We start from the raw sequence: 72,089 nt of genomic DNA, 5'->3' as shown, positions 1-72,089 counted from the left end.
CTGCTACATATTTGGTATTTGGTTTTGGTCAGTGGCAAATTGTGATATGAATTGTTGTATTGTGCTGTGGTTTAAACACTCTCCTTGATGTTATTTATGCTTCCTACCTTGCTTGTTAATGATATACATGTGCTTGGTAAGGAAGAGTGTAATGCACGAAGGGTGATGCCGTGCCATTTGAACCATATTATCATGCGAGGGAGAGTGTAAAGCACGAAGGGTGATGTCGTACCATTTGAGAGTGTAAAGCAAGAAGGGTGATGACGTGCCATTTGAGAGTGTAAAGCACGAAGGGTGATGCCGTGCCATTTGAGAGTGTAAAGCACGAAGGGTGATGCCGTGCTATTTCATTTATATTATTAGGTGAGGATGAGAGTAAAAGCACGAAGGGTGATGCCGTGCAATTATTTTTATATTATCATATATTCATGGCACAAAGGGTGTTTCCGTGCAGGCGAGGACGAGAGACATACATTATATTGTGATATCATTTTGTTGTGTATACATTCATGCCTTTATCTTGAGATGTTATTGTGCACCTTTGTTTTCTATGTGACTTGTAGTCATTGTTGCTTCCTGTGTGCCTCCACTTTATTTCTTTTATTGTTATTGGCATTTCTCCCACCTAGTTGGTACTGTTATATGTATGCACGGTGAGAAAGATATAAATGCACGAAGGGTGTTACCGTGCCAATTGATTTGATCTACATATATGTATTGGGTGAGAATGAGACAAGTGCACGAAGGTATTGCCGTGCCATTTGATGTGATATGTTGAATATATTTCTCACGCCAGGAAAGTTAAATGAGGTGTCACAAGGTGACTTTTATTTGAAAGAATTATATTTGAAGGATATTTACTTGAAAGAATTATATTAGAAAGATATTTACTTGAAAGAAGTATATTTGAAAGATATTTACTTGAAATAATTATATTGGAAGGATATTTACTTGAAAGAATTATATTAGAAAGATATTTATTTGAAAGAATTATATTAGAAAGATAATTACTTGAAAGAAGTACATTTGAAAGATATTTACTTGAAAGAATTATATTTGAAAGATATTTACTTGAAAGAATTATATTCTAAAGATATTTATTTGAAAGAATTATAATGGAAGGATATTTATTTGAAGGAAGTATATTCGAAATATATTTATTGAAAATGATTATATTCTAGAGACTTTTATTGAAAAACTTATAGATAAAAGATGTATATTGAAAGGACTTGATTAATTGGTTGTACCTGTGTTTATTATTCGTTTGAGTAATATTTTACAGTATTCCTGTTGCCTTGTTGTTTAAATCACTAGTTGATTTATGTTGCTATCACTACTATTTATTTTCTATTATTTTGTATATCATATTGCACAGGTTATTAGATTAGTGAGTGTCTTGACTGTACCTCGTCTCTACTCCACTGAGGTTAGTCTTGATACTTACTGGGTATCGACCGTGGTGTACTCATACTACACTTCTGTACATTTTTGTGCAGAGCCATGTATTGGAGATATCGGACTCGGACAGAGTTAGAGTGGGATTGCAAGGATTCAAGATAGAGCTGCTTGGTCATCGCAGTTCCTTGGAGTCTTTTCATTTTATTGTACTGTTATTTATTATTCAAACAGTATTGAGTATTCGATCCTTGCGATCATTTCATGTATTCAGTTAGAGTTCGTGACTCAGTACTACCAGTCTTGGGAGGTTTTTAAAATTATTTTCACCTTTGGTTTCGACAAGTGTATTAAATTATATCTTTATAAAAAATGGCTTGAATTATGATTATAATCGGCTTACTTAGTCTTAGAGACTAAGTGCCATAATGACGCTTGTGGTGGAATTTTTGGGTCGTGACAGAGTCTATACCGGATAACTGGGATGACCACTATAAAAATCGCGTGTCGGTGGTGTACTATAAACTGAAGCACCCCGAGTAATCTGATGTGCGGACTGAGCTGACCGAGTGCTCGAGCCTCCGCTATAATGGGTCCTAGCTGAAGAGTAAAATCCACTGAACCCTCCAGATCTTCGAAACCTCTTGCCCTCCTTAGACTCCCTTTCCTCGCCTAAAACACCCTCAATCTTCCATGCAATCTCCACTACTTGTTGAAATGGAGTATCATTTTGCAACTCTCGAGCCATGCATATTTTAATATCATAATCGAGCCCCTCAATGAATCTGATAGCATATCCTGACACTGTCATAGTGCCCTGACGCAATCGTTCGAACTCTGTGTGCCACGCATCTCGGAGAGTCTGGGGAATAAACTCTTTCAAGAACATTTTCGAAAATTGAGCCCAAGTTGGTGGTGTTGCATCGGCTGATCTACCTTCTTCATAGATTTACCACCACCGATACGCTGTGCCTGACAGTTGAAATGTAGTAAAGGTAACTCCGCTCACTTCCACAATACCCATGGTGCGAAGAATACGGTGACACTTTTCTAGAAATCCTTGGGCATCCTCTGAAGTTGTGCCACTGAAAGTAGGTGGGTCATACTTCTTAAACCTCTCAAGCCTCTTTTGTTCTTTTTCTGATGCCTCTGGCCTGACCTCAGGCTGAACCGGAATAATGGGTTGTACTGGTACTATACCCGGAACTTGGCCAATATGAACCTACTGCTCTGGAGTCTGAACTACTCCCTTAATCCACGAAATATTTGGTGTAACAGAGATTAATCCTGCCTGGGTTAATGTACCAAACATACTCAGGAACTGTGCTAAAGTCTCCTGAAGTCCGGGGGTAACAACAGGTTCTTCTGGTACCTGTCCCTCAACTGGAGCTACTGGCGGCTCCTCAACTGCTGTTCTGACAGGTGCTTTAGTCGCGGCACGTGCCCTTCCTCGACCTCTACCTCTGCCACTGCCTCTTGCAGCCCTAGCAGTATGTGTGGATGCCTGCTCAACTAACTCGGTAGCACGTGTCCTCACCATATGTGAGAGAATAGAGATACAAAGGCTCAAATTCCAAATTCAACAAATTCCGCACGATAGGAATGAAAGAAGTGAAAATTTTCTAACAGTTCTATAGCCTCTCGAAGATAAGTACATATGTCTCCGTACCAATCCGCAAGACTCTACTAGACTCGTTCATGACTCGTAGAACCTATGAACCTAGAGCTCTGATACCAACTTGTCACGACCCAAAATCCCACCACAGGCGTCGTGATGGCACCTAATCTATAAGACTAGGTAAGCCGATTTCAATTACATTTTGAAGCCATTTTTTTTGAATTAAATAAGTAATCAAAACTAACAGCGAAACAAATATAAATGTACAACTTCCCAGGACTGGTAGTACTGAGTTATGAACTCTAACTGAATACGTAAAATGATCATGAGGACCGAATATACAATACTGTTTGATTAAAAATTAACAGTACAATGAAATGAAAAGACTCCAAGGGACTACGACGACCAAACAGCTCTACCTTGAATCCTTACGATCCCGATTTAACTCTGCTCGAGTCCGATATCTCCAATACCTGGATCTGCACAAAAATATGCAGAAGTGTAGTATGAGTACACCACGGTCGGTACCCAGTAAGTATCAAGGCTAACCTTAGTGGAGTAGAGACGAGGTACAGTCAAGACACTCACTAGTATAATAACCTATGTAATATAATATACAAAATAATAGGATACAAATAACAATAAGGGCAACATAAAACAATCAGTGTTATGCACAGCAAGACAACAAGAATATCATTAATATCAATCAACAAATAATAAATACAAGTACACCCAATTAAATAAAGATCTTCAAATAAATGTCTTTCACATATAATTCTTTCAAATATAATTTTCTCAATTAATTATCTTTCAAATATAATTCTTTCAATAAATCTTTTTAAATATAATTTGCTCAAATAAATATCTTTCAAATACAATTCTTTCATATAATACTTTCTAAGTAAAAATCCTTCCAAATAAATATTTTGAATATAATTCTTTCAATTAAGAAGTCACCCTGTGACACCTCATTTCATAATCTTAAAAAATATTACGGGTCTCAGCACACTTTCATATTTTCCACGGCACCTCGTGTCCATATTTCTATCACAGCCACATGGACAACTCACATGTCAATAATAAATGTATATAAGATCCGCATGATTAATTTATTTTTAATAGAGTAAGTTTACAATTTTTAAATTAAGTAAGAAATCAACAAAGAAATGAATTTATTTTAGAAATTATTTGGGTGAAGAAAATAACATTTGCACTTAAATTAAAGCATCAGTTAACTACTAATTTGGATGTAAAATTATTTAATTTAAAACATAAGAATTTATTTTATTTAAATCAACTCAATCATCGAAAATCAATAAGAAAAACCAGAAATATACTTCTTCAGAGTCACGTGCTAAAAAGCTAAAGCCAACACAATATAACCAGGAGAACAAAACACATAATAATAAAGTCAACTAGTACATCACGGAAGAAGACAAGAATTTACATATTAAATGAAATAAAATCACCCAAGACAAGAACATAAATAAAGAAATATCAACAAGGCACTCCCGAGATACCACCTCGTAGTCCCAAATCATAAATAAATTCACAATATCTCATTTCCTTATATCACCGTGGGAGCCTTCACATTTAATTTTAAAGAAATTATTTTTTCTGAAATAGCATCCCGCATTTTAGCCACCCTTATCATACCGCATGACTTCTAGTAGTTTCCCTACCAGCCACGCGTTTCAAGCCACCCTTATCTCACTGCATGCGTTTTAACACCCTGACCTTATATCACCGCATGACTTGTAGTAGTTCCCTTACTAGCCACGCGTTTCAAGCCACCTTTATCTCACCGCATTCGTTTCAACATCACAATATTTCACAAATCGCACCTCACGTGCCTAAATATCACAGCATAATACAACTTGCACCTCAAGTGCTCAAATATTATAACATATTACAAATTGCACATCAAGTGCTCAAATCTTACAACATATCACAAATTGCACATCAAGTGCTCAAATCTTACAACATATCACAAATTGCACATCAAGTGCCCAAATATTACAACTTGCCACAGAAATCAACAATACATTATTTTCCACAATAAGGAGCCCATGGCTCGACCATAATGTGCACAAAATCTTAACAAAATATCCGGGAGTGAAAAACTCAACAAAATAATAATTCACATAAAAATCAAGGTGACAATCACACCAAATCATCGTATAAAATAATTTCAACAAACAAGGATCTAGGCATGGCAAATAGAGGATTTAATAAGTGACAATAAAGTTCCAATTTAATACCTAAGGGCGTCTAAGAATTTTAATCAATGAAATGTGCACATATAAACCAAGTACGTACTCGTCACCTCGCGTACATGGTTTTCAATTACACAGTTTGCACATAATACTCAATGCCTAAGGGGTATTTCCTTCACTCGAGGTTAAGCAAGACACTTACCTTATTGAAGTTATGCCAATATTTTAAAATCGCATTCTTGATTGAATTGACCTCCGGACCGGTCAAATCTATCCATATTAATTGTATTTCATTAAAATTTATTGAAAATAATTCCGGATAATAATACGTTGACTTAAAAATTTATTCTAAAAAGTCAACAAAAGTCAACGCGGGGCCCGCCTCTCGGAACCCGACATAATTTTCATGAAATACGAAAATCCATTCCGATACGAGTTCAATCATACAAATTTTATTGAATTCCAATAACAACTCGAGCTCCAAATCTTAAATTTTCGTTTTTGAAAGATTTTGCAAAAATCTTGATTTCTTCCATTTAAATCCGAATTAAATGATGAATATAATCATGGATTCATGAAATATAAACACTTTAGGATATAGAACACTTATCCCAACCAAGCTTGTGAAAAATTCCTCCAGAATCGCCCAAATCCGAGCTCCAAAAATCCAAAACGAAAATGGCAAAATGACCAATTTTGGTCCTTAATGATTCTGTCCAGTTTCGCTTCTGCGAGTACTGTTCACGCATCTGCGGGCACTGTTCACACTTCTGCGGGCAGTATTCATGCTTCTGCGCTGCCTCCTCTTCTGCGATCACTGTTCACGTTTCTGCGAATCACTGTTCATGTTGCTGTCCAGAAATTCCAGCAACTTATCTTAATGTCCGAATTGATCCGTTAACCTTTCGAAATCCACCCGAGGCCCTCGGAACCTCAATCAAATATATCAACACGTCCCAAAATACAATACGAACTTAGTCGAGATATCAAACTATGTCAAACAACGCCGAAATTACGAATCGCGCATCGAATTGAATTATGAGTTTTTAAATCTTCCAACTTCTATATTTTGCGCCGAAACGTATCAAATCAATCCGGAATGACTTCAAATTTTGCACACAAGTCACTATTGATGTAATGGAGCTATTCCCATTTCCGGAATCGAAATCTGACCTCGTTATAAAAAATTCATCCTTCGGTAGGACTTTCCAAAAATCTTCTATTTTTCAACTTTCGCCAAAATGCGTTGAATTATCCTACGGACTTCCAAATCCGAATTCGGACATACGCCGAAATCCGAAATCACCATACGAAGCTATTGACATCATCAAAATTCTATTCTGAGGTCGTTTGCTCAAAAGTCAACTCTCCGGTCAACTCTTTCCATTTAAGCTTCTAAATAAGGATTATTCTTTTAATTAAATTTCGAATCTTCAGTAAATCAAACTCGATCACACCCGCGGGTCATAATACATATTGCGAAACTGCTCGATACCTTAAGTCACTGAACGAAGCATTAATTTTTAAAACGATAAGTCGGGTCGTTACAGAGCTGCTCCCAAATTACTTCAACTTGGGAGCAGTAAGATTTTCCGGAGATAGCACAGGCAATAGAAACCTAAATTTAGCTGGAGATGATGTCCCTTCCATTAGATTAGATACATACAAATCTTACTGATATTCTTTCATATATTAATATGTAGAAAGTGACAAGAAAATAGATAAATGTTTCAAACTCCCACCTCCAAAGAAATTTACTAGGTGGGAGAAACTTGATTCATTATTCATGTTTAAATAAACTGATTAATTTCTTAGACTGCTTATGTTTGTTATTGAAAAAAATATATGAAGGTGGACGGAGGCAGATGAATATTTTTAAAAAAAGATAATGTAAGCGAATATTTTGAGTAACAGAACAATTGGAACCTCAAAAGACCACAAGAGCTATACCTCAAAAGGGGATGGATAAGACACTAAAAATGAGATTCATAGTTCAAAAATCAGCTAAATCTCCCCAGACAATATTTTAGGGAGCACTAAAATCCACAATGCTAAGCACTGTAACTTCTCGTGGGGATCAGCTCACTTGGCAAGCAGACTCACCTTCCACTTTGTAGTTGGATGGTTCCAATCCCATACATAACATCTCCTTCCCCTTTACCGTTCCCCCGTCCCCAATGTAATAATAACAACAAAAAACAAAAGAATAATAAAAATTAATTTAAGAAAAGAAAGTAAATTTGGTTTTTTTATTCAAAGGTGTTATTTTGGTCTTTAGAAATGTTCTGTTTTGTTCTTTTGAAAGACAACTTTATTTTTTGGTGAGTGAGATTTTGAATCCCCTTGACATTAAGAAAATACAAGAATAGTAGTTAGGGGGGAGGGGTCAAAATTGTTTTAGGTCATATGTTCAAATTACAACGGTAACATCCTAGAATATTTTTGAATCCCCTTGTATAAATTTTCGGTTCCGCTAGTGATTCCACCGCTACATTACAGAGTAACTATGCTTATGAAGATACGGGGGAACTCTCCCAATGTAACTATACTCACCAAGGCTTAAGGTTTTGCCTAGATGGGATTTATTTCCTTTCATTGAATTTAATGCAAAACTCATCCACAAACCAAACAAGTAATGGGAAGTGTCGGGCGGACCCACGTGAGAGCAAGCGGGTTAAACTGAATCCGCTTTGTTAAAAAAAAAAATTAAATATAAATGAACCCACTTAACACAACTGTGAAGGCGGCTCCGTGGTCGACCGGATCATTTCCCATAGAGTGTGAGGGTTCGAATCTTGCTGTAAGCAGATTACGTATGTTTTCTTAATTTAGCTTCGATTCTTTTATCTTTTTAGCTTAAACTAGTTCTACTTAAAGTAATATATCAAAATTGTTAGCTCATATTTCCTTTAAAACTTATTATTTGTGTCATATGGAGTTACAATTTATGTTATATTACTTATTATTTGTAAATTGTCATTTAAAAGTTACTTGTACGTGCAAATTGATGTATTTCTGTTTTTATGTCTTTTAATTGCTTTATATGTAATAAACTTGTGTTTACTATTTATTTTATATATTTAACGCCACCTCAAAATGAAAATAATATTCATGGGCATTATTGGAAAAAAGAAAAATCAACATACAAATTTCACTTTATTGATCCCGCTAGAATAAAATTCTGGGTTCACCGCTGGAAAGGGTATCTAAAAATAGAGAAAGAGGGAGAAGAGAAAGGCTTACTCTATAGCCATAGTAGTTTATGTAGTTACCATAGAGAGCAATTTCTTTACGTATTTTCTTCTGCGTCGTCGCTGATGTGTCCTCCTACTGTTCACCGCCTATTCTTGCTCGTTGGTGCTCCATGGAAATATGGAAAACCAAAAGGGCAGATGATCGAAAGGGTTTATGCACTCGATGGGGTTTTCAAATTAGGGTTTTAGCCGTCTCTTTATTGTAATGACCCGACCGATCATTTTGAGTATTAGAACCCCGTTTACTGCTCAAATTGTACTTCACATTTGTTGTGTGAATTGCCGGGGTAAATGGTTTAGGTCCGGTGAGGTTTTGGAATGAATTGGATCATTTAGTTCCAAGGTTTAAAGCTTAAGTTAAAATAGTGATCGGATATCGACTTATGTGTAAACGACCCCAGAATGAAGTTTTGATGATTCCAATAGCTCCGTACGGTGATTTTGGACTTAGGAGCGTGTCCGAAAAATTATTTGGAGGTCCGTAGTGGAATTAGGCTTGAAATGACAAAAAATGAATATTTGGGAAGTTTGACCGGGGATTGACTTTTTGATATTGAGGTCGGAATCCGATTCTGGAAATTTGAATAGGTCCGTAATGTGAAATGTGACTTGTGTGCAAAATTTAAGGTCAATAGGACGTGATTTGATAGGTTTTCGCGTCGTTTGTAGAATTTGGAAATTTCAAAATTTATTAGGCTTGAATCCGTGTGTAGTTCGTATTTTTGAGGTTGTTTGATGTGATTTGAGGCCTTGAATAGGTCCGTGGTATGTGTTAGGACTTGTTGGTGTATTTGGACGGGGTCCCGAGTGACTCAGGTGAGTTTCGGATGGTTAACAGATCAAATTCAACTTGAAACATTTCTGGAACTGTTGCCTACTGGTGTGATCGCACCTGCGAAGCTTTTGATCGCACGTGCGAAGCCGCATGTGCGCAAAATCAGTCGCAGAAGCGGCCAAGTATGGAATTGGGCAGTGCTCGCAGGTGCGAGGAATTTGCCGCATCTGCGAGGCCGCATGTGCGAAGGTGTTGGCGCAGATGCGGACTAGGGCTGGCGTGGGGGCGAACGTAGGTGCGAAGGGGAATGCGCATCTGCGAGCCCACAGATGCGAGAAGGCACCGCAGATGCGAGATTTGAGAAGGCTGTCTGTTTTCGCAGGCGCGCAATTTTGTCCCAGATGCGAGGGTCGTAGGTACGACCCCTTGTCTGCATATGCGGAAATCGTTGGGACATAAGCATAAATTCGGGGTTTCGTGATTTTTACCCATTTTTCGATTTTGGAGCACAGTTTGGGCGATTCTGGAGAGGAATTGTTCCACACAACTTGGGATAAGTGTTCTTAACTCCCTTGTGATTATATTCCATGAATTAATCTTCATTTTTGGTGTAAGATTATTGAATCTTCAAGAGAAATAGAAGGAAATTTCTATAATGTCACAAAACGAATTTTTCAAGTTTGAATACCGATTTGGAGTCGGTTTTGAATGAAATTAGTATGGTTGAACTTGTAATTGGATGGTTTGTCATATTTTGTGAGTTTCGTCGGATTTCGAGACGTGGGCCCCACAGGTGATTTTTTGGGGCGTAATTTCGGATTTTGTGAAAAATATTAGCATTTTGATATGGAATTAATTCGTATAAATTGTGTGGATTGAATCAAATTATTTGCGCTAGATTCGAGCCGTTCGGGAGTTGATACGCGCATAATGGGATTTCTGAAGCATTGTTTAACTTGCTCGATATTGGATTTGGCTTGTTCGAGGTAAGTAACTTTTCTAATCTTGGAGTTGAGGGTATGAACCCTGAATATATGTATTTCGTGAATTGTTGGGAGGTGATGCATATGCTAGGTGAAGGGCGTGTGGGCGTGCACTATAAAAATTGTACATAATTATTTCTGTAGAATTTTGTAGTTAAATGATCTTGGCATTTTCCATGCGGTTTTATGAGTTAAAAAAATTGAGCTGAAAAGTATAGTAAAAATCATATTGAAGCTATGTGCCAGTATTATTGGGACCCACGGAGGTCATATTACTGTGAATTATTTATTATAAATTAAAAATTCATACTCAGTCATATTCATTTCATTGCATATCATATCTCAGTCTCTGTTGTTATTTATTGATACATCATATCATCACTTTTGGGCTATTTTCATGATATTGTGAGCCCGAGAGACTGGAGAGATTGATGACCGAGTGAGGCCGAGGGCCTGATTGTGAGGATTATTATGTGGATCGGGGTTGCCCGCCTGCAACTATATACTTTATTATTATAGCATGTGAGTTATCCGTTTAGCACGTGAGTTGTCCGTGCAGATTATAGCGCTTGGGCTGAAGGAGCCCCTCCGGAGTCTGTACACACCCCAGTGAGCGCAGGTACCTACTGAGTGCGAGTGCCGAGTGCCGAGTTTTGAGTGCCGAGTGCTGAGTGACTGGGAGGCATGAGTAATTGTGAGGTATGCCCGAGTGGCATGAGTGATTGTGAGGTATGTCCGAGTGGCATGAGTGACTGTGAGGTATGCCCGAGAGGTATGAGTGACTGTGAGGTTTGCCCGAGGGACTGTATATGAGTGATGTTCTGCCCGAGGGGCTGTTTATGATTTTATCACTGAGTTGCATCGTATTGGCATGCACACATGACATACAAGCATAGAGATGTATTTTCCTCATGTTTTACAACATCACATCATTCATGATTTCTTACACATTTGTTTACAAATGGGAATAGTGATGCATTTGTTTTACACGGGTTATCCGGAAGGAAAATGAAACATCTTATTTATTATTGAAAAGATTTTGGGAGAAATTATTGTTTTCAAACTATTCATATTTTTGGCAACTTCGGCAAATGATTTGGGTTTTCACTGATGTATTTGAAAGGAAGAACTATTATTTTTGAAATCATGATTTGGCTGAGCATTTTATCTCTGAGTTACTTCTGGTATTATTTATTTTATGTTGTTATGGACTGTTGTGGACTATTGGTTATGGACCCGACCTTGGTAGAAGCTCGTCACTACTTTCAACCTACAGCTAGGTTTGTTACTTACCTAGTACATGGGGTTGGTTGTACTGATACTATACTTCTACACATTGCCTGCAGATGTTGGCTGCTGTTGTTGCTGTACTCGATGATTGCAGGACTTAAAGATGTACCTGCGTTCCTATTATAGCTGCCTCTTGTTCAGGGTAGCCTTAGATTTATAAAAGCTCTGTTTATGTATTATTCAAACAGACTATGTATTTATTTCATTTCTGCTTTGTATACTCTATTCTTAAAAGCTCATGATTTGTACTACCAGTTCTTGGGGATTATATAAGATTACGATCTTTATTCACTTAAATTGCTTTAATAATTATTATTGGAATTGGATAATTGAAAGTTGGCTTATCTAGTGGGTTGAGTTAGGTGCCAGCACGACTAGTTGGATTTTGGGTCGTGACAATGTGGTATCAGAGTCCTAGGTTCATAGGTTCTACAAGTCATGAGCAAGTGTCTAGTAGAGTCTTGCGGATCGGTATGATGACGTCCATACTTATCTTCGAGAGGCTACATGGCATTTAGGATATATACTTCCCATCTTTCCTTCCTTATCGTGCGAGATTGATTCAGCTTGACACATAACTCTTTGAATTCCTTCCACGTATTTGTATGCGCACATGAGCGCTCAGTATCAGCTGTGCATCGCCGGCTTGTGATTCTATGAACGAGGTTCGAGGTGAGTATTCTGTGTTTTGGTGATGGGCCAGTCTAGAGAACTTGAGGCCATGGTTGGACTGTAGCTTGAGCTCGGTAGCTTCAGTTGTAACTTGTACATTTGGACTCATATGTACGGTAATGACCCTACAGTGGAATTTGTGGCTCGATGAGCGGTGGAATGGCTTTGTGATGAGCATGATGTGACTGTGGGATGTGTTAAGACGATTGGAATGTGACGAGAAGTGTTTCCTTGAAATGTAAAGGAAAGGCCATTGGGTGCTTGATTTTCGATTTTTTATGGCGTACAGTCTCGAGTATGAATGTTTTGAAGGATCTTTCACATTATTAAATTTTGGGACAGACCAAACTCTTATGTCTGGTTAATGTGTTTAGACTCAGATAGACTAAGTGATTGCATAGTAATTGTGACTGCGAAAGGGTATAACAAGATACCAGTTTGAGGCTAAGTAGGTGTGTTATCCCCTACGGAGTAATCTACGTAGGTGTATTCCTTATGATGTGAGTAGAGAGTTTCTTTTCTGCCGACGGGGTGTATGGGTGGAGATTTGAATCTGAATCTAGTTGAGAAAGTTGACTTATGTGTTAAGAGGATGAATACGAGCTTAGCGGATGATTGAGGTATTTTTATGGTTGGCGTTGTATGAACTTGGGAAGAAGTTTCGTTGGACTGACTGTGGCATTATGGCAGTAAGAGAGTATTGGTATTATGAGTTATGGAATGTTTTAATCTATGGCTTTGAGCCAAGTGGGGGAGTCTGCTATTGGCAATTTGATTTTCATGGTTAGGTGTTAAATTTTAATTTTGGTATGAGGCATACTTGTGGGGTTAACTATGACTTGCAGAAATTGAGATCGAGGAAGACTCGAATAAGGAAATTCATGGTTAAGGATTATATTGCACGTATGAGTATATGAAATTCGTGGGATGAGTGAGTTGTTATTGGTGAATGATGTAGTGCGCACGGAGTATGAATTTGATATGTGGTGTTAAAGTAGAGTTACTTCTTTGAGTATTGTGGTGCTAATGGGGCACGTATCTTTTGGCCCATTTTGGCGGTGCAATTAGATTTGAGCAAAGTAGGTGACTCCCGAGAAAATTTTAGTGGATTTGAGAATTATATATAGCAATTGAGAATGTTTTCGGACTTGTGTATGGATAAAATCTGAGATTTGCGTTTGATGGTGCCTGGACTTGCGGAAATTCTATATGACTATGGATTCTACATTTTTGTATAAGGAAAGTAAAAAAAACAATTTCAAATTCACATAAGGAATTCTCAGAGTGAGTGTTATAGTTGTGGTATTTTTGAAGGTACTTAAGAAGAATATAATTGCTTATCGGTCGGAGGGCGTTGTGGTTCTATGCTAGGTTAGTGGGGTGAGCTGTAGCTAAAGATTGTGGCATTTTAGCAAGGAGAAGTATTAATCTGAAGACAGATTCGGAAGAAACTCGGAGAAAATAAGACAAAACGGGTAGTAGGTTGGATCAGTATGGTAATGGGTATGATCGGTTCTTTGGGTGCTTATGATGTGGGGGGGGGGTTCTACAGATGCTTTGTGGCAATACATCTGGGCTTGGCGACCTGCGTGACTTGGTTGATTTAGAGAGATTCAACTCTGATAGCCTGATTATGTGCAAATAGATTCCAAAGCATTCTCGAGGTTTTCTACCACGATTTGAAATGGGTATTTTCCTACCGGCCTAAGGAGCATGTTGAGTATTGTGATTTTATACCGGATGGGATCAAATGTAAGGCTTTTGGCTAATCAGATATGTATTTTACTTGTGACTCAGAATGATTATGAGGTTCTCATATTTTTCAAATGATGGCATGATAGATGCAGTGTGTTATGTGGGATAAAGGTTGGCATGTGCAAGGTCATGGTTTAGCTTTGAAAGGGAGCTCATAAATTCTTAGAGGGCATGAACAATTTTCGATGTTTAGATGAATGCTATAACTATTTTGTATTGCGTGTACATTTTAGAAGGCGCACTATATTTTGAATTATGGATATCTCATAGGTATTGCGGCATTTTTCTGGTTGATCAACTGCTGATATTCAAATTTTGCCAAGTGGCACGGAAGAACTTTTAAAGTATTTCTTGTGGGATGATCATGTATGAGAGAGGTGTTACGCATTCGGGCGGTGGAGATGGAATCAAATATGATGATTCGAGTGTTCTATGGATTTGGAGATTGAGAGTTCTCAAGAGCAGATTGTTTCATGGTTGTGGACTGTGAAGTTGTGACCGGAGCTAGCCAGATGATAAAATGTGTTATGATTAAGCCATTATGGATTTTCGGAGGGATTTTTATCTATTTGTGGGTAACCCGAGTTGATTTGGGGGTCCATAGGTAGGCCCAATTAAGATGTGTATTCTACACCGAGCCAGAATGGTTGACTCCATACTGCTATTATTGAGGGATGTGTCATTCGGTTGATGTTGAACTTATTCGTGTTCTGAAATGATCTATGAGTTACTCCTTTATGCTATGAGGAGTTATGATTCATTGGTTATGTGCACAGATGGTGCGGTTCTATTTGAGCCTTATAGCGAAATTTGAGCATGATGAGTATTTGGGTATTGCATGATCGATTGCGTAATGGTTATATTCTTTCAGGTTTTGTGTGGCATTATTGTCATTTGCCTCTCTGTGGTTATTAATTTTGAGCGGGGTGGCTCAAGGTATATATTATGGACCAACATTTGGATGGGGTCACGCATTGCAGCAGAGTTATGTTAAGGTATGAACCTTGTGTTAGGATCGGGTGATGGTTCTACGGTGTATGACGAATTTTCAGCATTTCGTTATGGTGGTACTTGTTAATCTGGCGGGGCAGTTCTCTCATTTTAGTCATTTTTCCATGACTGAGTACATTTGAATTGTTGCGTATTGGTGCACGGATGGCACGGGTTGTGGCTCTGAGTTATATTGGTGCGGCATGTCTGTGGAATAGTTGTGTTTAGTAATATAAGGTCATTAGACCTAGAATGGGTACTATCAGGTTTAATTTCGGTATATTCGGGAGTATAATATTGAAAGTCGGCTCAGAAAGTGATTACGGTTCTGGTTGGGGCGAGAGAGCTCCGTGACTTGTTGATCTGGTGAGTGGCCATGAAATTTCGCGTGTTTCTTTTATTATCAATAGTGTACGAAGGTTTTTGGATGAGGTTTGGTTCGATATGGGTTTAATACTAGTATGTGGTTGGTTTTGGAGTAGTCACTGCGATCAGGAATGATGCTACGAGCATACGAGTTGTGTAATATGTTGGTTGATTATATCCGTGGTTATAGTTATAGCTCGATGCAACTTGTTCGGACTTATACGGTGTGTAAATGTAAGATTTGTGTCTTGAAAGAAATTCTAAAGGTTGGAAATTAAACTCCAAGGTTTTTGGGCTAAGGTTAAATTAATGATTTTCAGTTGTATTGTGTTGTCAAGCTTATATGGAATAGGGTGACGTGGGTTCACCCCCGGGTAAGTGTGTGGTAAGATGGAACAGTGATTTGATGGCTTGGAAACAACTCTTGGCACGTTCGAGGACGAACGTATGTTTAAGTGGGGGGAGAATATAATAACCCGGCCGGTCGTTTTGAGTATTACAACCTCGTTTACTGCTCAAATTGTACTTCACAGTTGTTATGTGAATTACCGGGGTAAATGGTTCAGGTCCGGTGAGGTTTTGGAATGAATTGGACCACTTAGTTTCAAGGTTTAAAGCTTAAGTTAAAATAGTGACAGGATGTCGACTTATGTGTAAACAACCCCGGAATGGAGTTTTGATGATTCCAATAGCTCTGTACGGTGATTTTGGACTTAGGAGCGTGTCCGGAAAATTATTTGGAGGTCCGTAGTGGAATTAGGTTTGAAATGTCGAAAGATGAATTTTTGGGAAGTTTGACCGGGGGGTTGACTTTTTGATATCGAGGTCGGAATCTGATTCTGGAAATTTGAATAGGTCCGTAATGTGATATGTGACTTGTGTGCAAAATTTGAGGACAATCGGACATGATTTGATAGGTTTCGGCGTCGTTTGTAAAATTTGGAGATTTCTAAATTTATTAGGCTTGAATCCGTGTGTAGTTCATATTTTTGAGGTTGTTTGATGTGATTTGAGGCCTTGAGTAGGTCTGTGGTGTGTGTTAGGACTTGTTGGTGTATTTGGACGGGATCCCGAGTGGCTCAGGTGAGTTCGGATGGTTAACGGATCAAATTCAACTTGAAACATTTCTGGAACTGCTGCCTACTGGTGTGATCGCACCTGCGAAGCCTTTGATCGCAGGTGCGATGCCGCATGTGCGCGAAATCAGTCGCAGAAGCGGCCAAGTGTGGAACTGGGCAGTGCTCTCAGGTGCGAGGAATTTTTCGCATGTGCGAGGCCGTAGGTGCGAAGGTGTTGGCGCAGATGCGGACTGGGGCTGGCGTGAGGGCGAACACAGGTGCGAAGGGGAATGCGCATCTACGAGCCTGCAGATGCGAGAAGGCGCCGCAGATGCGAGATTTGAGAAGGCCGGTTGTTTCCGTAGGTGCGCAATTTTGTCCGCAGAAGCGAGGGTTGCAGGTGCGACCCCATGTCCGCAGATGCGGAAATCGCTGGGACTTAAGCTTAAATTCGGGGTTTCGTGATTTTTACCCATTTTTCGATTTTGGAGCTCGTTTTGGGCGATTCTGGAGAGGAATTTTTTCACACAACTTGGGGTAAGTGTTCTTAACTCCCTTGTGATTATATTCCATGAATTAATTTTCATTTTTGGTGTAAGATTATTGAATCTTCAAGAGAAATAGAAGGAAATTTCTATAATGTCACAAAACGAATTTTTCAAGTTTGAATATCGATTTGAAGTCGGATTTGAGTGAAATTAGTATGGTTGAACTTGTAATTAGATGGGTTGTCGTATTTTGTAAGTTTCGTCGGATTTCGAGATGTGGGCCCCACGGGTGATTTTTGGGGCGTAATTTCGGATTTTGTGGAAAATATTAGCATTTTGATATGGAATTAATTCCTATAAACTATGTGGACTGAATCAAATTAATTGTGGTAGATTCAAGCCATTCGAGAGTTGATACACGCATAATGGAATTTCTAGAGCATTGTTTAGCTTGCTCGACATTGGATTCGGCTTGTTCGAGGTAAATAACTCATCTAATCTTAGAGTTGAGGGTATGAACCCTGAATATATATATATTTCATGAATTTTTAGGAGGTGACGCGCATGCTAGGTGATGGACGTGTGGGCGTGCACTATAGAAATTATGACATAATTATTTCTGTGGAATTTTGTAGTTAAATGATCTTGGTATTTTCCATGCAGTTTTATAAGTTAAAGAAATTGAGCTGAAAAGAATATTAAAAATCATATTGAGGCTATGTGCCGGTATTATTGGGACCTACAGAGGTCATATTGCTGTGAATTATTTGTTTTAAATTAAAAATTCATACTCAGTCATATTCATTTCATTGCATATCATATCTCAGTCTCTGTTGTTATTTATTGATACATCATATCATCATTTTTGGGCTATTTTCATGACATTGTGAGCCCGAGAGACTGGAGAGATTGATGACCGAGTGAGGCCGAGGGCCTGATTGTGAGGATTATTATGTGGATCGGGGCTGCCCGCCTGCAGCATGATTTATATACTTTATGATTATAGCACGTGAGTTGTCCGTGCAGCACGTGAGTTGTCCATGCAGATTATAGTGCTTGGGCTGAAAGAGCCGCTCCGGAGTCTGTACACACCCCCAGTGAGCGCAGGTACCTACTGAGTGCGAGTGTTGAGTGCCGAGTGCTGAGTGACTGGGAGGCATGAGTGATTGTGAGGTATGCCTGAGTGGCATGAGTGATTGTGAGGTATATCCGAGTGGCATGAATGACTGTGAGGTATGCCCGAGAGGCATGAGTGACTGTGAGGTTTTCCCGAGGGGCTGTATATGAGTGATATTCTGCCCGAGGGGCTGTTTATGATTTTATCACTGAGTTGCATCGCATTGGCATGCACACATGACATACAGGCATAGAGATGTATTTTCCTCATGCTGTACAACATCACATCATTCATGATTTCTCACACATTATTTTTACAGATGGGCATAGTTATGCATTTGTTTTACATGGGTTATCCAGAAAGAAAATGAAACATCTTATTTATTATTGAAAAGATTTTGGGAGAAATTATTGTTTTCAAACTATTCATATTTTTGGCAACTTAGGCAAACGATTTGGGTTTTCACTGATGTATTTGAAAGGAAGAATTATTATTTTTGAAATAATGATTTGGCTGAGCATTTTATCTCTAAGTTACTTCTGGTATTATTTGCTTTATGTTGTTATGGACTGTTGTGGACTATTAGTTATGGACCCGACCTTGGTAGAAGTTTGTCACTACTTTCAACCTACGGCTAGAAATAACGACCCGACTTGTTGTTTTAAGAATTAACGCCCCGTTCGGCGTCTTAAGGTCTCGAACAGATTCGCAATATGTATTATGACCCACGGGTGTGGTCGAGTTTGATTTACTGAAGATTCGGAATTAAATTATAAGAGCAATTCTTATTTAGAAGCTTAAATAGAAAGAGTTGACCGGAGAGTTGACTTTTGAGTAAACGACCCCGGAATGGAATTTCGATGATGGCAATATCTTCGTATGATGATTTCAAACTTAGGTGTATGTTCGGATTTGGATTTGGAAGTCCGTAGGACAATTCGACACATTTTGGCGAAAGTTGGAAAATATAAGATTTTGGAAAAGTCCGATCGAATGGTGAATTTTTGATAACGAGGTTGGATTTTGATTCTGGAAATGGGAATAGCTCCCTTACGTCAATTATGACTTGTGTGCAAAATTTGAAGTCATTCCGGATTGATTTGATACGTTTCGGTGCAAAATATAGAAGTTTAAAGATTTGAAAACTTATAATTCGATTCGATGCGCGATTCATAATTTCGGGATTATTTGAGGTAGTTTAAAGCCTCGACTAAGTTCGTATTTTCTTTTGGGACATGTTGGTATATTTGGTGAAAGTCCTGAGGGCCTCGGGTGGATTTCAGATGGTTAACAGATCGAATTTTAGATATTTGGAGAAGCTGGAAAATCTGGACAGCTGATGCAATCGCTTCTGTGATGTCCTGGTCGCAGAAGCGAGGAACTGCTCGCAGAAGCAAGAGAAGGGGAGCTGAAGAGAAGGCCGCAGATGCGGCCACTGTGCTTGCAGAAGCGGAGACAACGCAGGTGCGCATCTTGGCTCGCAAAAGCGAGGCCGCAAAAGCGGAACTTTTTCGCAGGTACGAGAGGATAGTGGTCAGTGGACATTCGCAGAAGCGAGAATTTTCTCGCAAAATCGAGCTCGCAGGTGCGACTAAAATGTCCGCAGGTGAGAAACTGGGCAGAAACATAAGGATTGAACTTGGTCATTTTTGGCATTTCGTTTTGGAATTTTTGGAGCTCGGATTTGGGCGATTCTAGAGAGTTTTTTCACAAGCTTGGTTGGGGTAAGTGTTCTATATCCTAAAGTGATTATATTTCATAAATCTATGGTTATATTCATCGTTTAACTCGGATTTAAATGGAAGAAATCAAGATTTTTGTAAAATCTTCCAAAAAACGAAAATTTAAGATTTGGAGGTCGAGTTGTTATTGGAATTTAATAAAATTGGTATGGTTGAACTCGTATCGGAATAGGTATTTGAATTTCATGAAAATTATGCCGGGTTCCGAGGGGCGGGCCCCGCGTTGACTTTTGTTGACTTTTTGGAATAAATTTTTAAGTCGACGTATTATTATCCGGAATTATTTTTGACGAATTTTAATGGAGTTATACAATTAATTTGGATAGATTTGAGCTGTTCGGAGGTCAATTCAAGCAAGAAGGCTATTTTGGAATTTCAGCATAACTTCAAAAAAGTAAGTGTCTTGCTTAACCTCGAGTGGGGGAATTACCCCTTAGGCATAGAGTCTTATGTGCCATTTGTGAAATATGAAAAGCCGTGTACGCGAGGTGACGAGTACATACTCGGCTTATATGTGTAAATTTTATTGAGTTAAAGTCTTGAACATATTGTGTGGTAAATTGGGTAATTGTTGGAACAATTTGATGTGATTGTTACTTGATTATTTATGTAATTCCGTTAATTTGTGGCTTGATAATATTGGTATTGAATTTCATTATGGAGTTTTCCTCTGCAAATAATTAATTAAATGAGCTTAAGAAGAGGTGTTTATATAATTATTGAAAAATTAAATTTAATGAAGACTTTACTTTATGTTAAGTAATTTCGATCTCTATTGATTGTTTTTGGGTATTGTATACATTGTGTGGAGCTTTTGGCTATTTGTTGTGAAATTAATTGACTTAATTGTAGCTTTAGAATTTGGCTGTGGCCATTGGGCAAATTGTGATATGAATTGATTTTGTTAGGTTGTCGTGATAATTTCCCGTGTAAGTTGTTGTGTTGCGTTAATTACTATTCTGAGGATATAAGGGTGTCATTTCACCGTTGATATTATGTGGGTATAAATGTGGCATTTTACTATTTTTGTGTTAGAATATTGTCTGGGCGGAGCGATAATGGTGGGAATAGGAGCGATAAGGGTGGCTATTAATATTGTCTGGGCGGAGCGATAAGGGTGGCAATAGGAGCGATAAGGGTGGCTATTGTCAGGGACGACATGTGATGATGTGGGGTTGTGGTGTTGATGATTTTCATGTGATGTTATGATTTTCTTGTATTTATTTTTATACCTTGTGTCATTTGTCTTGTTGTTGGTAAATTGATAACAATCTGATTGATGTTAAAATTGAGAGCATGTGGCTATTGCCAAGTGGATTATAAAATGAAATGTGGGCACGAGGTGCCGTGAGTAAATAATGAGTATATTTGGCATGTGAAGTGTCCGTGCAGTTGTGATATGAAATGTGGGCACGAGGTGCTGTGATGAAATGATAATGATATTTAGCATGTGAATTGTCCGTGCAGTTGTGATATGAAATGAAGGCACGAGGTGCCGGAGAAATATGATGATTTAATTATGGGCACAAAGTGCCGTGGAAATATGAAAATGGACTGAGACCCGTATTTATGAAAAATATAAAAATGGGCCGAGACCCGTATTATTTTATGATTATGAAATGAGGTATCACATGGTGACTTTTTAATTGAAAGAATTATATTCAAAATATTTATTTGGAAGGAGTTTTATTCAAAAAGAATTATATGAAAGAATTGTATTTAAAAGATATTTATTCGACGAAAGTATATTTGAAAAAGTGTTTTATTCGTAAAAGTTATATGTGAAAGATATATAATTGAAGAACTTGATTTAATTGGGTGTAATTGTATTTATTAATTGTTGAGCGATATTAAATGGTGATTTTATTGTCTTACTGTGCATATCATTGGTTGTTTTATGTTGCTTTGATGTTATTTGTTTCCTATTATTTTGTATATTATATTGCACAGGTTATTAGACTAGTGAGTGTTTTGATTGTACCTCATCTCTACTCCATTGAGATAGTCTTGATACTTACTGGGTACTGACCGTGGTGTACTCATACTACACTTTTGCACATTTTTGTACAGAGCCAGGTACTGGAGATATCAGATTTGGGCAGAGTAAAGCGGGATCATAAGGATTCAAGGTAGAGCTGCTTGGTCGTCGCAGTCCCTTGGAGTCTTTTCATTTCATTGTACTGTTAAATTTTTATCAAACAGTATTGTATATTCGATCCTCGTGATCATCCCATGTATTCAGTTAGAGTTCGTGACTCAGTACTACCAGTCTTGGGAGGTTGTATATTCATATTTGTTCCGCTGTTAGTTTTGATTACTTATTTAAATTAAACAAAAATGGCTTCAAAAATATAATTGAAATCGGCTTACCTAGTTTTAGAGACTAGGTGCCATCACGACGCCTATGGTGGGATTTTGGGTCGTGACAAGTTGGTATCAGAGCTCTAGGTTCATAGGTTCTACGAGTCACGAACGAGTCTAGTAGAGTTTTGCGGATCAGTATGGAGACGCCTGTACTTATCTTCGAGAGGCTACAAAACTGTTAGGAAAATTCCACTTCTTTCATTCCTGTCGTACGGATTTTTTGATTTTGGAATTTGAGCCTTTGCATCTCTATTCTCTCACAGATGGTGAAGACACGTGCTACCGGGTTATCTAAGCAGGCATCCGCACATACTTCTAGGGCTGCAAGAGGTAGGGGCCGAGGTAGAGGCTGAAGTAGAGGTCGAGGAAGGGCACATGTTGTGACTAGAGCACCTGTCAGAACAACAGTTGAGGAGCCACTAGTAGCTCTAGTTGGGGGACAGGTACCAGAAGCTCATGTTGTTACCCCCGTACTTCAGGAGACTTTAGTACAATTCCTGAGTATGTTTAGCATATTAACTCATGCAGGATTAATCTCTGTTGCACCAAATATTTCACAGATTGGGGGAGTAACTCAGATTCCTACCACCACTCCAAAGCAGCAGGTTCACGTTGGTCAGGTTCCAGGTGTAGTACCGGTACAACCTGTTATTCCAGTTCGGCCTGAGGTCAGGCCCGAGGCATTAGAAGAAAAACAAAAGAGACTTGAAAGGTTTAAAGAGGTATAGTCCACCTACTTTCAGTGGCACAGCTACAGAGGATGCCCAAGAATTTCTAGAAAATTGTCACCATATTCTCCGCACCATGGGTATTATGGAGGTGAGTAGAGTTGCCTTTACTACATTTCAACTGTCAGGCGCAGCGTATCGGTAGTGGCAAATCTATGAAAAAGGTAGACCAGCTGATGCCACACCACCAACTTGGGCTCAATTTTCTGAAATGTTCTTGAAAGAGTTTGTTCCCCAGACTCTCAAAGATGCGTGGCGCACAGAGTTTGAACGGTTGCGTCAGGGCACTATGACAGTGTCAGAATATACTATCAGGTTCAGTGAGTTAGCCCGTCATGCACCTATCTTGGTTCCTACAATCAGAGAGCAGGTCCGTAGATTCATTGAGGGGCTCGATTATGATATTAAAATATGCATGGCTCGAGAGTTGCGAACTGATGCTCCATTTCAACAAGTAGTGGAGATTGCAAGGAAGATTGAGGGTGTTTTAGGTGAGGAAAGGGAGTCTAAGGAGGCCAAAAGGTCTCGAAGATCTGAAGGGTTCAATGGGTTTTACTCTTCAGCTAGAACCCATTATAGCGGAGGCTCGAGCAGACGGTCAGCTCAGTCCGCACATCAGATTACTCGAAGTGATCCTGTTTACAGTGCACCACCGACACGAGATTCTTACAGTGGTTATTCTAGTTATCCGGCACAGACTCAGTACGAGCAGCCGCGACCTCAGAGGGGTTGTTATGAGTGTGGTGATACTAGGCATATTATGAGAGATTGTCCCAGACTTGGGAGGAGTGGATTTCATCTGAACACTCCAGCCACAAGCTTTATTCCAGTTGATACTCCACGTGCACAGTCAGCTAGAGGTGGAGGACAGGCGGGGTAGTGGGAGCCTAAGAGGTGGAGGCCCGACCCGTTGATTTAATCACTATGATTTGGCTGAGGCCAATACACAGATGGTGTCGTTACAAGTACGATCTTGATTTTTATTATAAAAGGATATTTTCCTTAATTTGATTCGGTTCTGAATATTGAGGTGAGTCCTCCTATTATGCTCCACTTATGGGTGAGCTTTGTAAATTTGTGACCCACTTATATGTTTATCCCTATTGGGAGATTTAAAGGTGTGAGCCCGTGTCTGTCATTTATTTTTGTACACCATTAAGGGCTATAAGTCCAAAAGTAATTTTTATTTTTGTACACCATTATGTGCCCTACCGGTATGAGGATTCATTATGTGTTGTGAAAACTGTTTACGAAATTTGTTGAAAAAAGAAGAAGAAAGGAAATTGAAATTTTAGTTGGAACAATGTGCAAAATACTTGTGATTCAGAGTTGAGTACGAGATCCTCGCATTTTATATATGATGTGAAATATTTAAACCGGGCTACAAGCCGCGGTGGAAGTTATATAAGGACGAGGTCCTTGTGGTGAAATATTTGTGAGTTTAAAATTCTCCCTTTGTGAAATTTAATTTGTACAATAATATTAATAGTTAGTCATGACTGATAGGCTTATGTGATAATTCTTTTATGTGTTTCTGTGCCATAATTGTGTTGTAATTATTGAGTTTTAACCTACGAGTTGAGTACTCAGGCGGCATTAAATGTGACTCGTTAATTCGGGTAAATAATTATGAGGTATTCATGACTCACATTCTGTTGTTAGTGTTGGAAAAATTCGAAATGAGGTGGTGGTTAATATGAGATTAATTGATGATGCTGGAATTAATTATGAACAGCTTTTAAGACTAGAGATATGGTGATGAACATACATATGATGTGCTTCATATCTAGATATCATCATGATAATGCAGTGCTTGTAATGCTGAGATTGATGTTATTGATATATACCTTGTAGTATTTTGTTGAGTTGTGGATGTGTTATTAGGAGTTATTTTGGTGTTACTCTGGCAGGTGGATAGGCCCAATTACAGGAGAGACTCTGCCGAAAATTCTGAAAAGATTTGGGAGTTAGTAAAAATTTGGGGGATTGAGACGTGCAAAAGAAGAGATAAATTATGTTATGTGTTTGAAGGCGAATGATCCTAAGCGGGGAAGAATGTAACACCCTAGAAAAATTAAAAAAAAATTCGAAGTACTTCAACACTATCAAGAAAGTTGATGTGTGTGTAGGCACGAGTTGCTATAGCCAGTTGAAACTAAGACCATGCGTTGTTGCGAGAATCAGGCCTTTTGAAAATATTTTGAGTGTAAGAAATTGGTCTTAAAGTTTACAAAAATGGATAAAAGAAATAATCTCAAATAAGATGATGTTGTCGGGCTTATCTCAAATACGGTAACGTGGGATCAAATGTGAGTATATGTGTAAAAGAAAAGTCATCAATTTGGTAACCTCAGAATAATTCTTAGAACGTTCGAGGACGAACGTTTGTTTAAGAGGTGGAGAATGTAACGACTCGACTTATTGTTTTAAGAATTAACCCCCCGTTCGGTGGCTTAAGGTCTCGAACAACTTCGAAATATGTATTATGACTCGCGGGTGTGGTCTTGTTTGATTTACTGAAGATTCAGAATTAAATTATAAAAGCAATTCTTATTTAGAAGCTTAAATGGAAAGAATTGACCGGAGAGTTAACTTTTGAGCAAACGACCTCGAAATGGAATTTCGATGATGGCAATAGCTTCGTATGATGATTTCGGACTTAGGCGTATGTTCGGATTTTGATTTGGAAGTCCATAGGACAATTCGACACATTTTGGCGAAAGTTGGAAAATATAAGATTTTGGAAAAGTCCGACCGAATGGTGAATTTTTAATAACGAGGTCGGATTTCGATTCCGAAAATGGGAATAGCTCCCTTACGTCAATTATGACTAGTGTGCAAAATTTGAAGTTATTCCGGATTGATTTGATACGTTTCGGCGCAAAATATAGAAGTTTGAAGATTTAAAAACTTATAATTCGATTCGATGCGCGATTCGTAATTTTGACGTTATTTGACGTAGTTTAAAGCCTCGACTAAGTTCGTATTGTATTTTGGGACATGTTGGTAAATTTGGTGAAAGTCCTGAGGGCCTCGGGTGGATTTCGGATGGTTAACATATCGAATTTTAGATATTTGGAGAAGCTGGAAAATCTGGACAGCTGATGCAATCGCTTCTGCAATGTCCTGGTCGCAGAAGCGACCTCGCAGAAGCGAGAGAAGGGGAGCTAAAGAGAAGGCCGCAGATGCGGCAACAATTGCGCAGAAGCGCAAGCGCAGGTGCGGCAACAATTGCGCAGAAGCGCAAGCGCAGGTGCGGCCATTGTGCTCGCAGAAGTGGAGACAACGCAGGTGCGCATCTTGGCTCGCAAAAGCGAGGCCACAGAAGCGAAACTTTTCCGCAGGTGCGGGAGGGTAGTGGTCAGTGGACATTCGCAGAAGCGAGAATTTGCTCGCAAAAGCGAGCTCGCAGGTGCGACTAAAATGTTCGCAGGTGCGAAACTGGGCAGAAACATAAGGATTAAACTTGGTCATTTTTGGCATTTCGTTTTGGAATTTTAGGAGCTCGAATTTGGGCGATTCTGGAGAGAGTTTTCACAAGCTCGGTTGGGGTAAGTATTCTATATCCTAAAGTTATTATATTTCATAAATCCATGGTTATATTCATCATTTAATTCAGATTTAAATGGAAGAAATCAAGATTTTTGTAAAATCTTCCAAAAAATGAAAATTTAAGATTTGGAGATCGAGTTGTTATTGGAATTTGATAAAATTGGTATGGTTGAACTCGTATCGGAATGGGTGTTCGGATTTCATGAAAATTATGCCGGGTTCCGAGGGGCGGGCCCCGCGTTGACTTTTGTTGACTTTTTGGAATAAATTTTTAAGTCGACGTATTATTATCCAGAATTGTTTCCGATGAATTTTAATGGAGTTATACAATTAATTTGGATAGATTTGAGCTGTTCGGAGGTCAATTCAAGCAAGAAGGCTATTTTGGAATTTCGGCATAAATTCAAAAAAGTAAGTGTCTTGCTTAACCTCGAGTGGGGGAATTACCCCTTAGGCATCGAGTCTTATGTGCTATTTGTGAAATGTGAAAAGCCGTATACGCGAGGTGACGAGTACGTACTCGGCTTATATGTGTAAATTTTAATGAGTTAAAGTCTTGAACATATTGTGTGATAAATTGGATAATTGTTGGTATAAATTTAATCATCTATTTGTCGTGCCTAAATCCTTGTTGTTGTTGAAGCTGTTGTTATATGATAATTTGATGTGATTGTTACTTGATTATTTATGTAATTCCGTGAATTTGTGGTTTGATAATTATTGGAATTGAATTTCATTATGGATTTTTCTCTGTAAATAATTAATTAAATGAGCTTAAGAAGAGGTGTTTATATAATTATTGAAAAAATGAATTTAATGAAGACTTTACTTTATGTTGAGTAATTTTGATCTTTATTGATTGTTTTTGGATATTGTACACATTGTGTGGAACTTTTGGCTATTTGTTGTGAAATTAATTGACTTAATTGTAGCTTTGGAATTTGGTTGTGGCCATTGGGCAAATTGTGATATGAATTGATTTTGTTAGGTTGCCGTGATAATTTTCCGTATAAATTGTTGTGTTGTGTTAATTATTATTTTGAGGATATAAGGGTGGCATTTCACCGTTAATATTATGTGGGTATAAGGGTGACATTTCACTGTTGTTGTGTTGTTGGAATATTATCTGGGCGGAGCGATAAGGGTGGCAATAGGAGCGATAAGGGTGGTTATTGATATTGTCTGGGCGGAGCGATAAGGGTGGCTATAGGAGCGATAAGGGTGGCAATAAGAGCGATAAGGGTGGCTATTGTCACGGACGACATGTGATGATGTGGGGTTGTGGTGTTGATGATTTTCATGTGATGTTGTGATTTTTTTGTGTTTATTTTTATACCTTGTGCAATTTGTCTTGTTGTTGGTAAATTGATAACAATCTGATTTATGTTGAAATTGAGAGCCCGTGGCTATTACCAAGCGGATTATAAAATGAAATGTGGGCACGAGGTGCCGTGAGTAAATAATGAGGATATTTGGCACGTGAATTATCCGTGCAGTTATGATATGAAATGTGGGCACGAGGTGCTGTGATGAAATGATAATGATATTTGGCATATGAAATGTCCGTGTAGTTGTGATATGAAATGAGGGCACGAGGTGCCGGAGAAATATGATGATTTAATTATGGGCACAAAGTGCCGTGAAAATATGAAAATGGGCTGAGACCCATATTTATGAAAAATATGAAAATGGGCCGAGACCCGTATTGTTTTATGATTATGAAATGAGGTGTCACATGGTGACTTTTTAATTGAAAGAATTATATTCAAAATATTTATTTGGAAGGATTTTTATTCAAAAAGAATTATATGAAAGAATTGTATTTGAAAGATATTTATTCGACGAAAGTATATTTGAAAAAGTGTTTTATTCGTAAGAATTATATGTGAAAGATATTTAATTGAAGAACTTGATTTAACTGGGTGTAATTGTATTTATTAATTGTTGAGCGATATTAAATGGTGATTTTATTGTCTTACTGTGCATATCATTGGTTGTTTTTTGTTGCCTTGATGTTATTTGTTTTACTATTATTTTGTATATTATATTGCACAGGTTATTAGACTAGTGAGTATCTTGACTGTAACTCGTCTCTACTCCATTGAGATAGTCTTGATACTTACTGGGTACTGACCGTGGTGTACTCATACTACACTTTTGCATATTTTTGTACAGAGCCAGGTACTGGAGATATCAGATTTGGGCAGAGTAAAGCGGGATCATAAGGATTCAAGGTAGAGCTGCTTGGTCGTCGCAGTCCCTTGGAGTCTTTTCATTTCATTGTACTGTTAAATTTTTATCAAACAGTATTGTATATTCGGTCCTCGTGATCATCCCATGTATTCAGTTAGAGTTCGTGACTCAGTACTACCAGTCTTGGGAGGTTGTATATTCATATTTGTTCCGCTGTTAGTTTTGATTACTTATTTAAATAAATAAATAAAAATGGCTTCAAAAATATAATTGAAATCGGCTTACCTAGTTTTAGAGACTAGGTGCCATCACGACGCCTATGGTGAAATTTTGGGTCGTGATACTAGGTTTGTTACTTACTCAGTACATGGGGTCGGTTGTACTGATACTACACTTTTGCACATTGTGTGCAGATGTTGGCTGTTGTTGTTGTTGCTGTGCTCGATGGTTGCGGGACTTGAAGATGTACCTGCGTTCCTGTTGTAGCTGCCTCTTGTTCAGGGTAACCTTAGATTTATAAAATTTCTGTTTATGTATTATTCAAATAGATTATGTATTTATTTTATTTCCGCTTTGTATACTCTATTCTTAGAAGCTCATGATTTGTACTGCCAGTTCTTAGGGATTGTATAAGATTAAGATTTTTATTCACTTAAATTTCTTTAATAATTATTATTGGAATTGGATAATTGAAAGTTGGTTTACCTATCGGGTTGAGTTAGGTGCCATCACGACTAGTTGGATTTTGGGTCGTGATATTTATACAACTGTAGGAAAAACAAAGACGCGGGTATTATGTGATTTTTATAGGGTGAACACACAATTACCTACAAAAATAAAATTATTTAGCCTTGCTTATTCATTTACTTTTCTACCCATCAAACTAATTAGTTTTCTTCTTTTTTCTCTTTTTTTTTTTATTTCTCTACTTCTTTTCTTTTTTCTCGTTTTCTTCTTTTTTTCTTTTTCTTTTTTCTCCTTTTTTGTTCATTTATTTTTGCTCAAATCACATTATTATTATTATTATTATTATTATTATTACCGTAATTTAATTTCACACTCAATTTTGGCTCCTTTTTTATTATTGTTTTTTATTTTTTTTTCTTTTGCTTATTTTCTTTTTTTCATATTCCTTTTCTAATTTCATTTAACTCCTTTTTGTTATTTTCTTTTTCTCTTTATAATCTAATTTCATTTACTTTTTTGCTCTTCTATATAATTTTTCTTTTTTATACAATAAGAAAAGATAATTGATACAGTAAATATTTGTTCGTATTTTTTTAATATAACTAGTATAATATATATTTTATCTTTTTTTATTATTTTTTTTAATTCAATTATTCGAATAACTTATACATTATAACTGTTTTCTCTTCTCATTTTTGATTTTTTTTGTTTTTTAATTTTATTTATTATTATTATTATTATTATTATTATTATTTCAAATTATTTATTTATTTCCTTCTTTTCATAATCTAACTAGTTTCTATCAACGTGTGTTGCACATTAATAATGACACATAATAATTTAGTAAATTATTTATATGAAAAAAAATAAATTTAATTACGTTATATTCACACACACATAGCAATTATTTAAATATAAAAATATCATTATATTAGCATAATACATGAACTCAAAATGATTGGACATCACCTGAACCTACAAAATGATCAATCTAGTTAAGTATTACCATGTAGTTATAGTTTAGAAATATGCAATGTGATGATATCTTACTTAAGGACTTATTTGTACACAATTATTTTGTGTACGACCCCTTCTGATTCTTTGGTTGCTCTATCTTGATAACCAAAACTAATATTAGCATTGGGCTTATAACCAATTATTTTGGAAGACCAACCAAATCTATTTTTACAATTATGTTATATGTTCAAGACACAAACAACATCTACCCTGAGTATAAAATTAATTTTATTATCTAATATGGTAAATTCACTTAATTAAAAGAAAAAATCTGATGATTTTTAATCAATTTTTCTTCCTTATCAATTTTTTATTTTCGCCACCTTCTTCCATTATCACAATTTGACAGACCCTACGCCACTCTCATCACCCCAATTTTACACACCACAAATATTGTACATCACAAAGTCACAAACACCATTTTTTCCCCTTAAGTCTTTCGTCAATATTTTACTATGATCATATCTTAATGTTGAATATTTTCTCCAAATAAGTTCTGGTCTGTAATGATGTAAGCACCAACACCACCGCCAAACAACAAAATCCTTTCTCTCATTCCATTTTCTCAACTCACTATCAATGAAACAAAATATAAAGAGTTATAAATATTTTAGGTATCTTTAATATTTATTCTAAACCCTAAATATTGGACTCTTCAAATTAATAAAAACATTACTTAAGAAATATCGGTGAAGTAACTTCACGATATTCTTTTGTATTAGGTAAAGTTCAAATATTAAAGTATATCCAACAGAATGGATAATTTTATGTTAAAAGGGGGAAAAATATTTTAATGTGCAATGAAAAGGATAATGAACCGAAATTGAAAATAAAATTCAACCTTCAATAAACGACGATCCGTTAGAGAAACTCATATATGCACTAAATATTTATCATTTAGCTAAAATTCTTAACTGCAATTTGCATTACAAAGATCTGTTTGCTCCCTAACAATAGGCTAACAATACAAAACACAAAACTTATATAGAGTAATACAGCCTGTTTGGCCAAGCTTTTTTGGGCCAAAAAGTATTTTTTTTAAGCCAAAAGTGCTTTTTTCAAAAAATTGAGGTGTTTGGCCAAGCTTTTGGAAGGAAAAGAGTGCTTTTGAAGAGAAGCAGAATCAGTTTTGGAGAAACAGAAAAAAATAGTTTCTCTCCCAAAGCACTTTTTTAAAAATCACTTTTGAGAAAAATAGACTTAGAAGTAGTTTTTAAAAGCTTGGCCAAACCTAATTACTGCTTAGAAGTGCTTTTCAAATTAATTAGTCAAATACAAACTGTTTCTCACCAAAAGTACTTTTGAGAAAAACACTTTTGAAAAAAGCTTTTCAAATTAATTAGTCAAATACAAACTGTTTCTCACCAAAAGTACTTTTGAGAAAAACACTTTTGAAAAAAACACTTATCAAAATAAGCTGATTTTTATAGCTTGGCCAAACAGGATAATAGAGAACATATTGCTTTCCTATTAAAATTGAGAACGGTCTAGCCAACCATCTACTTTTATTTTTCCCTGATTAAACCCTATTACAGCTGTATATTCTAATGGTTGCTTTACTTTATAGAAGTGTTTGGCTCCTCAATAAGTTCTCAAACTAAATTGGAGATACAGTTCAAATTGAAAAGAGAAAAGCAGATCAAGTTATTCAAATTTATATGATGATCCGAAAAGAAGTATGTCTGCATATGGTCGAAGAAGATATCCAAAGAGTAATAGGATTACTTTGTCCTAATCGAAAAAGAATTTCACCCTTGGATAATTTACAATTACATCCTTAAATTATACAAATATTTAAGGGCATAAAAGTCGATCAATATTTCGAAAATATTTTAATCGTTCAACATTTAGCATAAAATATTCGTGCTTTTATAATAATATAGAAGATAGATATAAATATAGATATAGATAGATAGATTCTGCAAGTACTCAAGTACTCACACATCTTTGGCTTTTTTCTTTCATTGAATTTGCATTTCAAGTACTCAATTATTGACCTATTCAATTTGAAACTTTTAGGCGTCTCTCTCCAAACTTCCAACCTAGCTCTCATCATTTATTTGTTAAGATTAAAAAATAAGATTCATGAGGCTTATGCATCCCGTCTTAGGGTTTGCGCTTCGCCCCGTGTAACATAAAACGTCTCGCCTTAAAACATTGCTTTGGAGAGGGAACGCTACATGCGCCACCATTTGAAAGTCAGGGGACCTAAACTGAATAATGCTGAACCTCAAGGGTCGAGCTATAACTTAGCCCGGAAACTATCAACTCATCCCACTGCACCTCCTTTCGACAGCAGCAGCAGCAGAGAAACGGATAAACCCTCCTAAAATCCTTGAGCTCAACAACGTAAAGCAAAGCCCTTCCGAAAGACCTTCAAAGGTATATATTGTTGCCATTGATTTTCATTTGCTATTATATTAAGGTTTCCTTGACAAATATCCCATTATGCTAAAGCAATTTCACACTTCAAAGCCACAGTCTTTACTAGTTGTATGCCATCCAATAATTCTAAAGCACCATTTCAAGTTGACATCTTTGAGTATTTCTAATGGTATCTGCAAGAAATCCCAAACCCATGATTTGAATCGCTTATTAAGCCCCAGAAATTTAGTCCCTTTCAGCACTAAACCACCTTCTAAAAATTTGAACTTGGATATATCTGTGAATTTTTCATGTGGATTTCACCCAAAATATCGTCTTGGTAACTACTGTTTAATTACTGCTAGAAGTTATTCAGCTTCGGATTATGGGAAAATAGCAGAAGGCAGTGAAAGGAATCTTCCTTGGCTTGCAAAAGATAAAGCTAAACAAACTAAGAGAAATGAAAAAGTTGTTATAAGCCGATCTTCGTGGGAGGAATCGGCTGAGAAGTTCTTAAAAGATGGTCGTTCTGCTGTGAAAAGTGCAGAATTCAAGAGATATGAGGATAGACGAGACGATTATCAGGGAAATACTTATAGTGGTGAAGGAGAAGACGATGAGGGAGATATGGAGGAAGTTGATGATCCAAGGTGGGATAAGATTAAGAACACGTTCAATCGGATTAAGGTAAGACCGGGGTCTGATAGGCCGGAGGTTAGAAGGTGGAACAATCAAGATAGTTGGGGTAAAAAGACATGGAAAGAGGCAACTGAATCAACCATACCACGAATGATTGGCGAGGGAATTTATGGGGTTGGCCCTGTTTTGGCTGCATTGTCTGCGGGAAGAAGGGAATTTTATTCTCTGTATATACAGGAAGGATTGGATTTGAGTGGGAATAACCGGAAAAAGAAGGATAAGAAAGGGTTTGAAAGAGTTTTGAGGATGGCGGAAAAAGTAGGATTGAGTAAAAAGGAGGTATCTAAACATGACCTCAATATGTTTGCTGATAACAGGCCTCATCAGGGACTGGTCCTCGATGTGTCTCCATTGGAAATGGTTGGTATCAAGGAGTTGGAACCTGTTTCAACTGAGGAAGAGAGCACTCCTCTTTGGGTAGCTTTGGATGAGGTTACTGATCCTCAGAATTTGGGGGCAATTATACGGTCTGCTTACTTTTTTGGAGCTGCAGGGATTGTCTTGTGTGCTAAGAACTCTGCACCGTTGAGTGGGGTAGTGAGCAAAGCAAGTGCCGGTTCACTTGAATTAGTGGAGTTGAGGTCTTGCAAGAATATGATGCAATTCCTAAAGTCTTCAGCAGAAAATGGATGGCGGGTCATAGGTGGATCTGTTTCTTCAAGAGCTGTTCCATTGCGTGAGATTGTGCCTGGTGCTCCTACAATCCTTGTTTTGGGAAGTGAGGGCACTGGTCTGAGGCCGTTGGTGGAGAGATCTTGTACTCAGTTAGTTAAAATTCCAGGAAACATCCCCGTGGATATAATTGTCGGAGAAGACGAAGATGATCATAGTTCGTCAGGTCAGAACTTTAGGTCCTTCATGGCTGTGGAAAGCTTGAATGTAAGTGTAGCAGCAGGTGTGCTTCTTCATCACTTGATTGCCAGCAATTGTAGCAAAAACAACTAACAAGAAAAACAAGCTAATGTAACTTTATTAGATTTGATTGCAATTGTTTCGGCGATTTTCATCTGCATTTTGATGGTATTGTTTCTGTGTTGTACAAGGAGTAATTTAAGTATGCATACAGGCATTTGGTGATTTTCCTGCAATAAGTCGGCTTTGTTCACCTTGCATATCAAAGTAATCTATCCAAGACTTGTTGAACTAGTTCTGCTTGTGATATTTCTCTGTACGAACTTGGTTGTTTTTGGAGTTGCCCTTTGTAGGCATGGTAGGTTTGATGGTACTTGTTGGAACTGATAATGCATGAAAACAGTAACAACAAACAACAAACAATGACATGTATGATCAACTAGAGTACAATACTGAAATTGTTGCGGATCTAAATATCAAAATTGCATTGTCAATGTATAGTATTAATTTTACTACTGAAAAATGTGACCAGGATAAAGGTTTATGATGTTTGCTGTGGTGGGGTCATGGCAAGCCAATGCGTTTTTCGATTTCATGGTACCTTGGGACATTTGGTTGACCTATAGACTCGTGCCTGCTTCTTGAATAAACATAAGTTTGACAATAGACACATAGTGATTACCGATTCATTATGGTTGAGTTTTTGTCTTGTGATTATTAACTGCTACATCTATGGATTTGCAAAGCAGAAAAGATAAAAATCTTCGAATACTCAGTGTGAAATGAGATATTGGGAAGGTGATATAATATTATGCGGTTAGAGATGCTAAACGAAACCTTTCTTAGCGTTACTGTTCTAACAAAAGAACAGCAACTACTGAAGAAAGAAAGAATCCCTTCATAGATGGACCAGCTATGTGTTTATTGAGCAAAAGGGAATCAAATGTGAGAATGAGGCATAAGGGAGTTTGCTTTCAGGTTAGGTAATACTTTATGAATATCTTCCCAGGCTTATATTCTTTGTTTCCTTTGAAATCTAGGAAGAATATTAAAAAGGGGGAAACCGAGTAACAAACTTCATGTTTGGGAGTTACCTATCAAAAGAAAAATCATGTTTGCTTTTGAGTATCATAGCTTGACTATTCTTGGGTAGAGTTTGTCAATCATGTGAGCCTTGAGTTTGCATCAAGTTATGATTTCCATGGAGAATGGAAGAGCATTTTCAGGAATCTCTTGTTATTTATTTATTTATTTTTTCTTTTTTCAATTTGTTTATTTGTTTCTTGTTATTGTGTGGGTTTGGATGGGGGTTTCCCTATTGATTTTACATGATAGAGAGGTAGTAAATTGTTTGAGGTTTTCACCATTCAAAAAGAAAAAGAAGAATATCCCTGGTTTTTCATTGTCACCTTCAACTGCCCAATTTGTGCATGATTTAGACAAATTACTTGAAAATACACTTGCTTGCTTACATGACTTCCTTATCGAAACAAGTAGTACATGACCTATAGTTGTTTTGGGGGTTTAAATATGAAATGCTTGTGCTAATGTATTTAGGTAATTAAACTTCTCGTTAATTATTTGTTTCTGATCTCCAGAATTGTGATATTATCTTGAAAGAATTACAAGAAAATACACATGACCTCACACCATAACAAAAAATGGCCCATGTTTTTAAGTTTTACCCAACCTAGCCCATATTGTATATATTTTGAAAGCACTAGCAAATTCAAAACTTGTGTTCTTATAACCATTGCTTCTAAAAGCTATGGAGTAAATATGTGTTCTCACACCATTGCTTTCACTCTCTCTTCTTCTCACATTTTCTACATATGCTTCAAGGGGCCGTCCGCCATTGCTGCTTCTTACCCTGTGTCACCTGGTTGCAATGTAAGATAATTGAAGAGTAGAAGTCCACCATTGAAGGTCATTCAAAGCTTTGCTTTCGAAAATAGGATTTTTTGAGTTTGTTAGTTGTTTGGATTGAGTGTTATTCCAATTGATTGAAAATATCAAAACGAGTTCAAAATTTAAATTTGAAGTGATTTAGAGTAGATTTGAGCAAGATTTGAGTTAAATTTTAGAAAAGACACAAGGAAGAAGACGAAGTCAGTTTTTTGTATAATTATGTATAATATTGTATAATAGTGTATAAACACATCTTATACACTATTATACACCTTTATACAAGCGTCTATAGACGAACTTCTTCCACGATTTTCAGTTGCAATTCTTGTTCAAAATCAGTTCAAATCTCCATTAAATGACTTCAAATTTTATATACAACCTCCTTATACTATTTCTAACAAGTCTAAATAATACCCACTCCAAATTTTTCACAAAATCAAATTTGAAATTTAAACCCACATGTGTAAGCTTGTTAAAAATTTAATTTTCACCATCCAAATAGATTTGTTTTGTTGAATTAATATTTGAGTCACAGTTACTGATTCGAAAGTTAACTTAAAAGGTTGAGCAATCTTTTTTAAAAATTAAATAGTAATTTCTAGAACCTATTGGAGTTGGATGTTGAATCTTAGCCTATTATTTTTGGTCTAGTTGGTTGTAAATTGAAATATGAGCTATAAAATTGAAATGCAGGGAGCTCAGTTGTTCTTATGTGAAATTTTCCCTATTATCTTCTTATTCGTGGGTAATTGCCTCTTTATTCTCCTTTTCTTTTTTCTCGTTCTTTCTTTATTTTTTGCTTTTTTCTCCTTTTCTGTTCATATATTTTTTCTCAATCATATTATTCCTTATTTTTTCCTCATCATAATCTGATTCCACACTCAATTTTTGGCTCCTTTCTTTTCATTTTTTTTATTTCTCTTTTTTCTTTCCTTTTGTTCATTTTTTTTATTTCTTGTTCCTTTTTTATTTCATTTAACTTTTTTTTCTTTTATTTCCCTTTTTTCTATATAATTTAATTTCATTAACTTAATTTTTGCACGGGTTGCACGCTGCAACGGATGTGTTATTTAATTGGAGAATCGGGTTGCACGCCGCAACGGAATTAATTATAAATATATTGGTGGATCGGGTTGCACGCCGCAACGGAATTGAATATAAATTTATTGGTGGATCGGGTTGCACGCCGCAACGGAATTAAATGAAAATTGATTATATTGGTGGATCGGGTTGAACTCTGCAACGGAATTTAAATATGAAATTATTGTGATATTTAGGTGAATTCCGATTGTAATTCTCATGATGCATTCCATGTTGGGATGGTTATTGTGGCTTCTTAAATCACTTCATTATATTTTGAACATAATTAATTAACCGTCAATATATTAAAAATGGGACAATATGGATTTCTTGTGTGAGTCATGCCTCCTATGTGATATGATAAGTTGTTGAAACTTAGCAGATTTAAATGAAAGAATTTTCAAGAGGTTCTACTTGTGTGTCTTTCAAAAATAAAACTCATATTTTATTCGGAGATTTATTAATCTAAATGGTGATTATGTTTCTACTCTAATTAGTATCTCAAATTTGATCATTATCTTATTGTCATGTAATTTACGTAAAAATATTATTATTTCGTATTACTTTAATAAATTCCATATTTATCTCGTTAATATTTGATTGAATGTCTTATTTGTATAAATATAATATTTTATCGGATATCATATATTTTTAAACTAAATTCAATTGATATTATATTTATACAACCTATCCACTATTTTACCTTATTTAAATCCTAAATTGGCTAAATAGCTCATTTGACAGTTTACTATGTTCAAGTTGGAATTGTGTTTGATTGTGTTTAAATTATTCATCATTTCATGATAAGGACGAGAGTAAAAGTACGATGGGTGATGCCGTGCCATTTTAATATTATAGTTGTACTCTGACTGTATTGTTGCTTAATTGCTTGATTGTTTGCTCGATGCCATCCGTGTTATCATTGTTTTCACTGTTGAATTGAATTGGAAATTCTTCTGTTATTGGCCTTATATTAATATTTTTTCCTTGTTAGCTTTATGTAACATATTGTACAAGTTTATATGTCTGGTAGGTGTCTTGACCTGGACTCGTCACTACTCCACCGATGTTAGGCTTGATACTTACTGGGTACCGCTGCGGTGTACTCATACTACGCTTCTGCACATCTTTTTGTGCAGATCCAGGTAACTCAAAGTTATTGATATTCTTGTTAGTTAATCGAGCATTGCTGTGGAGACTCAAGGTATACCTGTTGTCGCGTTCGCAGGCTTCGGAGTCACCTTCTGATATTTTTCTTACACTGTTTAATTCTATTCTGGAACAGTTGTATTTTGAGATTGTAGGAAGTTTCTATTACAAATTTGTTCCATATAATTGATTTCTTTATTATCATTTAAACTGAATTGTTAAAAATGGTTAAAATTATTCTAACATTGGCTTGCTTAACAAATAAAATATTAGGCGCCATCACGATCCCGAAGATAAAAATTTCGGGTCGTAACACACAAGGAGCGAGCCCGATTTTGACCGTATATAGAGCCAACCCTTGATTTGAAACTCGAAGATAATAGGGTCTACCCCTCTAATCCTCTCTATTTAAATATCAAATTTAGGTAACATGGTGCAGGGTTCGAACAAATCCCTCAATCTTTGCCATGTGAACTAATCTTAGTATCTCTACCAAACATTTCTTTAATCATAGTTCATTACAAATCTTTAATAGTGCATATGAATTTTTTTTACATTATGACAATAAAGTGTTCATAAAAATAAGTAGAATACGGCTATACATCATACATCAGCACGACTAGTACTTTTTTTTTTTATTATGTTAGATTCTTTTTTTGTGGCATATGACCAAACTTTGGACAAACATATTTACCTATATATATATATATATATATATATAAGGAGTTATGTGATGAACAACTTTTCAAATGATATACTTCAAGTCTAGTTTCTAACGCCTCAAACGAAAGCCATTGAACTATGACTATTACACACAAATGGTCACTCAACTATTATACACAAATGGTCACTCAACCGGTATTATCAAAATTTTTGATGAAAAGATGTGACGTGACATTCTACATGAACATTTTATATTTTCAGACCAAATAAAATAATTTAACACCCAATCAATACCTAAAACATCCACTCATAAATCGTACTCGACCCGTTAAATGTCCACATGTAAAAACTCACCGGCTAAATGATACCTAAAGGCTAATTGCAAAAGCATCTCCCTTTTCTTATAAAATAAAGTGTTAATACCCTAAAACTCTTCTAAACTATTATGTTTTTGTTGTTTCCTACTTAAATTATTCTATATTCTCAAGAACCCCTGAATTATATTGTCCTTCATATTAAAACCCCCTCGTTGCATTCTTATAGATGTGTCTAGTATATGCTCATAATTATCTAAAACATTTGCCATGTGATACTATACGTGGCTATTTAATTTAACTTAAAATTCCTCTAAACTATTACCTTTTTGCCAGTTAATAGGGGTGTATATAGATCAGGTTAGTTCAGATTTTTTAATTACCAAACCAAACCAATGGTGTCGGGTTGTTAAATCTATAAACTAAACCAAACCAAACCAATAGAGTCGGATTTTTGCTCTAAATATGTAACTTTTGCTCCAAATATTTCTTTAGCCCTCGTAGGATACAACTATATAATGTAGTTTTCAAGAAAATAATACAATAATATGAGATGAGTCGTAGCACTGTACTAAAATATTCAATAACAAAGATAATAAAATTGCATAAAAAATATTACTAATTAATACGCCATAATAAAAATTAACATAATCTAAAAATACTATATACGTCATGCTAAAATAAATATAGCTAATACGTACTATTAAATACACAGCTAAGTACTAAAGAAAAAGATAAGCTAAGTTATGCATTTTCATTATAAACCAATGCAAAACTAAAAAATAAATATCCAACACTACTGTCATTCCTAGTGTTGAATTGCATTTTCTTTATTAGTATTGATTTAAACTTTATTTGACTTACTACCTTTATGGGCTATTAAATTTGTTGGACCATTCAAGAATGTTAAGTCCAAATATTAAATAATACAGATAAAATTGTGAACAAGTTTAAGAAATATTTATAAATTATATTACAATAAATATTAATATCACGATCCGGAATTTCCACTTTCGGGACCGTAATGGTGCCTAACATTTTACTTGCTAGGCAAGCCAACATTAGAGAAGCTTTAAGCCAATTTTTAATCAATTCAAATAAGTAAAACAAATTAAACCGAAATGAAACTAAAATGAAGTACGGAGTGGCATAATAACCAATAATATCTAAGTACAACCCGGATATGGAATCACAAGTACACGAGCTTCTAGAGTCTCTACAAATAGAGTTTGAAATAAGTACAACTATCTCGAATGAAAAGAACAATAAATAGGGAAAGTAGAAGGGGACTTCAAGGTTTGCGGACGCTGGCAGATCTACCTCGAGTCTCCAAATGCTAATCCGAGCTGATGCACCTCACGTACAATTGGGACCAGTACCAAAATCTATACAAGAAGTGCAGAGTGTAGTATGAGTATAACCAATCCAATGTACAGTGCAAGTGTCGAGCCTAACCTCGACGAGGTAGCGACGAGGCTATGACAAGACACCCACAAAATTAAACTTGTACAGACGAAAATATACATACAACATAACTGTCACGACCCAAAACCAACCGTCATGATGTGGCATATCGTGGAACTAGGCAAGCCACTACTCAACATCTCAACATAGTAAAAGCTTTGAAAATAAAGACGGAAGCAATTAATATTTAAGAAAAACCTTTTTGAAAACAGAAATAATCCAAAATACGATACAATCCATCCCAAAACCGGGATGTCACAGAGTACATGAGCGTCTAAACCAGAATACAGTCCACTACAATATTTAGAAAATAAAAACTGAAACAAATAGAGATAAAGAAGGAGAGTCAAGGCCTGCGAACACCGTGCAACTACCTCGATAGTCTCCGGGATCTGGCTCCTCAATCAACAACCGCCGTGACCAGAAACGCCTGGATCTGCACGCGAGGTGTAGGGAGTAACGTGAGTACAACCAACTCAGTAAGTAGCACGTCCAACCTTTGGACTGAAAGGTAGTGACGAACTCAACCAGCACAATTCAAAAAAGAAAATAATAGTGCAAAAACGTAGGCATGCTTTCAAGTTAAATAGATAGTTCAAAACAATAAAATAGATCAAATCTGAACAATGTGAAGAATATAACTCTTCAACTTCTACATGCCAATGCACATGCTGTATGTGATTCACCATGCTGTCAGCCTCATGTGCTCACACTCTCAAATGCTCAACCACTCAGTACTGTATATGGCCCATACGACCCAGGGAAGATCCATCCCGGAATATATACATCACTGACCATCAGTCACCCAATACCGAGTAGGGAAAATCCAACCCTATGGAGAAGATCCATCTCCAGGTATCAAGTACTTCGGACAAGACCTGTGTTCAGGGAAGATCCATCCCTCAATAATATTAACCGCGCTCACTGGGGGTGTGTACAGACTCCGGAGGTGCTCCTACAGCCCAAGCTCTATCATAAAATCAGTATAACCACTGTGGCGTGCAACCCGATCCCATAACTGTCACTCATAATCATGCTCTCGGCCTCACTCAGTCATCAATCTCTCCAGTCTCACTCACGTGCTCACAAATGTCATGAAAACTAACCCAAAATAATGATATGATGTATCAATAAATAACAACTGAGATTGAGATATGGTATGAAATGAATGAATATGACTGAGTACAAAGTATCAGTGAAATCAGTAAGGTGACAGCAAGAAACGACCACTATGGGTCCCAACGGTATCGACATAAAGCCTAAACATGACATCTAGCATGATTGACAGCTCAATTACTTTATCGCATGATGAAAATACGGATATCAACAAGATAGGATCACTATACAGTGCCATGAAATCAACCAGGTCATAATTCTCACGGTGCACGCCCGCACGCCCGTCACTTGGCATGTACGTCACCTCAATACCAATCACGTAACACATAATTCGGGGTTTCGAACCTTCATAACCAAGTTTGAAAGTATTACTTACCTCGGACCACGTAATTATTTATTTTGCTATGCTTCTGCCTTGCGAATCGGTCTCTGAACGCCTTGAATCTAGTCACAATAAATTTGATTCAGTCACTACAAATTATAGGAATAAATTCCATATGAAATTCTACATTTTTCAATAAAAATCCGAAATTGCACTTAAAAATTGCCCGTAGGGCCCACGTCTAGGAACCCGATAAAAGTCACGAAATATGAACGCCCATCCAACCATGAGTCCAACCATACCAATTTTACCAAAATCCGATATCTACTCGACCTCCAAATCCTCAAATATTATTTTAAAATCCCTAGGTCCAAATTCCTGATTTATACCTCAAAAATACGTAATCTAGTCGGATTATTCGATGATAATTCAATATTATAGAGTAGAAATGATTACAAGTTACTTACCTCAAGATTTTCCGTGATTTATTGCTCAAAAATCGCCTCAACCCGTGTTGGAAATGCCCAAAAATGGCCAAAGCTCGGAACTCCTCTGATTTTATTCTGTCCAGGGGTTTTCGCACCTGCGGTCTCGCAGGTGGGAGAATTTTCCTCGCTCCTGCGGCTGACATCGCACCTGCGGACAGAAGTCCGCTTCTGCGACGAGTCCAAACTGCCCCCTTTTTGCTTCTGCGGTCGTTCAGTCGCATCTGCGACCTCGCAGGTGCGGCAAAAGCTTCGCACCTACGCAACCTGGCCCGCCCTTCACTCATGGCCGCTTCTACGGTGATCCTTGTGTACATGCGGTGTCGCACTTGCGATCAAAGCTTCGCAGGTGCGGTTACACCAGAAGTAAAATTTCCAGATTTACCTAAGTCCAACTTTTCAATCCGTTAACCATCTGAAACTCTTCCAAGGCCCCCAGGACCTCAACCAAATATACCAACAAATCCTAAAATATGATACGAACTTAGTCGAAACTTCAAATCACATCAAACAATGCTAAAATCATGAATCACACCCCAATTCAAGCTTGATGAAAACTAACGAATTCTAACTTCTATATTCCATACCGAAACCTAGCAAATCAAGTCTGATTGACCTCAAATTTTGCACACAAGTCATAAATAACATAACGAAGCTATGAAAAATTTTCAGAACTGGATTCCGACCTCAATATCAAAAAGTCAACTCCCCGGTCAAACTTCCAACTTAAATTTCTTATTTTCGTCATTTCAAGCCTAATTTAGCTATGGGCCTCCAAATTAATATCAGTACATACTCCTAAGTCCAGAATCACCATACAAACTATTGGAATCATCAAAATCCCATTCAGGGGTCGTTTACACATATTTCACCATCCAATCCATTAATTCAACTTAAGCTTTCCTGTTGGAGACTAAGTGTCTCCATTCATTTCAAAACCTCACCGGGCCCGAACCAATTATTCCGGTAAGTCACATAAAAACTGTAAAGCATGAATTTAGCAGTAAATGAAAAAATGGGATTATACTATTCAAAATAACCGGCCGGGTCATTACATCCTCGATGTAACGACCCGGCCGGTCGTTTTGAGAGTAATAGCCCCAATCCCCTATTAACTACTTTTCCCATATCTATTTTCTGCTATTGTGACTTACCGGGAGGTTTCGTTTTGATTTTTAGAGTGTTTTGGGACACTTAGTCCCTAAATGGGAGCTTAAGTTTTAAAATTTAGGCCGTAGTCGGAATAGTATAAAGACGACTCCAGAATGGAATTCCATCGACTCCATTAGCTCCGTTGGGTGATTTTGGGGTTTAGGGGCGTGTCCGGATTGTGTTTTGGAGGTCCGTAGCTCAATTAGGCTTGAAATGGCGAAAGTTGAATTTTTATAGTTTTGGACCGTAGTGGAATTTTTGATATCGGGGTCGGATTCCCATTCCGAAAGTTGGAGTAGGTCCGTAATATTGATTTTGACTTGTGTGCAAAATATGGGATCAATGGATGTGGTTTTGTTAGTTTCGGCATCGATTGTCGAATTTGAAAGTTTTAAGTTCTTTAAGTTTGAATCGGAGGATGATTCATAATTTTAGCATTGTTTGATGTGAATTGAGGGCTCTACTAAGTTCGTATGGTATTTTAGGATTGGTTGAGGTCTCGGGGGCCTCGGGTGAATTTCGAGGTGTGTTTTGAGCCAGTACGGGCTTTTTGGCACTCTAATGTTGTTCTGGGAGTCTTTGGAAGTGCGGACCGCACATTTTGGGAGTGCTGAGGCAAAAAGGGAAGTGTAGACCTCAGGGGAATTGTGCGGACCGCACAATTTTGTTTGCAGCCGCACTTCAGGCCGCAAAGGAGTGTGCGGCCGCACTCAGGAACTCTCAGATTCGGTGATCTGACTTCAGAAGCTTATATCTTTTGATCTAGGAGGAATTTTGATTTGATTCAAAAACTAAAGTTGTTGACCTTCATGTCTAGTTTCCATAAAGATAAAGAAGTCATCATTTGGACATCTGTAGAGAAAGATATGGCCAAAATACTAAAGTCTGGCAATGCAGTCACCAAGAGAGTGCGGCCGCATAATTTTTGTGCGACCACAGGAGCTGGGATGTGCGCCCACGCTTGGAATTGTGCGGACCGCACATGGTGAGTTCAGAGAATGTACTATATAACTGAGACTTAGGTTATTATTTCATTTTTGGACCTTGGGAGCTTGGTTTGAGACGATGTTTCATGGGTTTTTCAAGAAATTCATTGGGATAAGTTGATTCTAACTCGAATTTGGTTAATATACATGAATATATCACTGATTTTATCATTTAATTAGTACTTTAAGATGAAAATTTGGGAAAAATTGTAGAAAATTCATAAAACACAAATTGAGGATTTGAAGGTCGAGCTGTGATTGGAATTGGCTAATTTTGGTATAGTTGGACTCGTGAGTGAATGAGTATTCATATTTTGTGACTTTTCCCCGATTTCGAGACGTGGGCCCGGGGAGGCATTTTTCTAATTTCTTGCTTTAGCTTTGATTTCATTAGCTAGATTAGTTTCTTGTAGCTATATTTACGTTATGTAATTGATTTGGCTAGATTTGGGCCACTCGGAGCCGGATATTCGTGGGAAAGGCATTGTGACTGATTGATTGAGCTTGTTTATAGGTAAGTGGCTTGCCTAACCTTGTGTGGGGGAACTCCCCTTAGAATTTGGTACTGCTTTTGATATGTGAACACCGTTTACGTGAGGTGACGAGTGCGTACATGTGCTATTGTTGAAAAACTTTGTTTTCATTAAGTAAAATACTTGTCTTTCTTTAACTGAGCTACACTAGTATCTGAATTTATCCTGTTTAGTCTAGAACATCATGTCTACGTGTCTTAATTGCTTATGTGAACTCTGTACAGTATGCTTAGTAAATTTCCTGCTTCTTCCTTGACTGGTGCTTAGTCTAAATTGTAAGCTTTCGTGATGTAGTTGTATTTCTATTATTTGCGCTGCATATTTAGTTTGGGACTACAGAACGGTATTCCGGTAGATCCCCCTGCTCTGCATATTTACTTTGGGATTATGGAACGGTATTCCGGTAGATCCCCCTGCTCTGCATATTTACTTTGGGACTACGGAACAGTATTCCGGTAGATCCCCCTGCTCTACATATTTACTTTGGGACTACGGAACGTTATTCCGGTAGATCCCCCTGCTTTGCATATTTACTTTGGGACTATAGAATGGTATTCCGGTAGATCCCCCATTATTTTTGCACATTTACTTTGGGACTACGGAATGATATTCCGATTGATTCCCCTGCTCTGCATATTTACTTTGGGACTACGGAACGGTATTCTGGTAGATCCTCCCTTATTTTTGCACTTTTACGTTTGGGACTATGGGACGGTATCCTGGGAGATCCCCTATTGTTATTTCTGTGTACTGAACTGTTGACTTGCTATGATTTCATTCTTGTTAAATTTTAGTCTTTATTTTACTGTCGTATTTCATTTTATCTTGTGTTATTATCTATATACCAGTAGGGCCCTGACCTGACCTCGTCACTACTCGACCGAGGTTAGGCTTGGCACTTACTGGGTACCGATTGTGGTGTACTCAAGCTACTCTTTTGCATATATTTTTCGTGTGCAGATCCAGATACTCATTATTAGTCGCACTATCAGTGAGCTGAGATAGCTTTGGAGACTTCAAGGTATATCTGTCGCATCCGCAGATCTCGGAGTCCCCTTTTACTCTTCCCCATGTCCATTATCTTCTGTATTTTCTTTTGATAGACTCTGATGTATAGAGTCACTTGATTTTCCTTCTGTAGTTTGTGATTCACGATGTTCCAGGTTTTGGGAATGCTATGTAGTATACTAAGGAGTTGGTTATTCTACATGCCAAGCGGTATGGTATTCAATTATGGTGTTATTGCTACAGTTAGTTGTTGAATTTAAGTTTTCATTTCATTATTCCGCAAATGTTAGTCTTACCTAGTCACAGAGACTAGGTGCCGTCACGACGTCATACAGAGGGGAAATTGGGTCGTGACAAGTTGGTATCAGAGCTCTAGGTTCATAGGTGTCATGAGATACAAGCCGGTTTATTAGAGTCTCGCGGATCAGTACTGTCACGATCCAAACTAACCCTGTCATGATGGCACCTATCGTAGAACTAGGCAAGCCGACTAATTTCCAAAACAAACCGATATTTTCATTTCAAAGATAATCCAACGTTATTTAACATAAAAACCTTCGTAGAGGAGTTCCAATCAAAATAAAAGTGTGGAAGAAAAAGCCCGACATCGGAGTGTCACTAGTCATGAGCATCTACTACAATCTATCTAACAATATCAAGGCTAACTTAGCCTGAAAAATAGCTAAATACAACTAAAGGAAGATAAGAGGGAGAAGAGCAGGGGCTACGATCGCCAAACAGCTACCTTGCTATCTCCAAGGAAATCTGCAACTAGAACAATCAATAACCGCTACCGTGTCCAGCTACACCTGAATCTGCACACAAGGTGCAGGGAGTAACGTGAGTACGCTAACTCAGTAAGTAACAACAATAAATAAAGACTGAGCAGTAGTGACGAGCAATAAAGCATATAACATTCATATCGGAAAATCCCAGTAAAATACCACATGCTTTTAAAATCAGGGTTTGAATCAAAACATCTCGTTTAACGCAGTTCCAGAAAAAAATCATTTAAAGATATTTTTTAACAGTTTTCAAACAGAGGAAAAATACAAAGGTGAGCAAAAATGATGAAATCATAAACAGCCCCTCGGGCAAAACATCACCCATATACAGCCCCTCGGGAAAACCTCACAGTCACTCGTGCCACTCGGGCATACCTCACAATCACTCTTTCCACTCGGGCATACCTCACAATCACTCATGCCTCCCAGTCACTCAGCACTCGGCACTCGCACTCAGTAGGTACCTGCGCTCACTGGGGGTGTGTACAGACTCCGGAGGGACTCCTTCAGCCCAAGCGCTATAATCTGCACGGACAACTCACGTGCTGCACGGACAACTCACGTGCTATAATAATAAAGTATGCTACAGGCGGGCAACCCCAATCTACACTCTTCCTTACAATCAGGCCCTCGGCCGATATCAACATGCTGCGGCGTGCAACCCGATCCCATAAATTTCCTCATAAATCAGGCCCTCGGCCTCACTCAGTCATAAACCTCTCAAGCCACTCGGGCATTTCAATAAAATAAGGCATTCGGCCCAAAACATTTATATGCATTAAAATAGAGTCATAAAACTGAGTTATGCGGTAAACAAGTATAAACATGACTGAATATGGATTTTCAATCGAAAACAATGAGAGGATAGTGAGAAAAAGCCCCTAAGGGTCCAAACAGCACTGACGCATGGCCCAAATATGGCATTAAGCCCAATTTACAGAAACTCTTTCTAAAACATAAAAGTATCATATAGTTTCAACAAAGTATGCAACTTTACAGTTGCTACCGGATGGACCAAGTCATAATCCCCAACAGTGCACGCCCACACGCCCGTCACCTAGCGTGTGAGTCGCTAACAATAGTAGAATGATACAAAATATGGGATTTCGTACCCTCAGGACTAGATTTACAATCGTTACTTACCTCAAACCGATTAAATATCTACCCCGCAATGCTCTTGCCTATGGACTCGGCCTCCAAATTCTCTGAATCTATTCACAATCAGTACAATACCATCAATACGCGCTAATGGAATGAATTCCACAAGAAAAGCTACGAAATTAGACCAAAACCCGAAATTGGCTTAAACTCGCCCCCCGGGCCCACGTCTCGAAATCCAAAAAAATTCACAAAACTAGAAAGCTCATTCACTCACGAACCTAACCATACCAAATTCATCAAAATCCGACATCGTTTGGTCCTTCAAATCCTTAAATTACTTTCCAAATATTTCAAGTCCTAACCCCTCATTTTTACTAATTACAATGATTAAACAACGGAAAATCACCATATATACGAGTATTAGGGCTCAAGCAACTTACCTCACTGATAGACCTTGAATCACCCTTCAGAAATCCCTCCAAAACCTCCAAAACCCGACTTGAAAATGGTGGAAATAAACCAAATTCGCAAAGGGTTCTATTTATAGTTTCTGACTAGGTTTTTTACACCTGCGGAAACTTTCACGCTTCTGCGCCACCGCACCTACGAAAAAATTCATCGCAGGTGCGGAACTCACTTAGAAGCCCAGCTTTCGCATCTGCAGCCCAAAACCCCGCGCCTGCGAAGGCGCACCTGCGCGTTTCCTCCGCTTCTGCGAATGCACTGTTGCGTGTGCAGAAATCAGTGCAGCGACTTTACAGCTGTAGAGAGTTGACTTGTACTGTCATCAGAGGAACTGATGGACATTTGTTCCATCTCCCGTTTCTTTGATTCAAGTTGTTGGGACTTGTGCCAGACTTAAAACTTGTTGTTCTTGAACACTTTGAGGATGTGTAACAAGTTCCCAATCTGGTTCTTATTGAGAAGTTTGTTAGATCATCAAAATACACAAAGACACGTAACTTAACACTATGTTATCCAAACCTTGTCCCTACTGTCTACTTAAGAATTTGAGAAGTAAAAAATCAGCCAGCATTTGAATTCTACCACTTGAAAAAATTAAATTCGTCCGTTTTCAAATTAAAATTTCCATTTGATACCAAAAGAATAAAGAATCTGCTATATATAATTATACAGGAAAATTACAAAAGATGCAATTTTGTAGCCTTAGCCAACACAAATCTTCCATAACTATACAAGAAAACTGACAAAAGATGCAATTTTTAACGTTAGCCAATACATTCTCCGACAGATTATCTAGAACATGAAAAATCCATTCGTCACAATATTATACCACCCAAAAAGAATAAAGAATCTACAGCAATCTTACAACAAAAACTGAAATAAGATAAGAGTACACATTTTACACGTTAGCCTCCAATATGTTAGTTATGATTGTGCTGTTGACCGTCCAAAACTGGCTAATAATGCAAGGGATAGACTGCTCGACAAGTCGGGCATGTGTTTTTCTTGGATAGCCAAGGCAAGAGACACCTAATATGAAAGGCGTGGGAACAATATGCTGCATGCTCGTCTTTAAACTCTTCATAACAAACAGGGCAAGTGTCATCTATTAGATCTTTAAGTCTAGATGAAATGTTGAATAAGTTAACCTTCTAATGATTGGCTCTATCTTTTCTCTTTAGCATAAGTTACTCCGATATTCAGAAGTCTATTAGCTTAACTATTCTAGGCTGGTTGTTCTTCCTTTTGGAATTAATGCAAAATCAACAGTGTACTAAGAATTTATAAGACTATCATTCTTTTCCCACTCATCTGTCCAAACCTCAAAAGGCTCATCTACAAAAATCTTTTTAACCCTTGCAAGGTAGAATCATCAATTCTCACTCACTATTAGTAACTTCTTTAGTCTTTACTGTAGATATAGACAAGGAAAAACTTGTATTGACAAGAAAAAGGATAAGACTCTGCACTTTTTCTGTTTTATAATGAGTAAAAAGCTTTACATGATCATGAGCTGTATAGGATTTGGATAATGTTTTATCCTAGCTAATCTTCCAACTCTTGGGGGTTGAGATTGTCAGTTTATTGTTCGCAACACTAAACTAATACTACTGATCTTCAACCATTACAGGTTCCAACAAATGAATGTAGGTAATTTGGAAAATATGATCAGCGAAATACACTATGCACAGAGTTAAAATAATCGAAAGCAAATGCAAACCTTATGCTGAGGAACTTTCTCTTGCATATGAATTTAGGAACTTGTTTTGACAGATGAAGTTTTGCATTTCACATTCTCTTGCATCTCATATGTGGGAGTAGTCTTCATAATATAAATTGGTTGTTTCCAACTTTATTAGACATTCAGAAAAGGCAAAGAAGAATAATAAGAATGTTTATATCATTATGTTGTGCAAACCTTGTCCCCACTGTCGAGGTAAGAAGTTGAGAGAAACAAAACAGCCTGCAGCAACTGAAATGCTTTCTAGAACATGAAAAAATTACTTTTCTTTCAAATTAAAATTGCCATTGATACAAAAAATAATCTGCAATAATTATACAAGAAAATTGCAAAAGATGCGATTTTTGAGTGTTAGCCAACACAATCTGCCATAAATATACAAGAAAACTGAAAAATATGCAATTTTTAAACGTTAGCCAACACATTCCCCGACATATTATTTAAAACATGAAAAATCCATTCGTTACATTATGATACCATACTACCCAAAAAGAATAAAGAATCTGCAACAATCATACAACAAAACTGAAATAAGATAAAGAGTACACATTTTAAACTTAGCCTCAAATATGTTAGTTATGATTGTGCTAATGTCATTGATGAACCAAAACTGGCGAATAATGCAAGGTATAGACTGCTCGACAAGTTGGGCATGTGTTTACGATACGAATCATTCCTATAATCAGTAGCACTCGCACTGCGTAGGGTAGAACTTGTTTTAACATATGAAAATTTTCACTTCACAGTCTCTTGCATCTCATAACGAAGACTAGTCTTCACATGAATTGGTTGTTTTCAACTTCACGGCGTTGAGAAAGGCAACAAAGAGTAACAAGAATGCTTATATATCATTGTTCTGTGCCAATCTTACTCCAAAAAAATAAAGAACCTGCAATAAATATATAAGAAATTTGAAAAAAAGACGCTATTTTTCCAACATCTTATAATATATTGCACATGAAAAATTCCTTCGTTACAATATGATACTACCCAAAAAGAATAAAGAAACTGCAGCAATATTCATACAACAAAACTGAAATAAGATAAGAGTACACATTTAAAACGCTAGCCTCCATTTCAATATGTTGGTTATGATTGTGCTAATGTCGTTGACGGTCCAAAACTGACGAATAATGCAAGGGATAGACTGATCGACAAGTTGGGCATGTGTTTTTTTCAGATAGCCAAGGCAAGAGACACCTAATATGAAAGGCGTGCGAACAATATGTTGCAATCACTTCATTCTCGTCTTTAAACTCTTCATAACAAACAGGGCAAGTGTCATCTATTAGATCTTTAAGGGTAATACCTGAACTTGGACACCAAGACCTTAGAGTTGGATTCACTTCAAAAAAATGTAACGAACCTAGAGGGAGAGATGGCAGAGCCACGACGCAGTACCAGAGTAGTGCAGCCACCCAAACACTTGGATGATTACGTGGTCCCAAAAAGGACATCTCTGCCAAACTCGTTAGTGGGAAGCAAGCACCAGGCTGTCCCAAATGCAGGGGATATTGTTATATAAACTCAGAGAGACTCTTTGTTAGGATAGGAATGAGTTAAGTCTTTATTTTGCCTTAATTTTCTTTGTTCTGGAACCTTTCCCCATTCTCCCTTTTGTTTTTTCTTTAATGAAATTTTAGTGTTGCTGCTCTTTCTTGTTCAATCCAAAGCTGTAATCAGAGGTTTGGTTATTTTCCATTTTGAATCAATGCAAGTTCATAACAATTTGGTGCTCTCGTTGACCTTCCCTACAAATGGGTGAAGGTGAAATCCCTAATACTCGCCTGAGAACATTGGATGCAGATATGAAACAGGTCCAACAACAAATAGCTGCTCATGACTTGAAGCTTGACACCATCTCCGCCACTCTGCTGGATATTCTAACTCAACTGAGCTTGCAATCTCAAAATAACCACACTTCCTCTCCTAACCCAGCAAAAACCCATGCTTCTACTACACCTCCTGGTTTTCCGACCATGGCCTCCGCCAGTTTCCAAACTATAGCTTCTGCTGGTTTTCCCCCATCCACCACAACAAACTTCCAACCCCGAAACACACCACAACACCCTCTTTTCACTTCTTACCACCAAAACTCACCACCACAACAACCTTTCTTCACCACTTACCCCCCAAAACTCATCACCACATCATCTCTTTAATTCTCAGCCTATGTTATACCAGCAATACACTGGGACTTACAATCCTTTAGGCCAGTTCCATCGTGATAAACCCGCCCTGATAGATCTGTCCCGCTTTGATGGCTCCTTTGCTGAGAGCTGGGTGTTTCAAGCCAATCAGTTCTTTGATAACTATGGCATTTATGAAGAATACCGTCTCTCTCTTTATCCCTTCTATTTTGAAGGTGAAGCCCGTGAGTGGTATCAATGGATGCACAAAAATCTCCAAATCATGAGTTGGAGTCAATTTACAACGGCGTTAATAGTTCGATTTGGACAGAGATTGTTGGAAACGCCAGAGAGCCTGCTAGCCAAACTTCAGATGACCTCCACAGTAAAGGAATATCTGTCTCGCTTTGAGCAGCTGCTCAACCGTACCTCTGATATATCTCCACCCTGGCTCCTACATTTTTTTTACTTCTGGGCTGCGTTCAGATATTAAAAGTGAGGTGCTATCATTTAGGCCCAAGGACTTGAATGATGCAATTGGGCTCGCTTTCTTGCAAGAACAAAAATTACAAGCCCAAGTCACCAACAACCGACCCACACCACTGCCAAGGTCGCATTACTCTCAAACCCCACTTCCTTCAAACCACTTTCAAAAGTCAAGCCCGGCTACCATTATTCACTCACAACCATCTATCTCAATACCTCCGTCGCCGTCTTTACCAGGACTCGGCCGTCTACCCTACAAGAAACTTACACCAGTGGAGTTGCAGCGTAAACGTGAGCTTAACTTGTGCTTTAATTGTGATGAAAAGTACACCAAAGGTCATCGCTGCTCTACTAGACCTCAGCTCCTTCTTCTACTGACCGACGATGATCCTTCAATTGAATCTCTCATGGCCACCACTGAGCTTCCCTCCGATACTACATCACCTACATTACCGGCAACCGATCCAGCTGTCCCAGCCATTAGCTATCTTGCTCTGTCGGGTGGGTCTTTTCCAACAGCCCTCCATTTTACTGGCACGGTTAAAGGCGTTTCTATTCAGGTACTTATGGATAATGGTAGTACGCACAACTTCATACATCCCCGAGTTGATAAATTCCTTAAAGTACCAATTGAGGACTCGTTGAAATTTTTTGTTATGGTGGGCAACGGCACTCTTTTGAAATGTTTGGGGGTGGTTCGCAGCTATCGCTCACAATTCAGGACCATACACTTGTCGCTGATTTCTTTGTCCTTGAATTTGAAGGCTCCGATGTTGTACTGGGCGTGGTTTGGTTGGCCACCTTAGGCCCAACTGTGACAGACTATGCTGAGAGAAAATTTCAATTCCAGGTCCAAGACAAACAAGTCACTTGGTTTGGCCACTCTAGCCCACTCATTGAGCAGGCCCAACTACAATCCTTGAGGCGCCTTCAAACCACTAATGCTATAGCATACATGTTCCACTTAAAATTAATGTTGCCATCTTCTCCTATAAACGACCCACTTCCTGTAGACCTCTCTGCCATTTTGGATTCCTATCCTGAGATGTTTTCGCAAACATCAACCATGCCTCCACCTCGCCCGCAAGATCACTGCATACCACTGGTTCCGGGCTCCGCCCCCATCAATGTACGCCCATACCGTTACCCACACTTCCAAAAAGCTGAAATTGAACGTTTGGTCTCCGAAATGCTGCATTCAGGCATCATTCGTCCTAGTTCTAGCCCATATTCATCTCCTGTCTTATTGGTTCGTAAGAAGGATGGCACCTGGCGATTCTGCATAGACTATCGGGCTTTAAACTCCATCACCATCAAAGACCGTTTCCCTATTCCCACCATTGATGAGTTGTTCGACGAACTCCATGGTGCTTGTATCTTCTCTAAATTGGATTTGCTGGCTGGATATCATCAAATTCGAGTTCATCCCAATGACATTGAGAAGACCGCATTTCGCACACATGAAGGTCACTATGAGTTCATAGTGATGCCTTTCGGCCTTTCCAATGCCCCTTCTACCTTTCAAGCTACCATGAATGCCATCTTTAAGCCTCTCTTAGTCGTTTTGTCCTGGTCTTTTTCGATGATATATTGATCTATAGTAGTTCTTGGTCCGACCATCTTCAACAAGTATTTGACTTATTACGCCACAACTCTTTAATTGTGAAGCGCTCTAAATGCAAATTCGGGCAGACTTCAATTGATTACCTCGGGCATATAATTTCGTCCATGGGTCTCCAGGTGGACCCATCAAAGATACAAGCAATTGAAGATTAGCCTCCTCCAGTATCTGTCAAGGAAGTTCGTGGTTTTCTCGGTCTTACGGGCTACTATAGATGCTTTGTCAGACATTATGCCCAATTGGCCTCTCCATTAACGGACATCCTAAAAAAAGATGCCTTTAAATGGACCGAGGACGAAGCTAAGGCATTCACTACTCTGAAACAAGCCTTGAGCTCTGTTCCAGTTTTATGTTTACCCAACTTTCAAATTTCTTAGTTGAGACTGATGCCTCCGGCACTGGCATTGGTGCGGTGCTAACCCAAGAGGGCCATCCCATAGCTTTTTACAGTCAAAAATTGTCACCTCGTATGCGAGCTGCATCCACCTATCACAGGGAGATGTTCGCGATTACTCAAGCGGTGCAAAAATGGCGACAGTATCTGTTGGGTTGCAAGTTCGAAATTGTCACTGACCAGCAACCGCTGAAAGCTCTTACAAACCAGGTTATTCAAACTCCTGAGCAACAACGTTGGCTCACAAAGTTAATTGGCTATGATTTCGATATAGTTTATCGACCTGGGAAACTCAATGCAGCAGCTGATGGCCTCTCCCGCCTTCCTACCTCGCAATTTCTCTCTCTTGCTCTTACTGAATTTGCCCTGGTGGATAAATTGAAGGAGTTAAATAGAAAACATCCTGATTTACTGAATTTGCAACGCCAACTAGTCACTTATCCTATCGCCCTTCATGAGTACTCCTTTCAAGAGGGGCTTCTTTTTTATCACAACAGATTGGTTGTCCCACAAGACCATGTTCTCCGCAACCTTCTGCTGCAGGAATTTCACGCCTCAAAAATTGGCGGACATGGGGGAGTGGCGCGTACATTTCATCGATTGTCTTCAAATTTCTATTGGCCCGGAATGCGAGTGGATGTTAAAAAATTTATTCTTGAATGTGAAATATGTCAACAGATGAAGGACTCCTCGTCAAAACCGGCTGGCCTTCTTCAACCTATACCTCTGCCTTCCGCAATATTTGAGGAGATCTCTATGGATTTCATCACCGGTCTCCCTCCTTCCCATGGGCGCATAGCTATTTTGGTCATCGTGGACCGTTTGTCCAAGTATGGGCATTTTTTGGCATTACCAACCTCCTTCACAAGCCAAAAAGTTGCTGAACTCTTTGTCCAAGAGTTCATCCGCTTACATGGCTTTCCGACCAAAATCATCAATGATCGTGATCCCATATTTTTGTCAGAATTTTGGCAAGAGATCAATCGTTTACAAGGTACTTAGCTGGCCAAGAGTTCCTCCTACCATCCTCAAACGGATGGACAGACAGAAGCCTTGAACAAGTGTCTCGAAATGTACTTGCGTTGTTTTATTGCTGACTCTCCTACCCTCTGGTTTAAACTTTTGCCTTGGGCAGAGTTTTGGTATAATACCTCCTTTCAGCATAGTTCCAAGATGACACCGTTTGAAGTTGTTTATGGTAGACCTCCTCCCACTATCACCAGGTTCATTGCCGACTCTTCTCACAACCAAGCAGTGGTGGAGAATTTTAGACAACGTGATGAGACCTTAGCTATTCTCAAAGATAATCTTCACCAAGCACAAGCTAGAATGAAAGCTCTGGCAGACAAGGGTCGTCGTGATATTTCTTTTGAAGTAGGTGATTGGGTCTATGTTCGATTTCGTCCTTATCGGCAGTTGTCTATGCGACTACAACGTTATAGCAAACTCAGTCGTCGTTTTTTTGGTCCATTTAAAATTCTCCAACGCATTGGTGTTGTGGCTTACAAACTAGACCTGCCTACTTCTTCTAGAATCCATAATGTATTCCATGTTTCGGTATTGCGGAAGTACATTGGGAATCCCTCTCAACAAGTCACGCCTATCGACCTCCTAGACCCAGCGGCTCCCTTGATTCTTCAGCCAGAAGCGATACTACAACAAAGGCTGGTCTCCAAAGGAGGTCATCAAATCCAACAATTTCTCATTCAGTGGACTGGTTTGCCAGTGTCTGAAGCCACTTGGGAAGACAAACACACCCTCCAAAAAAGGTTTCCTGATCTGAACCTTGGGGTCAAGGTTCAACTTGAAGGGGATGGCAATGTAACGAACCTAGAGGGAGAGATGGCAGAGCCACGACGCAGTACCAGAGTAGCGCAGCCACCCAAACACTTGGATGATTACGTGGTCACAAAAAGGACATCTCTGCCAAACTCGTTAGTGGGAAGCAAGCACCAGGCTGTCCCAAATGCAAGGGATATTGTTATATAAACTCAGAGAGACTCTTTGTTAGGATAGGAATGAGTTTAGTCTTTATTTTGCCTTAATTTTCTTTGTTCTGGAACCTTTCCCCATTCTCCCTTTTGTTTTTTCTTTAATGAAATTTTAGTGTTGCTGCTCTTTCTTGTTCAATCCAAAGCTGTAATCAGAGGTTTGGTTATTTTCCATTTTGAATCAATACAAGTTCATAACAACCTCTTGCCACATCCGTCGCAATGGGTGGTTTTGTAGGACAAGTCCCACCTTCACCCGTATATTTCCTTAACGCTTGAAGATACTCAAGGACGTCATTAGAATAGCGATGATATGGATCCTTTACGTAATCAGTAACACTCACAAAAATCTCCTTTTTCTCGTCCCAATCTTTTTTAAACCGACAAAAAGACAACAGGGGGAGGCAACTCTGTGGGATTTGGCGAATTGACAAATCGAACGTGAGAGACTTCAAGCGCAATTACGTATGTAGGTCGTGGAGGACTGGAGGTGGTTGTAGAAAAGCTTGAGAATACTGAAACTTTGTGAAAAGGTAATTAGAGATATTGTCCGCCAAGTGTTTGATAGTGGGAAAAAATTGAAGAGTAGCAGATACAAGTATGGAACTTAATGATGCATATTTGTTAAGTAGCTTTGACAGATCAAAGGGGATGACCGCACAAGAGTTCCTATCCCCAATTATGTTGCCGTAAGTAGAATCATCAGACCATGAAAGCCTAATGTATGTACTACGAATTAGACAAACGCATAAACCTTCTGATTGTGATATCTGATTCTTCGTCAATTTCTCGTTCCATAAGAAAAGCCGCAACGCAGTGCAGTTAGCTTCTTCTCTCTTTCTCTCCATCGAAAATTTCTTTTTGCTTACCGTCGCAGAAAACCAAGTGTGCAAAGTTAACCCTCTAATGGAGAATGTGTTTATGTAGCTTAAAGACGACGTTTCCGAATATTAGCGTACTTTGTTTCTTTTAGCACCCAATTCTGTGGTCCAACGGCATCTCCAACCGTTCTCCTTTTTCTTTTTCTTTTTGTTTCCCTTCTTCCCTTATTCATCATGGGACTCTCTTTTGTCTTTCCTACAATTTCTTTGATTTGTTATGTATCATCTGCGGAAAATAAAAGTGGCAATTCTGCGACAGAATCAGGCGGTGTTCCCCGCCTAGAATACGAGTCAAGTTCAGAATCTATAAACACCTTTAGTAACGTTATAGCGCGGAGAATGAGGCTGAAATGTGTCAGCACCATTTTTACACTAAAATGATACAAATTAACTCCAACTCATTAAATTATTTTTTACATCAAAACACAATACTGTTTTTATATTCTTCTCTTTCTTCTATATTATATTATTTTTTTTTATTTAAATTTATTTTTTTATTTCATAAAACAAATCCTTTCTTTTTTCTTTTTTACATATTTATCCCATATAATTCATATTCCTTTCTTATATAACCATTTAATATAAAATTATTTTATACCATAATTTTTAAATAATATAAATTATAAGCAAATATTATACATTATACATATTAATGGATAATTCAAATAAAAATAAAATCATTGATAAGATATAATTAAATAAATATTACATTACGGTAAAATTTAGTTTAATTTTTACAGAAATGTTCAACTTCTAGGATTAGTATGTTGCTCCCATAAATGCTCTATTAATGCATTACGAAATGCAAAATGAACTTCTTTGTCCTTACTATTTTTGTGTTGAGCTAAAAATTGTTCATATCGGTAATTTTCATCTACTACCATTTTTACTGTTCGAGGGGACTCTCCCAAGCATCTTGAATTGGTGCATTAAGATCACGTCCATCCTCGATTATCATGTTGTGCAGTATAATACGTGTGGTAAATATGTCATGTAGCACTTCTTTTCTCCAAAAATGTGACGGCCCTGCAATAGTTGCAAAATGAGATTGCAAAACCCCGAATGCACGTTCAATATCTTTTCGACATGATTCTTATTTCATCGCGAAATATTTCTTCTTTTGAGAACATGGCTCACTAATAGTTTGCACAATAGTAGACCATTTTTTATGGTTATATATTCTTATACAATTATAACTTATAATAAAATTAACTTACAATTTTATATAAAAATAATATATACAAAACTAATTTATAAAAATTATACACCAAAATTAAAATATAAAATTGATATTATAAAGATATTACATAAAAAGTATAAGTAATTATAAAATTTATAATATTTTAAATTAAAAGTGTTATGTAATAAAAGATAATAATAAAATATTGATGAACAGCAATGGTTATGGCTGTCCAACGGGACGGAACAAAATAAACGGAATGGGACGGGACGACATTTAGCCAGAACGGTGGCGGGACGGGCCTAAACGGGACGAAACGGTAGGCCCATCCCATCCCGCTAACAAACGGAATGGGACGGGATAAAACGGTCCGCTAGCCCTAAGTGGGCTTTTTTTTAAAAAGTTAATTATTTAAGCATTAAATTTGGCAACGGCTAGTTTTTTGACAATGACTAAGTTTTTGAAGTTTGCAACGGCTAGTTTTTTGACTAATTTAATAAACTTAAAACTTAATAAATTATAAAAAAAAAAACTAAGTAAAAAATTATAAAATATTAAAACAAAAGACTTGTAACGAAATATTTTAGTAATTATAATAGAGTTGTAATTTATTTAATATAATTTTAATCCATTAAGTAACTAAGTAAGAGTATAAGACAATTCATAAAATAAATTCCAGGCTTAGAGCCTTTTATTTTATTAATAGAACTTTCAAATTTCACATACAAATATAATTTTTTGAAGAGCACCTAATCTACGCCGCCACCTTCTAGGAAGGGTTTTGTTTGAACTAGGCCTCTTAGTAACCAATTACAAATTATCATACTAATATTTGTAAGCTCCTATATAATTTTTTTGTAACTTATCTATAATTTCTCTCGGGCATTGTTCTGGAATTGGCAATGTTTATTGATGTTCCATGAGTTTCATACCGTCATCGCTCTCAGTGCTAAGTATCTCATTGTATTATTCTTCTTCCTTAGTAGTTAATTTTTCAAAACCAAGATTTCTTCTTTTTGAATTAATCCAATCTCTGAATAAGACGGAAAATCTCTAAACTATCCTCCGCTAATGAATGTTATGATCTCCGATTTGAAATCTTGCCGCACTAAAAGTACTCTCTGATGCTGCTGGTGATGCTTGAATAGCCAGTATATCTCGAACCATTATTGAAAGTGATGGAAATGCCTTGCCACGCTCCCTCCACCATGCTAAAAGTTGTTTGTTGCCTTCTTCATCTTTAATACTTTTCAATCCTTGATTAAGATAAGAATCAAGTTCATCATCAATAGAGGAATCAAAACATGTTATATCATCCATACCTTCCCATACAACTTCTACTCTAGCCTTAGAAGTAGTAGGAGCAGTTTTACCACATGTTGTTGCCATAGATTTATATTTATCAAAAATTGATCTAGCATAAGAATTTATGTTAGCTTGGCAGTCTTCGAGAGATGGTTGTTCATTTTATTGAATTGTTAAATTCTCATAAATTTTACGAACAAATCCCTTTGCACCTCTTAATTTTAAAAATGGGTTAAGTAGAGTAGAAATTAAATAAACTTGGGGAATAGAGAAAAAATACTTTTTAAATTTTACAATCATTTCATTAATGGTCGGTGCATAAGTTGGATTTATTTTATACTTACCAAATACAATAAAATTTCCATAAATATACCATAATATTTGTGTAACAGTAGGATAATATATACCAGAAAATTATTTTGTAGCGTAATAAATTTTTTCTAAAAATTTAGTAAGCTCTTTAGTCTTATCCCAATCAGAATCAACAATTTGATCAGCGGGGATACCATTATGCATATTAAATACCTTTTGTATAGGCACCCGATAATCATAAGCAACTTTAAGCATTTCGTAAGTAGAATTCTACCTAGTACAAATATCTTTTGGAATTTTTCTATATGGAAGGTTAGCACTAGTACATTGTTGAGCAAATTCACGAAGTCTACTCGCTTTATTAGCACGAAAAATATAGCCGCAAGAAAGTTATACTTTACTACAAGCATCAGAAAATAAATTGATATCATCTTTTACAACCAAGTTAAAAATATGGCATGCACATCTAACATGAAAAATTACTGGATTAATTGGATAAAGTCTAGTTCTTAAGCTAGTTGCTGCAGTTGTATTAGCAGAAGCATTATCTAAGGTGATAATTAAACCTTTATCAATGAGCCAATAAAACTCAACTATTTGTAGAACAATAGTTGCAATATATGCTCCAGTGTGTTTTAAATCAACAAATTTATAACCAATAATATGTTTTTGCATGTTCCAGTGATGATCAACCCAATGACATGTGTCACGGCCCAAAATCCATTAAAGTCGATGGCGCTGGACACCGTTGTCAGGCAAGCCAAAAATAAATACTTAATTTGGTTCTCATTTTAATATTTTTGAAATTGTATTTCCTTCAATTAAATAATAGAAGATGGAATTTACAGAGTAAATAATAATATTTTTAATAATTTCAATACAGGACAACCCATAATCACCCCCAAAACTTGGTATCACAAGTACATGAGCATCAACTAGGAAGGTAAAAATAAAATACAACACTTGTCTAGAATAAAAATTAGACAAGAAAATACCTAAATAACTCCAAAGGAGACTCTGCTGGCTGCAGATCGTAGATGGAAATGCAGCTCACCTAAGTCTCCGCATTAACCATACCTCTGCGCCCACAAGGCGGCTAGACATATATGGACATGCACAAAAATGTGCAGCAAGCGTAGTATGAGTACGTAAATCAAAGTGTACTCAGTAAATATCCCGCCTAACCTCGAAGAAGTAGTGACGAGGGGTCGACTCTGACACTTACTAGGGCCAATAACATGATAATATGAAACTCTAATTAAGCATGGTATACAAAAAAAAAAAAGACTCAGAACAAGAAATAACTGAACAAGTCTTCACCATATTTAAGGGCTAAAATCACTTCCTTTCTTTAAAACTTATGATCACACATACAATAAATTTATGCCAATTCTGAAAGGAACTTCCAGTTCTATTATCACACACGAATACCACCGAGGACGTTCGGCTCAATCCAACATAAATGTAAATTGTGCACTGCCGAGGGTCGAACAGTGCGAATCATAGATGCATCTATTACCCCGCTCGCGAATCATCCATGCGACGCGGTCAAATATAAATTTATCAATAAATCATAACCTTTTTCTTAATTACCCCGCTCGCGAATCATCCATGCGACGCGGTCAAATATAAATTTAAGGGATTACCCCGCTTGTGAATCATACTTGCGACGCGGTTACACATAGATTTCTTAAGTTATTATAGTATTCTTCCATTCTTTTCAAAATACGAAATTCAAATGAAAACTTTTAAGATCCCAATTCTTCCTCAATTTCAACTCCTTTCAAAAATATTTAATAAGCAAACTCAATCTCGCTCCTTCTCAAGGCAAACAATAAACATAAATCAATAATAATATCAACATGGCATGATGTAAGCCTAAAACTACCCGAACATAGGCATAGCTAGTAGCTATGTACGGACTCTCGTCACCTCGTGCGTACGTAGCCCCCACAAATAGAAGCACATAATAATTTAGTTCACCTATGGGTTTAATTCTCTCTTACAAGGTTAGAAAGGAGGCTTACCTCGCTCCAAAGCTCCATAGCCAGCTCCAACGCCACTTTAATACCTCAAACTGATGCTTGACGATCCAAAACTATGCAAACAATGTGCAAATCAATCAATGTGTGTTCTAATACCCATAACTAATCAATTTAAATAATTTTCCAACTCCGCTCGAAAAGTCGGTAAAATTCACCCTCAGGCCTACGTGCCCGGATTCTAAAATCTTTCGAAGATAAACGTTACACATAACACCACGAACTCGATTATATCATTTATTCCAATTTTCATGTCCAATTTCGTGGTAAAAATCCAAAAATACAAACTTCTATGTTTTTCTTCAAAAATCCCAAAATTTCAACTAATTCCCAGGTTTAAATCCTTATACAAACTATTTATTTATCTTATAACAAGTGGGGATCACTTACCTTGAGTTGCTTGATGAAATTCCACCCTTGAAGCTCCCCAAAATCGCCCAAACCAAATGAAAAATGAGAGAAAAATAGCCAAATCCCCGTTTTAAAGAAACCTCACTGCCCAACGCCATTTCCGCACCTGCGACACAGTAGTCGCACCTGCAGCTTCACAGGTGCGAGGCCCCCTCTCGCTTCTACGCCTTCTTCCACTTCTGCGCTCATCCTCTTCGCTTATGTGCTTGCGCAGATGCGGCCAACACTCCGCACCTGCGGTCCTTCCCCTGACTGCCCAGCTTCGCTTCTACGACTCCTAGGCCGCTTCTGCGGCTCCGCACCTGCGGCCAAGACCTCGCAGATGCGGTTACACCAGATATCAGCTGCCTAAATTCTTCTTCAAATACCAAAATTCGATCCGTTAACCACCCAGAATCACCCCGAGGCCCTCGAGACCTCAACCAAACATACCAACAAGACCTATAACCCGATACGAACTTATTCAAATTCTCAAACCACCTCATATAACATCAAAAACACTGATTACACTCGGATTCAAGCCTAAAGAACTTTGAAATTCTAAACTTCTACAATCGATGCTGAAACCTATCAAATCACGTCCGATCGACCTCAAATTTTGCACACAAGTCATATTTGACATTACGGACCTACTCCAACTTTCGAAATTGGAATCCGACCCTGATATCAAAAAATCCACTTCCGGTCAAACTTCTCAAAAACCTTCAAATTTCTAACTTTCGCCAAATGACCCCAAAATGACCTACGAGCCTCCGAATCCACTTCCGGATGCGCTCCCAATACCAGAATCACCATACGGAGCTATTCCCAGACTCAGAATTCCAAACGGATATCGATAACATTGGAATGCACTTCTACCCAAATTTATGAAATTCTTCCAAAATACTAAGTTCCACAATGGGCACTGAAACACTCCCGGGTCATCCAAAACCCATTCCGAACATACGCCCAAGTCCAAAATCATTATACGAACCTGCTGGAACCTCCAAATTCCGATTCCGTGGTCGTTTACTCAAAATCACAGTTTAGTCAATTCCTCCAATTTAAGGCTTCCGAAATTCGAATTTTCTTTTTAAATCAACTCTGAACTTCCGAAATTCCAATTCTGACTATGCGTACAAGTCATAATACCTGAAGTGAAGCTACTCATGGCCTCAAACCTCCGAACGACGCGCTAGGGCTCAAAACGACCGGTCGGGTTGTTATATTCTCTCCCAGTTAAACATACGTTCATCCTCGAACGTGCTAAGAACTATTCTGGAGTTGTCCGAAATCACTGTTTAACACCTCGTGCACCTACTCGTGCTACCACAACCCAGCTGAGCACATTATCTAGAGTAATTCTGAAGATTCTATTATTTATTTAGGCAAATAAGCCTTAGATCTGAATTCCAACATCCGAAATTCTCTACTAGGCCTGCTTCCAACATATGAATATCGTTTCAATCACTACATGATGCACCAATACATGATTGCATACCTTTACTGAATTCATACCATGCACCGCGTAACTCACACGACCATATTAATATCTTCTGACAACGATAGTCAAAATCCCGTGAATCTGATGCCCACAACGCACCTCACGAAGCATATAAGTTCCATATTTCCCGCTCTCGCAATACCACCACGATAGAAGAAATGTGTAGAACTCATAACTACCTGCCGAATCACAATTTATGGAGTTTTCCCTCCCGACAAGAACCATTACCTCATTCTGGATTGAATAACAATTTTACTCTTTAATATGCTTCATATAAATCTGATCGCACTGATCCCAGGTCCAATAATCTCGTCTCACCCAGTACAAGCTTCTCAGGCAATAAGCCACCTCAGACACTGCCAAAGGTTTCATATGATGCCACAATGTGCCAACAAGCTACAAACTCGAATGTGATACATAAGGGGACGAACTCTGGAAAGAACTACTCAACTCACGTAACTAATTTAAACAACCGAAAGGATGTTATGAACCTTCCTCGGGAAATGAGAAGCAGAACGCACAATAATAGATATGGGAAACTGTACTCAATAGCACATTATTGCGGCGTGCAACCCGATCCACACATGATACCGTTGCGGCATGCAACCCGATCCAACCATGATACCCGTGGCGGCGTGCCACCCGATCCAAACAACATAATAACCTAAAGAAAACGCACATCGAGCTGTAATGCTTATACTCATGGAATGCCCGAATATCAACCATAAGCACGTTAAGTGCATAATACCATCCCTGGGGAGACAGATAGCGCCATACGCTGCAAAAGTCAGGCACAACTAAGGTGCGATATATGATCTGAATCTCGCGAGCCATCCTTCTCGCATAACATCATCGCTACGCGGAACCTCAGCCCATGAGAAATTTATCAAGTTGTTTCACAACTCACACACCATAATATAGTATTACATGAAATAGCCGACTACAAAACGAATCCAACGTCTGAATACTCTTTCATAAGGAGCGTTATGCTGAAATGAACACATCCGGCCTGATATAGAGCCCATATTCATATTTAAATCCATCCACGGACCTCAAGCCGATTCTGATCATACCACGCTTGGCTAAGTAGCCTCTCAAGGACCCACAATGACCTATTCATGACACATAAGAACATCCGTCAAATCCGGAACAAACTTCCACATTCCACAAACAAATAGACCGAGTGCCCTTCAGGCATAAATTCTCACATTAGTGATAGTATCAAATCTCCATACTTGGTTCCAACCTTTAATAAATCAGGTGACTACATGTCACACTTATGCAATCTTCCCGTGGGATACGTTCCCACGACCTTCCGCACCAGGTAACAAGTTTGCACATCTATACCACCGGCCACACTAATGCCGTAAAGCAAATCAAGAAGCCACAATCAGTACACAAAGCCTCTTATACAGGACACCGATCCCAGGTGACGCTAAAGAAAATACCAGCTTACTCTAAGCATCTGAATTCTTCCCTGATCATCTGAGCTCGTGACATTCTTGTCAACACCGAACCACAACCTTAATCCTCAGCTTCCAATTTCCCATGCCGCTCACTGCACCTATCATGCCAATACGTGAGAGTACCAGAATTCCATAATAACCCCTGATCCACTACTAGAATAAACACTTCATCATATAGAACCATTTTTACTTAGCTCATTCCAGAAGAACTAATGCAATACGTGATTGAATTCCCATAACTATAGAAAATACAAACCTCAAGTAGTGGTCTAAACCACCATAACTCTTTCGGAATCTATCTACACATAACATGCCATAATACTCGAATGCCTCCGAATAAAATCAATTACGGCGGCTGCCAAGCTTCGCACGTACCGCCACAAATCACATGTATACTTAACACGCAGAAGGAACTGATCATTGCCACCATCACACCAATTCAACCATTGCGAACCGAACCGACTACCCCTAATTTACCCGGGACTCGCCCTAGAAATAGTAATTGCTCCATTCAAAACATCATGAACCCAATTCTGCACTCATCCTGAGTGACCTTATTTCACGAGACTATGTTGTCTCCAAAACCTACGAACCATCACATACTCTCCTTGTGCGCATATTCATATCTTCAACAGGTACACCCATTCTGAAAATTCTTCCATGAATCCGAAGTTTTTTTTTCCATTCCTCTCAGGTTACACCGCAAACCGAAGATAACACAGAACACTCCGAGCATTTTTTTTTTACAATTCGTTGCAAAAGCTCGATACTCAACTATATTACAGGCTCGAATTCCTTAGGCACCACACTTTAACTGTTGAATTCATGGGGCCGTTGCTGAGAGTCACCCACTCTGACTTGGTCCCAAATATAATCAACTCCAAGGCTCTTCTAGCACATGAACACCCTCTCAAAGAAGCACTCAACTGAATCACATTCCCTGTAAATCAGCTCTACACGAAGCGTAAGTCATGAACCTTCCCAAGGCCTGAACATGGGTCGACAAGGCCGACTATAGCACCCACTCCTCAAATCCTTTGCTCATAGCACTACTGATTTTTTTTTCCTTAGTCGTAATAACCCACCAATATGCTGATAACCAGAAACCTCACAAGTAGACAATCATGCAATCCAATCGTAGACGGTGGGGCTCTCCTACTTAGCTTGAAGTTACAATTACATAACTCTGCAACCCACCAAGATTCTTTCTTCATCATTGACATGATCTTGCACAATCAACTCGCCAAATTTCTCGAAATCTTTCTGTTTAACCTTTCATGAACACTCCGAATTACTAGCCACATTTACATATCCGACCTCTTACTGGATAGCCCGTAGAATTCCTCATAAAAGCTTCGTCAACACCCCGCAACCGCTAACCTGCTCACAGGAGATAACCCATATGTGGAAATTACATACCGACATCTTCCTACGTCGTTGCTCTGAGTACAATCACTACGAAATCAGTAGACCATCCCGAGCTTATTCACCAGTTGTACAAGTCCGTTCACTCCTTATGGACATCCACTAAATATGAGAGAATATATTCCAATCCAAAGTTATGTTGTATCATGCATTATATTAAGCAACTCCCTCCTGTCACACCCAATCTTCCTCAAAATAGCAGCCAATATTCCAAATTAAGCCCGTAGACCTAGTCATTGCCTACCATGAATCCCAAATCACTCTAACTTTCCCCAAGGCGTGTAGCTATCCTACCATAGAACCCGTTTGCTACTCTGCCACTCCCCCACTTTGGTCAAACCCTTTCTTTTAAGCAACTACTCGACTTCTGTTTCCTTACACTTGGTCTTCTAGAAGTTTAACCACTGCAAGACACCTCTCACATGTCCTTCCTCATCCTTCGCTGCCCAGTTGTTGCCTTAACTCAAAATTCATCTCTGTAGCACTCGAACCAACAGATCGTCGCCAACTCTAAACCTTTCTGAAGATCATCTTCCTTGAGCCCTCAATACCCGGACCACCGATTAAGTCCTGAACCACCGCACATCATGATCTCTGACAGCCGCTTCCCCAGCACTATTTCACACTGCCCTACCCCGAAGGCAAATTGATGAAGACCATAACATCGGCAAACTTAACACATTCAATCCAGGGCGACGACACCACATCCCAGATGAAAATTCTACCATGCTCGAAATACCAAGTCTCGTTACTCCATCAACCCAAACCTGAACATTCATAGTCCAATTGCCTTTCCCTCCGCTGGAAATAAAACAGTGAATCTCTTAATCGCTCCTTGAGAAAAACCTCCTTTCAATTCATTCACTGCCTCGGCGCATAGACAAGCATCCTACCATTACTTTAATATTGTGCGATAACAACCATGAACATCATAGCAATTGGTGCATAGCCCCAAAACCAATAGAAATACAGCTACTGAGCTGAAATGACAGAACATCCTTCCCCAAGGCGATGAAATTGGCCCAATCGAATATGCAGGGAGAAACATCCTTCTCCACATCAGTAGTGCCATTAAAATTCCTTGATTCCAATTTATAATAAGCGTTTCGCATCGCGTAATATTGAATAGGAAGGAAAGAAGGCATAAGGCTCAAAGGAATCAAATCGCACGATGAGGAATCAAGAAGGGGAGTACTCTTATCAGTCTGGTAGCCTCTCGAAGATAAGTACAGACGTCTCTGTACCGATCCGCAAGACTCTACTAAACTCGCTCATGACTCGTGAGAACTAAGTAAACCTAGTGCTCTGATACCATGTTGTCACGACCCAAAATCTATTAAAGTCGTGATGGCGCAGGATACCGCTGTCAGGTAAGCCAAAAATAAATACTTAATTTGGTTCTCATTTTAATATTTCTAAAATCGTATTTCTTTCAATTAAATAATAGAAGATAAAATTTATAGAGTAAAATAATAATATTTTTAACAATTTCAATACAGGACAACCCATAATCACCCCAAAACTCGGTGTGACAAGTGCATGAGCATCAACTAGGAAGGTAAAAATAAAATACAATACCTGTCCAGAATACAAATTAGACAGGAAAATACTTAAGTAACTCCGAAGGAGACTCTGCTGGCTGCGGATCGTAGATGGAAATGCAACTCACCTAAGTCTATGTATTAACCACACCTCTGCGCCCACGAGGCTGCTAGACATATATGTACCTACACAAAAATATGCAGCAAGTGTAGTATGAGTACGTAAATCAAAGTGTACTCAGTAAATATTCCGCCTAACCTCGAAGAAGTAGTGACGAGGGGTCGACTCTGACACTTACTAGGGCCAATAACATGATAATATGAAACTCTAATTAAGCATGGTATACAAAAAAAAAAAGACTCAGAACAAGAAATAACTGAACAAGTCTTCACCATATTTAAGGGCTTAAATCACTTCCTTTCTTTAAAACTTATGATCACACATACAATAAATTTATGCCAATTCTGAAAGGAACTTCCAGTTCTATTATCACACACGAATACCACCGATGACGTTCGGCCTGATCCAACCTAAATGTAAAATTTGCACTGTCGAGGGTCGAACGACGCGAACCATAGATGCATCTATTACCCCGCTCGCGAATCATCCATGCGACGCAGTCAAATATAAATTTATCAATAAATCATAACCTTTTTCTTAATTACCCCACTCGCGAATCATCCATGCGACATGGTCAAATATAAATTTAAGGGATTACCCCGCTCGCGAATCATACTTGCGACGCGGTTACACATAGATTTCTTAGGTTATTATAGTATTCTTCCATTCTTTTAAAAATACGAAATTCTAATGAAAATTTTTAAGATCCCAATTCTTCCTCAATTTCAACTCCTTTCAAAAATATTTTATAAGCAAACTCAATCTCGCTCCTTCTCAAGGCAAACAATAAATATAAATCAATAACAATGTCAACAAGGCATGATGTAAGCCTAAAAATACCCAAACATAGGCATAGTTAGTAGTTATGTATGGACTCCCGTCACCTCGTGCGTAGTAGTCCCCACAAATAGAAGCACGCAATAATTTAGTTCACCTATGGGGTTAATTCTCTCTTACAAGGTTAGAAAGGAGACTTACCTCGCTCCGAAGCTCCATAGCCGGCTCCAACACCACTTTAATACCTCAAACCGATGCTTGACGATCGAAAACTATGCAAACAATGTGCAAATCAATCAATGTGTGTTCTAATACCCATAACTAATCAATTTAAATAATTTTCCAACTCCGCTCGAAAAGTCGATAAAATTCACCCTCGGGTCCACGTGCCCGGATTCCAAAAAATTTGAAGATAAACGTTACCCATAACACCACGAACTCGATTATATAATTTATTCCAAATTCCATGTCTAATTTCGTGGTAAAAATCCAAAAAAAATAAACTTCTAGGTTTTTCTTCAAAATCCCCAAAATTTCTACTAATTTTCAGGTTTAAATCCTTATAAAAATCATGTATTTATCTTATAACAAGTGGGGATCACTTACCTTGAGTTTCTTGATGAAATTCTCCCCTTGAAGCTCTCCAAAATCGCCCAAACTAATTGAAAAATTGGAGAAAAATAGCCAAATCGCCGTTTTAAAGAAAACTCACTGCCCAACGCCATTTCCGCACCTGCAGCTTCGCAGGTGCGAGGCCCCCTCTCGCTTTTGTGCCTTCTTCCGCTTCTGCGCTCATCCTCTTCGCTTATGCGCTTGCGCAGATGCGGCCAACACTCCGCACCTGCGGTCCTTCCCGTGACTGCCCAGTTTCGCTTCTGCGACTGCTAGGCCGCTTCTGCGGCTCCGCACCTGCGGCCAAGACCTCGCAGGTGCAGTTATACCAGATATCAACTGCCTAAATTCTTCTTCAAATTCCAAAATTCGATCCGTTAACCAGCCAGAATCACCCCGAGACCCTCGGGACCTCAACCAAATATACCAACAAGTCCTATAACCCGATACGAACTTAGTCGAATCCTCAAACCACCTCATATAACATCAAAAACACTTATTACACCCGCATTCAAGCCTAAAGAACTTTGAAATTCCAAACTTCTACAATCGATGCCGAAACCTATCAAATCACGTCTGATTGACCTCAAATTTTGCATACAAGTCATATTTGACATTATGGACCTACTACAACTTTCGAAAAAAGTCCACTGCCTGTCAAACTTCTCAAAAACCTTCAAATTTCTAACTTTCGCCAAATGACCCCAAAATAAGGGTGGCATGTGGGCCAGGGCCGGTCCTAAGTTGGCTTCATGGGCCGGTCCCAAATTAAACGGTCCTAAGTGGGCCCGGTCTTCTTGTTGGAAATGGCCCAGGACCGGGACCACGAACTAATGGTCCTGGGCTAAGTGGGCCCAAGCGGGCCTAAGTGGGTTCAACAGATACTTTTTATTTTTTAAATTTTTTTTTATAGAAGTTAGAGAAAAAAATGGTAATAAAAATATCTAAGGCAATTCCTTGTAAATTATATTATAGAATTGTGACCTAAATTTTTTAATTCAAATTTAAAGACAAAAATATTGTAAAGAGATATTCAAAGCAATGCATTATAATTTTATTATAGCATTAAAAGAATATGACAATATCTTTCTTAGTCTTCTCCCATCCTATAGAATGACCACAACAAGGTGCTAATATCACCATTGAGAACATAATATAAGAGAGATTGATGATTTTGTGAGAAAAATGAAAGAATGGTGGGTATTTATAGTTGAAAATAGGGAAAAAGTATAATTATAAAAAGTTTGGGATTAAAATAAATTTGGGGGGTTAAATGGCTATTTTGTAAATAGCCAACGGCTATTTTGGTAGAAGAAACAGCTAGATTTTAAATGCCCAAATGTGCAGATTTTGTTTTTAAAATTATGGCCATTGGGACCGTTTAGGCCCGCTAGGACCGATCCGGTCCCGATCCCAAACGGTCCGGTCTCGCGGGCCTCGGGCTAAGGACCGGACCACTTGCTAG

At 38.0% G+C, this 72,089-nt stretch overlaps 1 protein-coding gene across 1 annotated transcript; it reads left to right on the top strand.

The window, feature by feature from the left end:
* Positions 1–32,420: 32,420 nt before the first annotated feature.
* On the top strand, positions 32,421–34,411 carry LOC107767488 (uncharacterized). Its single transcript, XM_016586498.2, has one exon. The coding sequence runs from the start codon at positions 32,709–32,711 to the stop codon at positions 34,266–34,268; it is 1,560 nt and encodes a 519-aa protein (XP_016441984.1). The 5' UTR covers positions 32,421–32,708; the 3' UTR covers positions 34,269–34,411.
* The last annotated feature ends 37,678 nt before the right edge of the window (positions 34,412–72,089 follow it).

The sequence above is a fragment of the Nicotiana tabacum genome, chromosome 24, assembly GCF_000715075.1.
Source record: "Nicotiana tabacum cultivar K326 chromosome 24, ASM71507v2, whole genome shotgun sequence".
In the NCBI taxonomy this organism is placed as follows: Eukaryota; Viridiplantae; Streptophyta; class Magnoliopsida; order Solanales; family Solanaceae; genus Nicotiana; species Nicotiana tabacum.
The sequence above is the reverse complement of the archived record's forward strand: the minus strand, read 5'-3'. Positions and strand labels throughout refer to the sequence as shown.

Coding starts and splice junctions, on each gene's coding strand:
- LOC107767488 (XM_016586498.2), top strand. CDS start 32,709: ATGCTAAAGCAATTTCACACTTCAAAGCCACAGTCTTTACTAGTTGTA.